Here is a 72,089-nt window from a genome sequence, read left to right as displayed (position 1 = left end):
CATATACAATTTGAAATTTTTTGTTGCCGATGTGTTTGTTAATCAGCACCACACGAATTGCGCATGTACTTATTCGGTCGATAACAACGTATCAGTGTCTCAGACGGTCCCATATTTGTATAAAGAATCCCATTAGGATATTCGGTAAAAATATAGACGATGGAATTGGGTCTCGCACACTGAATTAACATTCCTAGCAACTTAATAGCTGCATCATCTCATCAGCAATGAATCTTAGCAAAGGGGCACCGATTCAAAAGTCAAGAATCGCACAAGAAATAACACTGAAGGTGTGTAAGAAACCATTTCTATTTTTGCCAGTAGTGACATGGGGAAGCATCGAGAACGTAGTGAATGACGAAATTGGCAGCGAAGTATTCGCACATGAAGGAAAAACGTATTACAGTGATTTACCGTCTCGCACGTTCAACTCACGCACGTAGTTGCGGAAGGGCGTCTGCATTTACCATTCTCTGGACGTCTGGCTCGCTGTACAAGGAAATGCTGGAAACACAAGGTGGTCGAGCCTTAAACGGGACCAGTTCTTCAATGACGAACTATCACAGTAGTACGTCACAAAGCGCTGCCCAACGCACTTCAACGTACTTGGTTGGTCTACGAGTATCGCCCCGTTTCTTTTACACTTCGGCGAAGGGAGCAAAAGTTAAATGACTGCACTTTTCGGTAGCAGCTATTTGCAGCGCTTTGAAGACAGTAAAATGACTGCAGTTTTCGGCCGCAGTTGATATGGACCCCTTCGAAAATAAAGACATTGCGGCGATAATAAAGTAAATGATGTAACAGTTAAGTTTATCCTGAAAGCTGTTTGTGCATTCACTCTACATTGGGGAGAAGTTAGTTACAAGTGACGAGAAGACCCGTCTACATCTGAATCTACATATGCAAGGTGACTCAAAGGTCATACAAACAGGGTGGGCCAGAACTCCACCGACAATCTTTCAGAGGTGGTAGTATGGACCAAAACAAGACAAAAATGTCCAGTAAACAAAGGTCTATAAAGTGACAACTTTAAGAGGTACCAGCATTTATTCAGTAGATGAGACGTGTTTCACAGTGACGAAAGTGAACATGTGCTCATAGCACACAGTGACGAAGATGAACATGTGCTCATAGGTCTTCAGGTATATATTTTAGAGCCCACTAGACTTTTTTGTTTTTATTATTGTTTTGTTCCATACTACCACTTCCGAAAGTTTTTCGATGGAGTTCCGATTCACTCCATCTGGGCCGGCCGGTGTGGCCAAGCGGTTAAAGGCGCTACAGTCTGGAACCGCGTGACCGCTACGGTCGCAGGTTCGAATCCTGCCTCGGGCATGGATGTGTGTGATGTCCTTAGGTTAGTTAGGTTTAAGTAGTTCTAAGTTCTAGGGGACTGATGACCTTAGAAGTTAAGTCCCATAGTGCTCAGAGCCATTTGAACCACTCCATCTGTTTATGGGTCACGAATTTTAAATCACCCTGTGTGCTCTGCAATCCACTGTACGATGAGTTGAGCGATTAATTCTGGTACCACTACTATCCCCTCTCCCCACCCCTTCCCCTTTCCTATTGCATTCGCGAATGGTGCGAGTGAAGAATGACTGTTGGTAAGAATCTGTATGATCTTTAATTTCTCTGATTTTCTCTTCAGTGTCATTTCGCTAGACGTCCATGGCCGGTTCTATATGACACGTACTCTCATGGAATTTCAGCACCAAATCTCTCCGTGATGCACAACGCCTCTTCTATAGCATCTGTCACTGTAATTTGATGAGCTCTTATTAAAAGCTCCCGCTCTTCTTAAATGAACTGGTAGCGCAACGAGTCGCTCCTCGCTGCCTCTTATATTAATACTTTGCCGTCCGCACGTCTCGTACAAATTTATTCGCTTGTCGCCGGCAGCGCTAAGTCGAATTACTTGGCTTGTCGACGGCCGTTTGTCACCTTTCCGTTGATGAGAAGCTTCAAATACATAACTTTTGCGCGCTTTAATTTTCCGGAAATCCTCTATTTTGCAGTATCGTACCATAAACTCGAATTTTCTTTTCAAGTAACTTCTCTGGAATTTCTACACTGTTATAATAATTATCCATGCAGAGGTGATGCCACTTTCCACCAGAAGGTGTCAATAGTTCCATCACTGTTTTTGCTAAAGGCTGTCCAGCGCCGGAATACATCTTGAATGAGGAAATCTATCCCGTACTCGAATCACACAGCATCCGAATGAGTTTGCCGTATCTCGTAATTTTCGACGGATTGTAAACTTTAAAATTTAACCGTCCAGGCCACGGTATCATTACTTCATCAATCGAGATGTTTTGACTTAGATTAAACGTTTCTTTAAACTTTTTGGAAAAATGATCAATTACGAATTGCACTTTGACAAGCCGGTCGGCATTATCCAGTTTATCGTTGCTGTCGGGAAAATGTAAAAATGATAATATTTGTCTGAATCGGTTGGGGGACATCGTTTTGCGAAATAGCTGTGTGTCTACCAACGAATTCGTTGATTCTTGCTTTTCTTACGACTCCCATAAGGATAGCAAGCCCAAACCATTTTCTAAGTTCGGGTCCCGTAATGTCCACAAATTTGGCATTTTTTAAATCCAGTTTCCTTCTATTGCAATATTGACTGTAATACTTTTTGGTTTCGTTGCTCACATATTCAAATAGATCGTTCCCAATATACAATTGTACGATATCCTCGACGCTCCGTGTATCTTTGGGAAATATGTTTGGACCCGGGGATCCTACAAATTAGTTATTGGTCGTCGGTAAATCAAAGTCTGACCACTATGCACTGTCTTCTCCGTCTGATTCAGCCGAATCAGTTGGCAACCGTAGTGTTCGCCGAATTCTTCTTGGAATTTCACTGTCTTCCTACGATTCCGCTTCACTTTCATATCTTTGATATCGAATGTCTTCTTCCCAATCGGCCAAGTCGTCCGGAACATCAAAAAATGGTTCAAATGGCTCTGAGCACTATGGGACTCAACTGCTGAGGTCATAAGTCCCCTAGAACTTAGAACTACTTAAACCTAACTAACCTAAGGACAACACACACATCCATGCCCGAGGCAGGATTCGAACCTGCGACCGTAGCGTCGCGCGGTTCCAGACTGTAGCGCCAGAACCGCTCGGCCACCAGCGGCCGGCCCGGAACATCAGACAAGACGTCCGCGCATTCATCGTAAATAATCCTATTGCCTCTTTCGTCCGCCATGATGAAAGGGCACAGGTACTTTTAAAAACAAAACACTTGTTGGCGTGTGTAACTTATTGTTACCTAAACAAAACGCCAACAGAATGCAAAAGATACTAACGTGCTGTCGGCGGCCATTGCGCGATACTATGCTCACGACACCACTGTGGTGTCGCCGGCCATTGACCGCTATTTCGCGCACGATACCACTATGGTGTCGCCGGACGGCATAGTGTTAATCTAACCTGGGAAGCGACAGACTGCAAGCTCTACTCAATAATCGGCCGAAAGCACGTTCCAAAAGCCATTTCTTTCGTGGATGAACCAAATTTCTTTAAGATTCTTCCAATGAACCGCAACCGGGAATCTGCTTTTCCTCCAACTATCTAGGCATTTTAGGGTTGTTACTGTTTCCAGTCATCTATCGCCAGTAGTGTAACGGAACAGCAACGGGTCTCTCTCTCTCTCTCTCTCTCTCTCTCTCTCTCTCTCTCTCTCTCTCTGTACCTCCTTATGCGCAATATGTTGCTTGTATTTACTTTGAGTATGGGCTGCCAGTGCCTTCGCTAGTCGTCCACGTGAACGACGTACTGTATACAAGCCGCTGGCAGTTGCTGGCCTTAGATTAGCACCCAGGATTCAGTGTGTGGCTCGGCAGGCGACTTTAAAAAAAATTGTTAATGGCTTTTGGGAATCACCCATAAAGCCCGCCTTAGAACCATAAAAAACAACTATCTGTCACATCCATTTACACTGACCGTAAATCATTTTATTTGCATTCGTATTTGACGCTGTGTTATAAAACAGTATAAAAGGTTATATACTTCTGTGTCTTCTGCTGCTGAAAGAATTTTAATGTTTGTTGGTAAAGGTGACATTATATTGAGGTGTAAAAGGGTGATGGGATAGCGTTTCGCACATATATGTTGATGGCGGTAGCATCGCGTACACATGGTATAAAAGGGCAGTGCATTGGCGGGGCTGTCATTTGCACTCAGGTGATACATGTGAAAAGGTTTCAGACGTGATTATGGCCGCCTGACGGGAATTAAAAGACTTCGAACACGGAATGGTCGTTGAAGCTAGACGCATGGGACATTCCATTTCGGAAATTGTTACGGAATTCAATATTTCGAGATCGACAGTGTCAAGAGTGTACCAAGAATACCAAATTCAGGCATTGTCTCTCACCAGGGACAAAGCAGTGACCGACGGCCTTCACTTAACGACCGATAGCAGCGGCATTTGCGTAGAGTTGTCAGTGTTAACAGACAAGCAACACAGCGTGAAGTAACCACAGAAATCAATGAGGGACATAAGACAAACGTATCGGATAGGACAGTGCGGCGAAATTTGGGGTCAGTCGGCTACGGCAGCAGACGAGTGATGCGACTGCCTTTGCTAACAGCACGACGTCGCCTGCAGCGCCTCTCCTGAACTCGTGACCATATCGACGACTGGAAAACGGTGGTCTTGTCAAATGAGAACCGATTTCAGTTGGTAAGAGTTGAATATAGGATTCGAGTGTGGCGCAGACCCCACAAAGGCGTGCACGAAAGTTGTCAACAAGTCAGTGTGCAAGCAGGTGGTGGCTCCATAATGGTGTGGGCTGTCTTCCGGTCCAACTGGACCGATCACTGACTGGAAATGGTTACGTTCGGCTACTTGGACACCATTTTCAGCCATTCATCGACTCCATGTTCCGAAACAACGATGGAATTTTTATGAATGACCATGTCACCGGGCCATAATTGTTCGCAATTGGTTTGAAAAACATTCTGGACAATTCGACCGAATGATTTGGCCACCCAGATCGCCTGACATGGATCCCATCGAACATTTGTGAGTCATAATGGAGAAGTCAGTTCGTAAACAAAATCTGCACCGGCAACACTTTCGCAGCTACGGACGGTTATAGAGACAGTGTGGCTCAGTATTTCTACGGGGGACTTCCAGCGACATGTTGAGTCCATGTTAGGTCGAGTTGCTGCAACACGCCGGGCACAAGTAGGTCGGACGCGATACTAGGAGATATCCCAGGGCTTCTGTCACCTCAGCGTAGAGTCCTGATGGTGCACACTCCTAAACACTGTATAGCTTCATCACTATCTTTTATGTATTTTAGGAAGTGTGCTCTGCGTAAAGCTATTAGTTTCAGAAGGGTTGATAACGTATTTCATCTTGCTTACGGCAAATATGAGCTTTAGAACACTTATACACAAATTCTGTAGGCGGTTTCCTTTACTGGAACATGTTTTCAACCTCTCCTGTGGAGTTGCAAAACGATGATGAAAGATCTAAAAAGGGTTATGACCAATATCCTTCGCGAACATTATTCAGCTGTGTATTAAAATGTGTCCGCTCGAAATGCTTTTTCCATTACTGGACTGAAGATTGTCAGCCAACTGCCTGGTCCTTCAGACATGCATGCATCGCTGAATACATAGTAAAAACACAGGCACTGCAATGAATAGTGTCAGTCAACTGCAAAAATTATTTAAACTCTGATAAAACCATTTAATACCACACAGAATGGAAAATAAGTTGCAAATCCATTAACCGTTGTGGTTTCGGACTGAAATGTAACGAACGCCGGAAGTTATTGGCTTATTCGGAAATTTCCGTTATAAATCGAAGTTCATCGCCCTGTGGCAAGAGTAGCACACAGCAACATGCTGACAAGAATAGAACGCAAGAATGTCATCTCAGGCGTTACGGAAGATGGTCGAGCTATTTTATTTACAAGCACTAGTGTCAAATGATAGTGTAAAAACAACAATTATTTCGTTCTAGTGCATTTGTGGCATGAGAAACATCCGTGCCTAGTAAAAAGAGCTCGTTTTGGAAAGATATTGTCAAAACTAGAGTCAACTTCACTAGTCATCGCTGAAAACCTTTACAGAGACTGAACTGCAGCAGAACGAAAGTATCTAATGGAAGCAACATTTGCGTGCGTAAGTAGTGTATTAAACTTTCAGACAATGGTGAAGCCCTTGACGCCCAAAGTTGCTCAGAGAATGCAGACAAATGATCTTAGTAAAGACGGTGTCCGAGGAGTGTGGCAGGTTAGATATCGGGATCATGAGGGTCGGCACACCAATTTAGTGGGAGAAGGATTTGGTTGGATTTCGCCGTACCTGCTTAACGTATCACTCCAGCATTCGTCTCCTGCGACACACAGGAACCAGGAAGAATCCGTCAGGATGGCTGAAAGAAGATTTGCAAAACGGGAGTACTCTGCAAGCCGCTACGCATCTCGCGCTCAAAGAGAAGTAAGGAAGAAGGAAGGAAGATTAGGGTTTACGTTCCGTCGACATACAGGTCATCAGGTTCGAGCACAAGCACAGTATGTACCAAAGGGAAACCACGGAAACCTCAATCTGGATGGCCTAACGCAAATTTGAACCGCTATCCTCCCGAATGAGAGTCGACCTCGCTCGGTACAAGCGAGAAAGAAAGAACAAACGTTGACTTCCAGTTGGAATGGAGAAACAACACAGTAGGACCAATATCGGAGGAGGGTTAACTAGTGGCCTGACTGTAGGAAGCAGCCCGGTAGTGTCCTGTAAGGAAGAACAACTGGAAGTGACCGCAGCGGGAGTCGAACTCGTGGCGGTCGTGAGCGCGCGGCTGCACAAGGCTGGCGCTCGCGGCCGCCGACCTGGTTGGCCTTGGTCCGCTTCTGGAGCCTCGCAGCGCAGCGCAGCCCTGCCGAGCCGTAAGGACAGCACGCTACACGCCAGCGCCTCCGCCGCTCACAGGGCCACCGCGTGCGAGATACCGCCACACAGGCTGCCCTCGTCACCACTGCCACTCGTGACGTCTACTTCGGAGTCCATAAACTAAAACCTAGCCTAACTCTTAATCTAGACGAATGGAGAAAGTACTAGTCTCTCACGATTAACGAAGCACAACTGCAAAACGTTCTATCGTACGGGTGCCAAGGCAAAACAAAATGTGGAGATTTGAAATGGAACGAACACATAGGGTCATTTCTAAATAAACTAACGGGCAAGCTTCAGTTTACTGCTAAAAGAAATATAGATGTGACATGAAGTCAAGCAGGAGGCAGGTGACCATTATAATGATGATCAATAGTTCTGCATTCAGGCCGACTGGGTCGCAACGGTAAAAGTCAAGCATCGGACAAGGAATGCCTTTATTGCTCATGTGATGCGTTTCGAAATGCATCCATCATCAGATATCCAGGAGCGATTGCTGCACGTAGGTGTAGCGTTGGATGTGAAACAAACATTCGCAGATTAGTCTAGCTTGTTTCACATACAACTGGAAGCGTTATATCTATGTGCAGAAATCTCTCCTGGATATCTGATGATGGGTAAATTCCGAAACGCATCATATGAACAATAAAGTGATTCCTTGCCTAACGATTGATTTCTGCCAATGCGACCCTGTCAACCTGAATGCAGAGCTCCTGATAATTATAAAAATATACTTTAAAATTTGTATCCTATAACATCGAAAGCTCTTGTTACATTCATTCTTTAATATGCCACCGCTTCCGATCGAAGACCATTTTACAGCATCTGTAGTACTAACCCAATGAACACGGAGAATGTACCTGAAAAGCGTTGTTCAATATTGTGTCAGAAATACAAGGAATACTTATAGTTTCCGTTAAGGCCAAGAGTCACATTGGAATTACAAATGGAACAAAAAGTCAGAAATTGATCTGGAAGATAGACAGGAAACAAGAACAAGCAGCTAGAAGATTGTATGTACAAATATAAAATGTGGAATAACAAACACCATTTTACATTACAGTACCTATAAGGGAATACACATGCTTATATGGTACAGAATAGGTAAATGATAACATAAATGAACGATTCTCGCATTTTAGAGACTTATGATGATTTGATTTGGTGGAAGAGAGCAAACAGCGAGGTCATCGATCTCTCGGATTAGGGAAGGATGGGGAAGGAAGTCGGCCGTGCCCTTTCAAATGAACCATCCCGACATTTGCCTAAAGCGACTTAGGGAAATCACGGAAAACCTAAATCAGGATGGCCGGATGCGGGATTGAACCGTCTGCCTCCCAAATGCGATTCCAGTGTGCTAACCACAGCGCCACTTCGCTCGGTTTTTAGAGGTTTGTACGTGCAGACTGCCGCTCCATACATCGTACCACACATGGTCGAGCCGATAAACAGATACAACAAGTTCAACCATGCGGCTACTGCTGTCAACCATGCGGCTACTGCTGTCAACCATGCGGCTACTGCTGCATGGTCGACCTTGATGTATCTTTGGGATTTTATGTTGCTTATGAGCTTTGGCAGTCACATTGCTGCACGGCTGTAGTGTGCAGTGCTGTTGGGAAGTTTACGGAGTGTCACATCGTATTCCCGTATGGGCTCGGTCCTGTCTGGCATTATGTGTGCAGTGCCAATTTACATCAATGACGTTTGTACTACAGGTGCTAGAAAATGGTCTTCGACCGAAGAATACTTTTAACACCAGATTACGGTGTTACATGAACTCATTTCTAAAGTTTATCACAGCTGCACACCACAATCAACAGAAAATATTTTAAATTAATCCACAAATGCAGTTTTTCAACAAAAGACGGTAATTACAAAACATCTGTACGTTTCTGCCCAAATACTACTCAACTGTCCGGATTCTACACCAGGTTGCAAAGGGGCGTCTATCGCATACAGTATAGTGCAGCGCGAATAGTTACAGGCTATTGTATTAGTTATTTTGAAGTTACGTCTAACGTACAAGTGAATAACTATGGAATCTATGTTTTGCCATTCCCGTTTCGCCTTAATTTAGTATGAAACTTTTTCAATGACGGTGTCTGTGTTAATGTTGCTGTTTAACAGTTGCCCTGCATTTTATGTAACCAAAGCAGCACGAACTGTTCATACACGCTACAAAGAACACACTGATGCCTTCAGAATCAACTACTACGACAGATATTCAGTAGCTAATCATATGTACTAGAATAGACGTACAGTAAATGTCAAGCACTACAGCCTAACTGGACTCCACATAAAAAGTAACGGTAGAAAACTTGATCTGCTAGAACAAAAATAAATGATTTTACAAAGTGAAAAAGTTTCTGGACCCGTCTGCGTGGCCGCGCGCCTTAAAGCGCCGCTTCCGGGACGAGGACATGCGCCGGCCTCGAATCCAATCCGCCCGGCGGAACAACGACGGGGGTCGGTGTGGCGGCCATCCTGAATTTGCTTTTTAGGCGGTTTCCCTCATCCCACTACGTGAATACCGGGCCATTACCCAAGTTCTCCCTCAATTACACGATTATCAAACATTTAGAAACCTTTCGCTCACTTTCATACGAGTAACACTACACGCAAGTAGTTGGGGGTACACACATATTCCGTTCGAGGAGTAACGGGGTGGCACCAGGAAGGGTATCCAGCCACCCCTTCAAGCCACAGCTTTTTCAGCAACGTGAAACGTTTACTTTTTGCTGAAGAAGCCAGAATTTAATAATTTTAAGCATTTTACAACACTCAGTCGCATCTGGTATCTGCGGAAGAAAAACTTTTTCGCAAATGACATATGTGTATATGTAATAATACAACAGCTTTTATCATCTTAGAAACAGCAACGTCTATATATGTGGAACTGTAACATCTTTACATTTTTATTTTCTTTAACTTGTCTGAATTTTGTTTGCAAAATTTTCTATGAAAGTGAAAGTACTTACATGTAGGCCTATATAAATATATCTGCTTATACTGTGCCTAAAAATTATGTAACTGCTGCTGGTAAGATTTAAGTAATTCTCGTTTAGCACCTGAAGATGAGCCCCTAACGCTCGACAGTCATTATGTATTTAAATATAGATCACAATTTGTGACTGAAGGCCTTTTTTACGAAATTAATACAGTTACGGAAGTAACACGGAAACAATCGACAAAATTACTTTAGATGTCATATATAAAGTTATTTTACACATGTATAAATTTACAAACGTCAGTATTTGATGTGTCAGGTATCTATGTCTGCTTCTTGTGGGCAAAGAGGCATTAGGCCGTATGGGGTGTCGGTTGTGCTGTTCGGCATACGCCTAGGTTCTACAGTCCGACCTCTGGCGACGTACAGAGAAGGGAAGTAACCCATACGATCATGCAAATTAACTGACTGGTTGGATGTGGTCTGCCATAAATTCCTCTCCTGTGCCAACCGCTTCATCTCAGATTAGCACTTCCGACCTACGTCCTCAATTATATGCTGGATGCATTCCAGTCTCTGTCTTCCTCTACAGTTTTTTACCTTCTACAGCTCCCTCTAGTACCATGGAAGTTATTCCGTGATGTTTTAGCGCATGTCCTACAATCCTGCCCCTTCTTCTTGCCAGTGTTTCCCATATATTCCTTTCCTCGCCGATTCTGCAGAGAACCTCTTCATTGCATATCTTTATCGGTACACTTAACTGTCACCATTCTTCTGTAGCACCACATCTCAAATGCTTCAATTATCTTCTGTTCCGGGTTTCCCACAGACCACGTATCACTGCCATAAAATGTTGTATTCTCACAAATACGCTGCACCCAGTGACAATCCGACGAAGGGTTTGGTTTTGGCGAATTCATGGAGAATGATACCTACCATCATGTACAGCGCCCACAGAAAAGGTGGTTTTACGATATGAGGGTCTTTTTCGTGGTTTGGCTGTGGTCCCCTTTTGCATATATTTCTCTTGAGTCATCAGTCTTCTGACTGCTTTGATGCGGCCTGCCACGAATTCCTCTCCTGTGCCAATCTCTTCATATCACTTGCGACCTACGTCCTCAATTCTTTGCTAGATGTATTCCAATCTCTATCTTCCACTACAGTTTTTCTCCTGTACAGCTCCCTCTAGTACCATAGAAGTTATTCCCTGATGTCGTAATAGATGTCCTACCATCTTGACCCTTCTTCTTGTCAGTGTTCGCCACATATTCCTTTCTTCGCCGATTCTGCGGAGTACCTCCTCGTTCCTTACCTTATCAGTGCACCTAATTTTCAACATTCTTGTGACGTCGAGTACGACAAAAAAGATCGCTACCGTTAACAGTGAAATGCTTTATAGACAGTCGACAGTGAAACGCACGGACATTACTTATCAATCTTCGTACACTGCCATAATCAGGTTGCGTCCCTCTGTGAGGAGTGCAGTCTGCATACTTTGGTGATCTAAGTCTATGCTCATACTCTGCAAACGACTGTGAAATGCTTGTCAGACGGCACTTCTAATTGTACCAGTTATTTTTCAGGGCTTCTTGTCATTTCACTCATGTATGGGGAGCGGGAAAAATAATTGCTGAATTGCCTCTACGTGCACTGTGTTTAGTCTAATATTGTCCTCGTGACATCTAAGCGAACGATCGATAGGGGTGTGGTATATTCTTACTTTCACCACTTAAAACTGGTTCTTGAAACTTTGTAAGTAGGTCTTCTGGGCATAGTTTGCGTCATCTTCAAGCGTCTGCCAAATAAGTTTCTTCGGCACCTCCGTGGCGTTTACCCATGGGCCAATGAAAACTAAGACCACTCGCGATGCTCTTCTCCGCAAACGTTCAGTGCCCTGTGTTAGTCTTATCTGATACGGGTGCCAAACACTTGAGCAATACGCAATGTTGCACTTCACACGGAAGGACAGATCATCGTTATGACAGTGTACGAAGATTAATAAACTACATATATGCATTTTCCTGTTGACTGTGTTATGAAGCATTTTATGACTGACGTCTGTGACACCATAGTAAAACTTCGCCACACACATCGTTGTAAATAATTCTATCATACCTCAGGATAATCAGACAACTGAAACTGGTAGTTAGTTTATTTATTAGCAGCTCTTAGTGGTTCTGAAAGATGATTTAAAAAAAAAAAAGTACATAGGTGATGTAGGTCTCCACGTGAACAAAGGTGATGAGAATTAGTGTTTTGCTCCATTTTTGTATACTAAACATATTGTATGTTTGTATGTGGATCAAAATAAAAAAAAAAGTGACCGACAGCGAGTTCTGTACAACACCGATAGCACAGCATTAACCAATCATAGCAAGAGTTTGGACACACCTTCTGTCTTGTGCACAGTTGTTATACATGAAATGGACAAAAATGAAAGACCAAAAACACAACACGATATTATGCCTAGTACGGTATATGGAAACCGCTGGCATTGAAAACTTCAGCCGTCTCGGATTAGATAAATAAAGGTGCTGTAAGGTTATCAAGATCATGTTATACCATTGTTCCTGCAAAATAGTGGCAAGTTCTGGAAACGGAGATGTAGGTGGATAAGTATCATGCACCCTTCTCCCCAAAATATACCACAAAGGTTCAATGATACCGAGATCTGGTGTGTGCAGCGGTTAGGGGAGACGGGAAAATTCATCTTCCTGCTGACAAAACCAGTCCTTGTAGATGCGAGCTATGTGTACACGCACCCTGTCAAATTCGGACACATAACCACTGGAAAACAAAAATCGTACCGAGGGATGGGCCTGATGAACGAAAATGATCACGTAATCCTTGGCAGTTGCGACCTTGCGAAGTAGCGATGGAGCCCATGGAATACCACGATACGGCTGCCCAAATCATCAACGAACCAACGCCATATTTCATCCTTAGGAAGTAAACTGGGCCGCAAGTCGAACAGAGTGTAAAACAAGACTCATACGGCCTAATGACACTTCCGTTGCTTCACTTTCCAGGTTTTACAGCTTCGGCACCACGTTTTCCTGTCACGGGTATTTGCATCCCTGATGAATGGCTCTTGCTGCAATTCACTGGTTGTAGAACTCCATTCGTGTCGTTTTGGAGCAGACAAGGTTCGCGAGTGTGACCTTCAGTCCTGCAGTGTCTTCTGCAGCTGTTGTCCTCTTATTTTTCATGACGATCATCTGCAATGATAGTCAGTCACGGACGCTCAACACACGCCTTCGTCCGCACTGTGATTTAGCGGGTGATGTTTTTCAGTTTTCTCCGTAGGCAGTATAAATCCACGATAGGTGCCTCTTGAAATAGGACACACTTTGGCTACGAGCACCAACAATTTGCCTACGTTCGAATTCACTTAGTACCGACACAATGCCCTCAAAACTACACAGAACACTGTTCTGCCTACGAGTGACACTTGCAACGTGTTGAGGGCATTCCAGAGGTGCCGTTCGCGGTTAAATACAGCAGCGCAACCTGCAGGTTTGGCCAGCATCTGCATCTACGTTCACACATGCGCTTCTCGCGGTACTTCCATATTTGTGTCAGTACCGTGTAAGTTATTGCTCTGCTGCCTCAACTGCCGGTTACGTCACCTGTGGACGAGAACTGTTGCCCCTAAGTTGCTGTAACGCGTCCGGCGAAAATGCGGTGTATTTGTTCTGCACAGCTGGATATTTGACAACCGCGTGCCTCAGTCCCACCTACCTGATTTCCTGCAGCCGTTACTCTTCTCTCCTTGCACTGCCTGCTTCGACGTATCCTGTAATAATTACTATCTAAAAGGGGGAGGACCCAATCACACAAACAATGCCAACTTAATGTTGTAGAATTCAGTATTTTCTGCTAAACACACATACAGTGTTGGACTGCACTGTTCACAATTACCATCATTCCATAGCTGATGTAGTCAGTTACTTGCCTTACAATCGCGTAATCCGTTGTGACGTACAAGGGTTATTGTCGAAGTAATACTATGCACCTCAGATAAATGCAAGACACAACACGCATAAAGTTCACTATTCAAAAAGTGCTGTATAAGTCGACGAACGCCACAGTCCTTCCAGTTGGTACAAACAGTTCCTTCATTCATTACACAAGCGTGAGCGTGACCGAATCGCGACGCATAAGCTTCAAAAGGTCTAAGTGCGACATCCGAAACTAGAAAGTAACTACGCTTCTGACATTCACACAGTCCAACCACACATTTTTCTTTCACTTGGAACTTGTAACCAGTGTCAGTCCAGTCCACGATATCTTCCGGTAACCATCCCGACGCGGTTGATTAATGACCTGCCAACAGGACACACAAGATCGAAAATCGTCACCTCTGAGATAAACATTAACATCGAGCCATGAATAATCATGTGAATAGTACAACTTGCGCGGCAAACATTTTTTAATTACATCACAATAACTTGAGAAATGTGTGCTGCTGCCACGGCATCAACACAGCACGATGCCCGTGTCCACAGTAACTATTACGACACTCTCTCTTGTGCTCCATAGTCGCCAGAGAGGCGACTAACGAGAGGTTAGCGATAAAATTCTACGCTTACAATACTTGTGGTTTGTTCTTACATGTTTTGTTTCCCTCTGCGATAAGTTTCTTTCATGGGAATTGTTAAAGCAGGGTAATTTTGAAAGTGGTTATGAAAGTGGTATGACTATGAACGTCCTAAAAAATGGACTCAATACGCAGAATAATGGGGAACGTATTTGCTGCTGTAGCGCCTACCATTCTCAACTATCAGTCACTTGGATATTCTGATCCAGGTATAATAACTGCACTTATTTATGTGGTATAAACATTACTTTCTTGAAGTAATGAAAATGTCTTCGCTATCTGCAACTCTGGGCAATAATGGGTAACGTAGAAAACCATATCTTCGAAACGTTTGTGCTACATTGAAGAGCCAAAGAAACTGGTACACCTGCCTGATATCATGTAGCGCCCCCGCGAGCACGCATAAGTGCCGTAACACGACGTGTCATGCACTTGACTATTGTCTGAAGTAGTGCTGGAAGGAACTCACACCATGAATCCTGCAGGGTTGTCCCTAAATCCAAAAGAGTAATAGGCGGGAGCACAGTGCAAAGCATCCCAGATATGCTCAATAATATTCTTGTCTGGAGATTTTGCTGGCCAGCGAAAGTGTTTAAAGTCTGAACAGTGTTCCTGGAGCCACTTTAGCAATTCTGGACGTGTGAGGTGTCGCTTTGTCCTGCTAGAATTGCCGAAGTCCGTCAAAATGCACAATGGACATGAATGGATGCAGGTGATCAGACAGACGTACGTATCACCTGTAAGAATAGTATCTAGACCTATCAGGTGTACCTCATCACTCCAACTGCACACTCCCCACCCCACCATAGAGCCTCCATCAGCTTGAACAGCCTCCATCAGCTTGAACAGTCCTCTGGTGACATGTAGGGTCCATGGATTCATGAGGCTGTCTCGATACCAGTACACGTCCATCCGCTCGATACATTTTGAAACGAGATTCGTGCGACCAGACAACATGTTTCCAGTCATCAACAGTCCAACGTCGGTGTTGACGGCCGCAGGCGAGGCGTAAAGCTTTGTGTCGTGCAGTCATCAACGGTAAACGGCTGGGCCTTTGGCTTTGAAAGCCCTTATCGATGATGTTTCGTTGAATGGTTCGCACCCTGAAACTTTATGGCCGAGCACTTAAATCTGCAACAATTGGCGGAACGGTTGCGCTTCTGTCACGTTGAAAGATTCTCTACAGTCGTTTTTGGTCCCGTCCTTGCAGGATCTTTTTCCGGCAGCAGCGATGTCGGAGATCTGATGTTTTACCGCGATTCCTGATATTCACGGTACACTCGTGAAATAGTCGCACGGGCAAATCCCCACTTCATCACTACCTGGGAGATGCTGTGTCCCATCACTCGTGTGCAGAGTACAACACCACGTTCACACATACTTAAGGGGGGAAACCACATTACGAGGTTCAAAAAAATCCGAATATTTAAATCGCATAAATCGTTAGCTTCACTATCCAAGAATACGCTGTCAAAATTTCAAAGCGAAATTCGCATTCGTTTAGATTTTATGAGCATAGAACCGAGTGCACATTGGGTGCAGGCTCGAGCGCAGATAGGGCGGAGAGTTAGAGGCTTGACCGGTTCAACTGCACAGTCGCTTTGTATATTAAGGTAGGTTTGAAATGGAACCTGCATTTGTATCTTTCTTTTCAAATAACGGTATAGACGGTACTAGAAGCAACAAGATCAGGGATTATTTCGGTTATATTACGTTAGAGCGTCGCTGTACCCTACTTTGAGTCAGTTCTGACTCAGCCTAGTACGAGTGTGTTTCTAACAGACTGAGAAATGTCTCCGCATTCGAAAGCCGACAATGAGTCTAAAGGACGGCGCAGTAGGCCGTGCAAAAGAAAGTTCCACGGGAACCAGCATTGCTGCAAACGCAAAAGGAAGCCTATGACGAAGGAGGATTACTATATGGTGCTGGAATCTTAGATTAATCGGTAAGCATTATATGCTATTTGTTAACTTGAATTTCTAGTTTCCGACAATTCATTATTCTAACGCGTTTATCGCGAAATGACTTTTTTTTCACATTTGCGTGCTATCTTACTCAAAAAGTATAGAAGCCTCATAACGAAAATTGATATTATGATTCTTTATAAAATTACAAATTATATGAACCAACTTGTCAGATGATGATACAATTTTAAGGGTATTTTTCTTTGCAAATTAGAGAAAAAAATCGTGAAATCGAAGTACACTACTGGCTATTAAAATTGCTGCATCACGTAGATGACGTGCTACAGACGCGAAACTTAACCGACAGGAACAAGATGCTGTGATATGCAAATTATTAGCTTTCCAGAGCATTCACACAAGGTTGGCCCCGGTGGCGACACCTACAACGTGCTGACATGAGGAAAGTTTCCAATCGATTTCTTATACACAAACAGCAGTTGACCGGCGTTGCCTGGTGAAACGTTGTGATGCCTCGTGTAAGGAGGAGAAATGGGTACCATCACGTTTCCGACTTTGATAATGGTCGGATTGTAGCCTGCGGATTGTAGCCTATCGCGATTGCGGTTTATCGTATCGCGACATTGCTGCTCGCGTTCGTCGAAATCCAATGACTGTTAGCAGAATACGGAATCGGTGGGTTCAGGAGGGTAATATGGAACGCCGTGCTGGATCCCAACGGCGTCGTGTCACTAGCAGTCGAGATGACAGGCATCTTATCCGCATGACTGTAACGGATCGTGCAGCCACGTCTCGGTCCATGAATCAACAGATGGGGACGTTTCCAAGACAACAACCATCTGCACGAACAGGTCGACGACGTTTGCAGCAGCATGGACTATCAGCTTGGAGGCCATGGCTCCGGTTACCCTTGACGCTGCATCACAGAGAGGAGCGCCTGCAATGGTGTACTCAACGACGAACCCGGGTGCACGAATGGCAAAACGTCATTCTTTCGGAAGAATCCAGGTTCTGTTTACAGTATTATCATGGTCGCATCAGTGTTTGGCGTCATCGCGGTGAACGCACATTGGAAGCGTGTATTCGTCATCGCCATACTGGCCTATCACCCGGCGTGATGGTATGGGGTGCCACTGGTTACACGTCTCGGTCACCTCTAGTTCGCACTGACGGCACTTTCAACAGTGGACGTTACATTTCAGATGTGTTACGACCCGAGGCTCTACCCTTCATTCGATCCCTGCGAAACCCTACATTTCAGCAGGACAATGTACGACCGCAAGTTGTAGGTCCTGTACGGGCCTTTCTGGGTACAGAAAATGTTCGACTGCTGCCCTGGCCAGCACATTCTCCGGATCGCTCACCAATTCAAAACGTCTGGTCAATGGTGGCCGAGCAACTGGCTCGTCACAATACGTCAGTCACTACTCTTGATGAACTCATGGTATCGTGCTGAAGCTGCATGGGCAGCTGTACCTGTACACGCCATCCAAGCTCTGTTTGACTCAATGCCCAGGCGTATCAAGGCCATTATTAGGGGCAGAGACGGTTGTTCTGGGTACTGATTTATCAGGATCTATGCACCCAAATTGCGTGAAAATGTAATCACATGTAAGTTCTAGTATACTATATTTGTCCAATGAATATCCGTTTATCATCTGCATTTCTTCTTGTGTAGCAATTTTAATGGGCAGTAGTGTATATTGTTCTAAAGCCAGCAACATTTTTAATTTTCATTATTTTCACCTGCATCGAGGTTCATATTCTTAGAAAATAAGTTATTAATGTAAAATCAAAACCTTTTTGATTTCAGATGAAAATCGGAATGGCTACACTGCACGCAATTGGAGAACTGTACTCAAAAACTTCAGCAGACATCAAAGAGTAACTTTGTTAGTTTTGGTTGAAGTTATTCAAAAAAATTCACAAAAGATGTTCGATATATGAATGAAATGCTGTCAAAATTTGATTAAATTCTAATTAATTCTTCCCACCCAAAATATATCCCAAAAAATCTGTGTCAAACAGCCTGAGAATGTGGTTTCCCCCATTAAATCTTGATAACCTGTCATTGTAGCAGCAGTAACCGATCTAGCAACTGCGCCAGATAATATAGACGTTGCCGACCCTAGCGCCGTATTCTGCCTAATTACATGTCTCTGTATTTGAATATGCTTGCCTATACCAGTTTCTTCGGCGCTTCAGTGTAAATCATCATAAGTACTGAGCACGCTGGTTGCTTTGAAGAGACGCCGCTCTACAGTCTTAAGACCCAGTACTGATAGGGTACGGCTGCGTTTGCTCTCAGAGCCGCACGGTTCGCATTTGCTTCCGACAGGCAGACGGCATACGTGCGCGGGTGTCGCTCTTCGCGGACGTTGCGTGAGCGCGCGCGCGGGCCGGGTCAAGGTGACTCAGCGCCCGCCGTGTGCACACCAATCCGCGGGAAAATCTGCGCTGGCGCGGCGCGGCCTCGCAGACGGGAGGAGCCGGCGAGCGCTGACCCAGTTCGCGGAACACCTCGCAGCGATGCGCGCGCCGCCCGCCGCCGCCGCCACAGCTCCTGTCTCTGGCCGCGGCTGCGCCTCACCAGCCAGTCGCCCGCCAGGACGCGCAGTCTACGCATCGCTCCCCTCCACTGGCGTCGCTGCTGTAGAGATGCGGCCCGCCACCACCACCAGACACCTGCAGTCCGTCAGGATCGTCATGATCGCCGTCGAGCTGGTGAGCTTGTCCTGACAGCGCGTGCGGCCACTGCTCTACCGTCCAGTGTTCCTAACTACTCTTTTTCCGACGTCCAACAAAGACATTGGGACAGTGATGTGTTGTGGACTGTAACTAAATGGTGACAGTGGTCTTTACGTATAGTATTTTTTCCCTTTCCTTTTTAAGAGAGTGATCGACACAGCGAATTGGTTGAGTGTGTGTGTGTGTGTGTGTGTGTGTGTGTGTGTGTGTGTGTGTGTGTGTTATAGCTCTCATCCACCTCAAAGTTCTTTTTAACACCTCACTACCTCACTTGGAATGGCCATAATGGAGTTTACATCCGGACGCCTGCCTCAGGCCCTACCCACCAGTTAGTTATTAGACGACTTACAGTTCACCGTGGACACCGAACGACGGTGCTACTCGTCATTTTTCACAGTAACTTTCATTGCCTGACGTGAAAGAAGAGTGAGATAAAAATCCCAGAACTGACCGGAGATCAAGCTCAAGATCTTTGGATCCGTACTGTGGCCTTTTACCAACGAAACGCGGAAACACTTGTACAGGACGCGTATTCAAGGGTAGCATGGCTTCGTACAGTCATTCTGATCGACCTTTTCCGTCGTGCTCCTAAACCAGGGTTTCCCAGACTGTGTTCCGAAAGAAGTGAATAAGTGCTCCATCAAGAACTGCTAATAAAATAGCGTTTTTTCGACAATCTGACGGTAATACTTTTGGATCAAAATTTTATTATGGTTTCTTTGTTACTAGTTATGATTTACAATTGAGGTAATCACAGAAAAACAATTTTTCTCATCTTTTAAAAATCTGTTAACCTTCAAAATAAACAAATTCTTCCATCAAAGTACTAGGATTCTCAAAGTGTTCCGTTGCAGGACAAGTTTCGGAATTCCTGTCCTAAGCCACTGGAAGCAAATATCGAAATGGTTCGTTAACACTGTAGCACTAAATAGGGGAAAATCTTGTGCTGCTACTAAACCACGGCAAATTCAGTACTCCGAAATTTATTCTGAGGAAGTCATGATTGCCGGCCGGAGTTCTAGGCGCTTCAGTCTGGGACCGCTACGGTCGCAGGTTCGAATCCTGCCTTGGGCATGGATGTGTGTGATGTCCTTAGGTTAGGTTTAAGTAGTTCTAAGTTCTAGGAAACTGATGACTTCAGACGTTAAGTCCCATAGTGTTCAGAGCCATTTGAACCATTTGAAGTCATAATTTATATGTTATGCGTTAGTTCATTACCTTCATTAGTTCCCCAACGGTCAGATACATACCAAATTTAGTACAAACTATCCAGTTTTATATCCTAATGCAATCTCAAATTTTACAATGGTTAACTAATCTCCTTCTCTCGTCCTTGATCGATCGATGTAGAATTTCATCTCTCTCTCTCTCTCTCTCTCTCTCTCTCTCTCTCTCTCTCTCTCCCTCCCTCTCCCCCCCCCCCCCTCCCCGCCCCACTCGGATGCCATTTTTAAACATGATATTCCTACCACGTGAAGCTGTTGTATTACTCCGGAAAATCACGGAATGTTTTTACTGAGTAAGAATGGAAGACCCACAGGGAAACGGTCCTTTTTTCTGCTTAAAATTTAACTTCACCGTTTCAGTCTAGATTTGTAAAAATTAGGATGGTGATTTTTTTACTTTTGGGTCCAGATATGATGAAGATTGTTATGACTTTAAAGAGTCATCAGTCCCTCGTTCCAATGCAAATTCACGTAAACTATGTGGAACGAGAAAAGGAGAATTTTCAGCTTCAGGGTCTGTGACTTTGTTGTGGTTGAAAATCTGCGTGACAGTAGCATACGTCAGATAGTTAAAAGAGATAAAACCCAACCAACTAAAAACTGTAGACCCTGAAGGGTATACCAAGAAGTGTCGTTACAGTCAGCAGTACTAAAACAGGATGAGAAAATGAAAACTATGCGTACCAGAGCGTCAGTTAGCTTAACCTCTTACGTAGACAAAACGTATACACGTAACTTCAAAAACGCGTGACAGCGCAGAGGTGGAAACCAGCTTGAGACCACCCAGGCGTGGCAGTCACACGCCACAGACACAGGTGCTCCCCAAACATTCCGCCTCTGACGCCGAACGTTAAGGTGCATTAAATGTAACGACAAAGTGCTTTACACACTGACTGCCTCATGAAGTAAATGCAACTCAAGGGCATATTTTCATTTAAAGTTCCATGGTAACTCACAAATCATGTTCTTGACCTACGATTTTCAAGATCCGAAGAAAAGTTACTGGCACCCGTAATCGTGAGTTGCATACAATTCACGGACTCAGTCATCTTGGACTTCCTTTTTACAATTTATTATATATTTTTACATAATACTTACACAAAGTTTTTATTTACGTTTTCAAACAGGAATTGTGACCACAATTAAATTGATAATATTTGTGTGGTGGTCCTTTTGTACCTCTAGCACTTATATACACTTTGGTTTACGAAAATACGTTCTGCACAAAAAAAGAGTCACAATTCATACATTTTCGTGCAGTTTGTTTGCATTTCTTGATAGTTGGCTCTTGTTCACACAGCACACTATACACCTACGTATGCCTGCTCCCATGTTCACAAGTGCGAAATTCGAAGGCAATGCCGAGCGGTTCTAGGCGCTTCAGTCTGGAACCGCGTGACCGCTACGGTCGCAGTTCGAATGCCGCCTCGGGCGTGGATGTGTGTGATGTCCTTAGGTTGGTTAGGTTTAAGTAGTTCTACGTTCTAGGGGACTGATGACCTCAGATGTTAAGTCCCGTAGTGGTCAGAGCCATTTGAAGGCAATGCGATGGCTTTAATGAGAGATATCTCAAGCTCATCTGCATCTTCTGTGCGGAGTTTCAAAGTCGTCTTCACTTTGAATCCAGTCACTGAGATGTTCTTATTGTTGATGTATCGGTATTTCGCAAACCGTCTTAGACAATCGGAGTAGACTCTGTCTGGTCAGAGAGATCTATAAACGACTTTGACTGATTATAGTCAATTATCATTGCTGTTTTTTTTTTCTTTATGCATCTTTTGATTTGGATAGCTTGTTCTCCTGCCCATGAATAGCACTTAACATAACACATCCCACTTATCTTTCCATGTCACTGCTACATCTATGCTACTTTGTTTTGCTATGTGTTCGTCCTTCCTCAGATTCGCCTGTACAACAGATTTGCCTGGCACCACTGCACTTTGAAATCTTTCAGTAATTTCTCAATAAGTGGTTGAAGTTGTAACAAACTGTCTTCTCGAGGGCACTTATTGTCATCTGAAAAATGCTACCCACGTAACAGCAATTGAAAATGATTTCGTGACATTGGGTTTTGATGAAGGAAATTTTTTGACCAATAATTTGGAAACTTTGACTTCACATTCAGTGGCATACAGAACTCGTAAATATCGTCCAATTTCAATTTTGGTGACATCAGTCCATTTTCTCAGTCGTGAATTGACACTAACTGAATGATTTCCTAGGACTTGTTTGGCGTGTAAGTTAGATTGCTGGGTCACATACTCTAAAATATCGTTAGTACAAAATATCTGAAGCAATGGTAGGATGTCTGGTCTTGGAGATTTAGTGTAACAAAAGTTTTTACACCAAAATTGGTGTGAATAAAGTATAATGTTTCATGTCTTTTCCCACAACTGAAAGCCCCGCCCCCAGACAATCTCATTAACATTATTTGTAGGGTTTTCATCTTTGGAGATTCCTGGTGTTACAAGTATTTCATTGCAGTATCAAACATCTGTGTCAGTTATTGCACTAACAGGGCTAGAGGTGCATTTTTGGCTGGTTTTTACACCTGTGTAGCCTGCCTCAATAGCTGAATGTCGATATAAAACTTTTCTTCCTGCCTTCACCAACGGTGGAAGATGGTCTTCATTAATTTCTTTCACTTGCAGACTCCGCTGGTAAATTGTCATCTGAGTTAGACCTAAATAATGACGGAGTAACTTCCATGACTTCAACTAAAGCTTTTGCACACGCCTTTGTTCACCTTCATAACTTCTGCGTGAGGAGTACCAACCTAAAAGTAATAGCCACATAGTAAATGGCTCCCCTGGCTGGCATACTTACTCTGGCGCCGCATGAGTCATACGTAACTCACACAAAAAAACCGCTATTTCAGGTACTATACTGACATATTTTCAGCTTATTTATACATACATTAACAGTTTCTTTAGTGTAAAAAAAATGAAAAAAGCTAAATGGCCCTAAGGGTCGGTAACCCAAGTATTCTATGGCAGTCAATGTGTTAAACTTTGTTGGTCGGCTTCTGTCGATGGTCTGCTCAAACTGATGTTGAATGTGTACCCAAAAATGGCAGTCAGTCTTACGTACAATACTAAAGTGTTATAACACTGTCAGTTTGTATCGTAACCAACTGAAAGAAAGTACGCTTTGAAGTTAGCACACGTTGCACGATACATGCTGGCAGACATTGCGTATGATAGTGCACGTTAACAGCACACATTTTGTCCGTCAGTGCACATTATATCGATTACATTCAGTTTAGGTATATTCACAGACGCAGAGATTGTCCAGACAGGTACAAACCACCGACCTTTGTCAAAGTTCGTGCCACGCATGTCCCACGAATCCTTCCCATGATATCTAGACCAACTTCGTTCTAGGCTCTCTTGTAAGACAAGTTCTCGTCAAATTGTAACATAATATTTCCTGTAACTTCATGCAGCTTTTATCGTTATTCTTTAGCCTGTCCGTGAATTAGATGAACAGTGATATCCCACAGGTAAAAAGATGCCACACTAAACATTATTCATGTGAAACTTCCTGCCAGATTAAAACTGTGTGCCGGACCGAGACTCGAGACCTTTGCCTTTCGCGGGCAAGTGATCTACCGACTGAGCTATCCAAGCACGACTCACGCCCCGTCCTCACAGCTTTAATGCCGCCAGTACCTCGTCTCCTACCTTCCAAACTTAACAGAAGCTCTCCAGGAAGATCGACACCAAAGAATTTATCTTTCACGTAGGTTATTTACTGTAACTAAATATTTGGTTGCACATCCTAACTACACGTAACTGGTGCCTGACTCGAAATATTTAAGTAAGAATTACGTGAAAATGAAACAGAGCACAATTTAACTACAGCAAGAAGAAACACAGAAGACGGGGGTGGGAGACAATTTGTGATGTCACAGCCAGACACTACACTTGCTAGGTGGAAGCCTTTAAATCGGCCGCGGTCCGTTAGTATACGTCGGACCCGCGTGTCGCCAGTATCAGTGATTGCAGACCGAACGCCGCCACACGGCAGGTCTAGTCTAGAGACTCCCTAGCACTCGCCCCAGTTGTACAGCCGACTTTCCTAGCGATGTTTCACTGACTACATACGCTATCATTTGCAGAGACGACAGTTTAGCATAGCCTTCAGCTACGTCATTTGCTACGACCTAGCAAGGCGCCATATTCAGTTACAAGAATGTATTCTGAACAGATAATATTGTGAATCATGTACCGTCAAGAGTGACGTTCATCATTAATGGATTAAAGTTAAGTATCGAACTAATTACGTCCGCTTTCTGAATTCTAATTCCTTGTCATGTTCCAGACTTCACGTCCGTATAGTTCTTCCCTCCTCACGCTAGCCGGCGTGAGCTAAAACGCGTGCATTTCGGCCTCCTCTATTAACACGGTGTTGGCTCTTCTGCCAACACAACAAATTATACTATCATCTCCTTTGCATTAATACCACAAAAATATCTCAGGGAGATTTGCATTACCATTCTACGCATGCACTATTCTGGACAGAGGTTTAACCATTACACAAGGCTGTGCGATAATTATTTAACATACTAACTGCGTCTGCTGCTTGCAAACAGCCGAACGAGAGCACTTGATGCATTCTGACTCAAACTGTTGTGCTGCTTTGTAGAAAACGCACGAAAGAACAGATATTCTTGCAGAAATTGTAGCTCGTTAAATAAGCAAACTGTTAAATTAAAGCCTATTGCGGTGCCGTGGTGGACCAGAAGGGTCATTGATTACCAGACACGTGGCACAAAATCGACACACAAAGACAAAAGCAATTTCCACAAAATATAAGATTAAAAAACATTAAAAAAAACTCGCTTCACACGCTTCAGAAGATTAAAAAACATTAAAAAAAACTCGCTTCACACGCTTCAGTTACGCTGAAGTATCTAAGTATTTGACCAATAACTCAGCCTGCTTCCTATCACCTGAAACCCCCCTTAAGAGCTACGACCCGTACTCACCAAGCGTTCACCGAAGAATGCCGCTTCCTCTTTCGAGATTACCTAGCTCCCCGTGCAGCGGAAGCTACCAGAGAGCTAGCCCTCCGTCATCAACCTCACACACAAAAACAGCCTTCGAGACAGCCCTCGACTAAGATGGGTAAACCTCTCTGTTCAGGTATTGGAAACCTAAGTTCTTCATCCTGTGTTCTCCTTCGAACGAGAAGCAACAGCGTTTCCCACAAAACAAAACCGAAACCCCACATTAAAACACACATATAATAATCAATAGACCTTATTTCAGTGCTCAGTCTTTCTGGAAGAGTTCATGAATTGAGCTACAATCAGGTAGTAAAGTGAATTAGTTGTGCTGAATTCGACAAGCGTCTTATGAAACGACTTCACAGAGACGTTTCAAGAGTTACACAAATATTCAAACGAATCTTGACACGATTTCAAAGTGGTGCTTTTAATGTTTAGAGAAGTAAAATTGTGCAGTTCACAAAACGAAAAATGCGTAATATCGCATGACTATCATATCAATTTGGAATCGGTGAACTCATATAAATACCTGGGTGTAATAATTTGTAGGAAATGAAATGGAACTATCACATAGGCTTAGTCATGGGTAAAGCAAATAGCAGACTTCGATTATTGGTACAATACTGGTAAAACTTCAATGGGTCTACGAAGGAGATTGCTTACGCAACACTCGTGCGACCCACCCTGGAAAACTATTCAAATGTCTGGCACAAGTACCAAATAGGACTGACAGGAGATATAGAACATATACAGGGATGGGAAGCATGCATGACTGGTCACAGGTTTGTTTAATCCACTAGAGAATGGCGCGGACATGCTGGAAAGACTGAACTGGCACACACTTGAAGACAGACTCAAACCATCACTAAAGAGCCTACTTGTAAAGTTTCAAGAAGCAGTTTTAAATAAATCTAGACATGTATTACAACCTTCTATGGTCGTCCCCGTTGGGATCAGAAGGACGAGATGAGATTAATTACAGCGCGAACACAGACATTTAAAAAGCAAATCTTCCTAACACAGGCGTTTTAAATGTCATTCTTCCCGCGCGACTAACATTCTACTTACGCGTAGCACGTGCTACATGTATAAATAATGAAGAGATGATCGGTAGCGTGCATCTGCTTGCGTGTCATCTGCTATCTCGTGAATAACATCCATCGCATGTATTCGTTCGGAGTTTTCGTCGGATATGAAAATTGGTACATCTCAAGAAAAGAAAGGATTGACGAAGCTTCAACAATAGTTTTTAGATGTTACGGTCTCGTGTCATAAAGGAGGCGACATGTACAAAGGACTGCTTCCCAGGAACGTAACCATAAATTCCGAGATTTGTCGCCGACAACAATGACGCTTTGCGACCGTAAAGCTCCACAAAAGTACCGAGAATACTGCCTCAAGTGCTGCTGCAACGCCAGTGCACAAGAGCTGCGCGAGGCGGGATTCCACACCCACCTCCCCATACTCAACCTATCTGGTGCACTTTGTTCCCTATTCACAAATCTTCCAGTATAACTTCTTATACAAAGAGGATATTTTCTCAAACGCGGCTTCACAACATGTTGCACGGGAAATATCCAAACATTGAGATAGTCGTGGGATAATTACGGAAAATGTATTACTGATTTATTTTCGTATCGCGGGTATCTCAGATTTATAACAGCTCAAAATTTCAGCACGAACCCAATAACTGTGTTCCGCGAAACATTGACCTTGAACTCAGATTCTTCGTCGGTAGGACACTTATCCCTGTGTCTGTCAACTATACATTGAACTGTCGACTTGGTTTGCTGTGGATACTACTTCTAATTTTTAAAAAGTACAAAGCGCTGTTATGATGTAAAGAATGCAAATGCACCGCAAAGGCACCGAGATCGAAATGGCTTGTTAATCTGAGTAATAGAAGAATCAGTTAACCAGTTGCACTTTCCGCACTCAAGAGTTTTTGCGATAAATTAGCGTAAGTTCTACTCGGAAACGTAACCACTTAAGTCTGCTCGAAAATGTGAAAGGAATTTAGGAGCTTGGAGGACAGAAAAAGCTAAACGACTTCACAATATTTTGTGGGGAAGATCCAGAAAAACAAATACGACGTCGAAGTCTTGGATAGCAAGATCCAGCACTCGGAAATTCATCTCCAATGGAACATACGTCCAGTTCATATCGGGTTACAAAGATATCCCGTACTTAAAAATATGAGCTGTGCTTTTGCTAGGCGGCCGCTGTGGCCGAGCGGTTCTAGGCGCTTCAGTCCGGAACCGCGCCGCTGCTACGGTGGCAGGTTCGAATCCTGCCTCGGGCATGAATGTGTGTGATGTCCTTAGGTTAGTTAGGTTTAAGTCGTTCTAAGTTGTAGGGGACTGATGATCTCAGATGTTGAGTCCCATAGTGTTTAGAACCATTTGAAACTTTGCTAAATTTTATGTAATTTGTTTGCAGTATGACAGTTTCGTTTCGTACATATACACATGAAAATCTATGCTCTGAAGTCTTAGAACTTGTTCTTATTTTTCTTGCTGCGTTTGAGTTATTACTATCGGTCTTCGGGAATCACACACATAGCTTCATAAAATTTTTACAAAGCAAGAGCGAATCTATATTGTCACAGGAGTAAATTATTATAAATCTTAACGTTTACTTAAGCAATAGTGGTGTCCTGTATTATAAAGAAGGAAAAAGCATTATATCTCATAGGATATGAAATGCTAAAACAGAAATAATACAGTAAAAATGGTAGGTTCATTCTGCAAATCTTCGTAATACACTAAGAGGACTGAGGGAGTTACTAGTGCTTAACGTCTCGTCGACGAGAGTATATGACTTACACTGGTACAAAGAAACCACTAAACGTACACCCGTTACACAACACTGCATACAAAAAATGTCTTTTCGTGAAACTGCCTCGCTGAATTAAGCTCATAGCCTTGAATCATACAGACTTCAAATCGCCCCGTAAAAAGGATTACAAATACTGTACCTCATATAGGGGTACAAAATTTCGCTATACCGATAATTTGCATAAGAAGTGAACCGTTTGCGACTGCGCTGCCAGAAACATTAGACTGTGCTTCCATCTAGCATGATGTCCAAAGCACAGGCCGCCAATAACAGTTGTATGGTGCGGAGGAAGAGAAACAGAAGCATTTCCGCACGACAGTACCTCAGACTGCTTCTAGCCATAACATTGCGTCACTGTGATGTGGTCTTGGACACGGAATGCAAATTATAATATAGAATATATTTTTGTTTATGGGGATGACATCTTTCGGGAGGATACCGGTCCTAGCCATCCCACATGATGCGTGAACGGGGTCCGTACATGATAATGGTTCGAATAATGTGACGCAAACTTGATTTTCTCGAGAACCAAACTCACAACATCTAAAACTAATTGAACGCTTGAGACGGTCTATATCCCATAGCTCGATTATGTTCGTAAACTGTTATGATAAATGAAAATCAGTTCGCAACAGTGGTCGGACTTTTGGTCTATATACCATGACGACAGGAAATGAAAATAACAATGTACGCGCCGAAGATGGTCATTTATGAAATCTTCTACCGTCATCTTACTAAAGAGGCGCCACATTGCAAAGGAAAGCGGTGACACATCTGAGTCCATCGTTCCGTCGTTGGTGACCTCGTTACAGATGGAGCACTAGCTCGGATTAGCCAACAACGGAAGCAAATCAGCACTGCTCTTTCAAGAACCCATCCATCCCATCATTCACTTCAAGTAATTAAGAGAAACCACGTAAAACGTAAATCAGTTTTTGACGCAACCTGATTTGAACTCCTCTCCTACCAAATGCAGCTTCACTGCCTTAATGGACACCCAGCTGTACTTAGGTCAAAGCTGGAGTTACGAAAGCTAGAAGGCTGATGGTGAAAAATGCGGTGAATGTACATTGTATTTATGGCACTTTCACGCTTTGAGTGCTTTGTTTATTTAGGTCGAACAAGTTAGCTTTCTACCGAGGTTGAGCCCCAGATTATTAACGAAGGCTGAAGGTCTGACAGTGGAAATGTACGGCCCAAGCGCAGTGGTTTAACGAGCAGACCGTCGCACGCTGTAATAATGTGTGCATTAGTCAAGTCAACAAAAAAAGTGGTTCAAATGGCTCTGAGCACTATGGGACTCAACATCTGAAGTCATCAGTCCCGTAGAACTTAGAACTACTTAAACCTAACTAACCTGAGGACATCACACACATCCATTCCCGAGGCAGGATTCGAACGTGCGACTGTAGTGGTCGCGCGGTTCCAGACTGAAGCGCCTAGAACCGCTCGGCCACACCGGCCGGCTCAAGTCAACACCAATTTGTAAATGACTTTCTGGAAATATTGTTTCAAGAAGTAGACTACAGACAGATGTACAGTGATCAGTCAGAACATTATGACCATCTACGTAACAGCCTTTATGCCCACCTTTGGCACGGATAACAGCGGCAACGCGTCGTGGCGTGGAAGCAATAAGGCCTTGGTAGGTCGCTGGAGGAAGTTGGCACCATATCTGCACACTCAAGTCACCTGATTCCCGTAAATTCTGAGGAGGGGAGCGATGGGCTCTGACGCCATGTTCGACCACATCCCAGATGTGTTCCATCGGATCCAGATCTGGAGAACTGAGGAGCCAGTACATCAATTAGATCTCGCCACTTTGTTCCTTACCAGCTCCACCACACTCATGGCCTTCTGACGTGGCGCATTATCTTTTTGAAAAATGCCACTGCCGTCGGGAAACATGATCGTCATGAAGCAGTGTGTGTGGTCTGCACCCAGTGTACGATACTCCTTGGCCGTCATGGTGCATTGCATGAGTTCTATTGAACTCGTGCATAACCACGTGAATGTTGCCCAGAGCATAATGGAGCCGCCACAGACTTGTCAGTACAGGTGTTAAGCAGCTCTTTCCCTGGAAGACGATGGTTTCGCGCCCTCCCATCGGCGTGATGGAGAAGGTATCGAGATTAATCAGACCAAACAACGCTCTGCCACTGCGCCAACGCCCCGTGCCGATGTTCATGCGCCCATTTCTGTCGTCGTTGCCCATGTCGTGGTGTTAATTTTGCCACATGCATGGGTCGTCGGTTGCGGAGGCCCATCGTTAGGAGTGTTCGGTACACTGTGTGTTCAGACACACCTGTACCCTGCCCATCATTAAAGTCTGGAGTTAGTTCCGCCACAGTTCGCCGCATGTCCTGTTTTACCAGACTGCCCACACCTGTAATGAGGGATGGCCTCACAACCCCTAACATCTGGACGTGGTTTCACTTTGGGTCGCCACGTGTTGAAGAAACTCACCACAGCACTCCTCGAACACACGATAAGACGTGCAGTTTCCGTAACTCTCGTCCCGATCTTCCTGTCCATCGCAATCTGCTCTCCGTCAGACTGAGATACATCGCGCGCCTTTCCCATTCTACACGCGGACAGCACGTTCACAGACAATACATGAACCGTGCGTGTGGCTCACTAGCAGTCATTTTTTGTCACATGACGCTGCTATCGCCGCAAGGGGATTATATCGATAGTAAGTCTAAGGTCACAATGCTCTGGCTGATCAGTGTATAAGAATAACATTAATCTCTGGTGGTAATTCGCCCAGCGCGAGCTGTAAGATGTTCGCTAATACTGTCTCCCTGTAGGTATGTCTGCACGCAATCTTTCTGTCCTGGTCCAAAAAAAAAAAAAAAAAAAAAAAAAAAAGATTGTCCTCGACGGCACATTTCTCACAGATTCACCACTCATTAATTTTGTAGCTTCCAGATGTTAATGGTTTTACTGTAAAACAGACGCAAGAAATTACAGAGTATATTCGTGAGATGACTTTCCAGTATTCTCAGTTACCTTATTTTTCTCGCACACTGTCTTATGTACATTCCGCGTCTCTGCGCTAGTTGTCGTGCTGGGATTTTTGCATGGGGGATGTTTCTCCATCTGCTTTTACAGGGTCTCTCACTCAGGGAATCACCCACTGATGCACTTTTATGAAAACTTCATGCACTTTGAGACAGGTAATGTAAGTAGGTACACTATGACTTGCAAGGTCCGCAGCTCGTGGTCTAGTGGTTAGTGTAGCGATCGCAGGGTCCCCGGGTTGTTTCCTGGCCATTTTTTCCATGTAGCTATACTCAGCCACAGTTGCACGCGATCAGTTTACGTGCATAGAGGTTTCAGGCATGCTTCCACCCTTGACCTCAAAGCCAATGATCATGCCCTTTTGGACGTCAGATAAATCGCTCCGTTTTTCATCATCTGCGCTATCCCCGCACCCACCCCTCCCGACAGGATTTACATACTCTCCACCGCTAGTGCTGCCACCTGCCATCTGTGACCGGGTGTTGCACGATGACATGGAACGTAGGCGTTGGTCAGACTTGCACAAGGCGGTCGGATTACCTCAGACGGGGGTCACCCGGCCAATAATGCCATACGATCATTTCATGTCATTACCTTCAATTGTAATTGCTGGCGGAAGTGGCGTTGCAAGCTTGGCGGTATGCTGACCACTTTTCCTGTGCTTGCGGCTCACGTTCTTCGATTAAATTCTCCTCTTGACTGCATTAAGAGAAGCAGCGCTGCGTCAGCGCTTCCTGGTGGTGCAATTGTCCGGCACCACGTCTTGGGCTAGACAGTGCATTATGTAGACTCTTTAAAAACTGCCCACTGGTCTTCTCCACAAGTCATTCACTATTAGATGTGATGCTACAGTCACTAGACTCCCATCAATTATTAGACATTTCTTACGTTATTTTTTTTAATTTGTGGTAGAGTTTACCTTTGTTTCTTTTGGGCGCTTACTCTAAGGTTGTCTTGAAAGGAGGGTATAAGATGAACATCAACAAAAGCAAAACGAGGATAATGGAATGTAGTCGAATTAAGTCGGGTGATGGTCAGGGAATTAGATTAGGAAATGAGACACTTAAAGTAGTAAAGGAGTTTTGCTATTTGAGGAGCAAAATAACTGATGATGGTCGAAGTAGAGAGGGATAAAATGTAGACTGGCAATGGCAAGAAAAGCGTTTCTGAAGAAGAAAAATTTGTTAACATCGAGTATAGATTTAAATGTCAGGAAGTCGTTTCTGAAAGTATTTGTATGGAGTGTAGCCATGTATGGCAGTGAAACGTGGAAGATAAATAGTTTAGACAAGAAGAGAATAGAAGCTTTCGAAATGTGGTGTTACAAGAAGAATGCTGAAGATTAGATGGGTAGATTACATAACTAATGAGGAGGTATTGAATACAATTGGAGAGAAGAGAAATTTGTGGCACAACTTGACTAGAAGAAGTGATCCGTTGGTAGGACATGTTCTGAGGCATCGAGGGATCGCCAATTTAGTATTGGAGGGCAGCGTGAAGGGTAAAAATCAAAGAGGGAGACCAAGAGATGAATACACTAAGCAGATTCAGAAGGATGTAAGCTGCAGTAGGTACTGGGAGATGAAGAAGCTTGCACAGGATAAAATGGTTCAAATGGCTCTGAGCACTATGGGACTTAACATCTATGGTCATGAGTCCCCTAGAACTTAGAACTACTTAAACCTAACTAACCTAAGGACATCACACAACACCCAGTCATCACGAGGCAGAGAAAATCCCTGACCCCGCCGGGAATCGAACCCGGGAACCCGTGCGCGTGCACAGGATAGAGTAGCATCGAGAGCTGCATCAAACCAACTTACGACTGATGACCACAGCAACAACTACTCCAAGGTAAATCGCCAACTAATAGGGCAACACGGATCAAGGATTGGTTTATTACTAATGTCGTAGTGCATGTGCTCTAGTATTGCCATTCCCATTCTATAGATAATGCAGCCGATGCGCAGCTGAAGCGTATATACGGCTGTGGTTAGCTTTTACCGTGTTGTTTCTCCCGATATTGGACCAAAGATTAACGGACAGTGAAGCCCAGTGCAGCTGGAAAAACGTAGAGAAAACTGCCGAGCCTCACGCACCCAGTCAATGGACTGATCACCACTAGCTTCTTACGCCTTTAGTCGGTCAGACCACTTACCACCAGAGAACACCAGATGATCAGGAACAGAGCACCGCTACGTCGCCTCCATCTGCCAATGAAGTGTTACGGTTAAATTCCTTTATCGCGACAATTCGAATCGCTAATCTCCGTAATCGAGCTCCACCACATCACAGCGTTCGACCTCGGCTCTTGACGTTCATATAAGGCGGACCTAACATTCTCAGTGTCCGCCTTCGTAGCTGAGTGGCCAGTTTAGATGACAACCATGCAGGGCACCCGGCTTCAATTCCCGGTACTGCCAAGGAGTTTTCCTTGGTGGGAGGACTGGTACGGAATGCACTCAGCCTCGTGATGCCAACCCTGGAGCTACTAGAATGAGAACCAGCGGCTCCACGGCTGGAAAGTCCGCAAAACGGTCGGGACAGTGGCGTGTTGACCACAGCCACAGCCCCCCTCCCCTCATACCGCGTCTGCGCGACACCTCAAGGGATAGGATGTCACGGCGGTCGGACGACATCTCTTGGGCCTTCGAGGGGGACAAGGAGTTTGTTAATACTGGCAGTATTCCCAATATGAATCGCCTTGGTATTCCTAAATGACTGATCGCTGTATTTTTTACAGAAAAACGAGACTATCAGTAACCACGCGTGACTGATTACATAGCGAAACCGCAGTAATTCACATAGCTGTACTGAAGCAAAGCTTTCACAGATAATGCAAGGAATAGAACATCAGAAAAAATTAATATCTCCCATTTTCGACTACAAAAGTGAGGAAGTTTGCTTCTACTCATCACGACTGCTCTCATTTATCGTATACTTCTGTAAATCTGAAACATCTAATACCACTCACACACCTGCAGTATCACAAAAAAATATGTTTCATATCTGTTGAATTAAGACCTTTTGTCATACCTTTACGATTCTTAAGATCGTAAGTATCAACTGTTGAACATTGCTGTTTTACTCTGCTTTCAGTTTTTGGTTTCAAAACTTAAACTCTTCCGTAAATCAAGAAAGAGCAACGCAACACAGAAAATGATGCCACATGCATACAGTGAAATGTGGGCAAAGTATACAAAAACCCACTTTCTTGCCACTGGTCGCATACAAAAATGTGACGGCAGCAGTGCAGAAAACCTAAATCGTACTGCTGTCACTAATCGATTCTTTTGTTTTTTGAGTGCCATCTAACGGGATTGTCCGTGAAACCCTGCTTGACATAGGGACGTCTTTACTGTTTACTAAAGTTAGGCAAAAATTAATGCTCTGTAGCACGCAGTCAAGAGATGAAATTTTCTAGGTTTGGATCTTTGGAACCACAATTCCATATAAGAATCAAGACGATGATGCCATATTTGTGGGATATCGGTTCAACCCAGTTGGCCAGCCTTCTAAACCGTCACGAGTGCAGTGTGCGGTACTGCCTTACGGTGGTCCAGCGCTCATTGTCTGTGTGATTTCTTTGATCTTAACACAACGTGCATCATTGCCCGAGTCGAAGAGTATCACCGTTCAAATTTGTGATGGTTTTTGGCATAACTGAATATGGTTGGTTTCACTATGATGAACTCTTTGAAGCACATTTCTCTAATTTACTCAGTTGATCCGATAACAGCTTACTATGAATGGATGTTCCTGAGATATTTTCACTTCTGTGCAGGAATATAACCAGTAATCGTTGGCGTAGAACGGCAAAACGTTGATCGTCCGTGTTGGCTTACCTGAAACAATAGGAAACGAAAGTTATGTACCACTTGTGTAATAGAAGATAAATGTTTCTATTTACTAAGTTTCATTTAGCACGTCTCAACATTATCGAACTACTTGTGCATTAATTTTAGACCGACCTTTGTACATATGTTTGAAAATAGGCAGTTAAGACAGTATTACACAGTGTATGAAGGTGAATGAGCGGTGGCAAATGGTAGGGAGTGGCTAGCGCCAGTGAACATACCGTTTAGTTTGCTGTCAGCGGTGATCTCATTACAACTGTTTACCTGTTAAATGTAATCTGATGAGTGATTCGGAAACATCCTGTGGGCATATTCCGATGTAGTAGACCTCTACTTCTCTGCAAAACCCTCTCCAAACATTATCCGAAATACTATCCTTCCTTCCTAATAACACTCTTTATGACACTGGTTCTGGTTGTGTGTCCGCTTCAATAATTTACATTCACACCTAAATTTAATGTAATTTGTTACTTCCTACCTTCACGCACCGTTCCTTTGGTTATTTAATTTATTTACTTTGCATTTTCTCCGGACCCAGTCCGTCAGCAGGTTTAATATTCTCACTCTTTGCTATTTCCTTTAGCTCTGTACTTTGACTGTCAACAGAATCTGTACCCAATTAGAAAGAGCGCTAATAGTAAGTTAAAGAGTAATGCTCCATTGTTGTCTCGTATATAATCAATAGGTTTCAGAACGAGTGGGAAAAGCATCCCAAAGTCAAACTACAGACTGCTTCAAATCAAAATGTTCGCACAAACAATGCCCTCTTTTCAGTGAAAGTGGGGTTAGAAGTATGGCAGTTACACTGAGGTGATAAGAGTCATAGGATAACGATATGCATTGGTATCGAGTAAACAAGGTATAAAATGGCTGTGCATTGGCCGCGCTATCATTTCTACATATGTGAACCATGTGAAAAGGATTCCGACGTTTATTATGGTCGCGCGAAGGGAATTAATAAATTTTGAACGCGGAATGGTACTTGGAGCTGGAGGCACGGGACATTCAGTTTCGGAAATCGTTTGGGAATTCAGTGTGCCGAGATCGACAGCGAAAAGAGAGTGCCGAGAATACCAGATTTCAATCATTACCTCTCACCACAGGCGGCTTTCACTTAACGACCAAGAGCAACAGTGTTTGCGCAAAGTTGTCAGTGCTAATAGACAAGAAACAATGTGTGAAATAGCCGCCGTGGAGCGAAATTTGGTGACATCGCCTGCAGCGCCTCTCCTGGGCTCGTGACCATATCGATCGGACCCAAGGCGATTGGAAAACCGTGGCCTCGTCAGATGAGTCCCGTTTTCAGTTGGTAAAAGCTGATGACAGGGTTCAAGTGTGGCACAGGCTCCACGAAGCCATGGACCCAAACTATTAACAAGGCACTGTGCAAGTGATACGGACTGTGTTTCATTGGAATGGACTGGGTCATCTGGTCCGATGAATTGATCATTGACTGGAAATGGATGTTCGGCTACTTGGAGACCATTTGCAGCGAAACAACGATGGATTTTTTCATGGATGACAATGCGCCATGTCACCGAGCCACAATTGTTTGCGATCGGTTTGACGAACATTCTGGACAATTAGAGAGAATGATTTGACTAACCAGATCGCCCGACATGAATCCCATCGAACATTTATGGGCCATTATCGAGACGTCATTTCGTGCAAAAAATACTGCATGCGCAGCACTTTCACAATTATGGACGGCTATGGAGGCAGCATGACTCAATAATTTTGCAGAGTACTTCCAACGACTTGTTGAGTCCATGCCACATAGAGTTGCTACACTACGCCGAGCAAAAGGAGGTCCGACATGTTTTCTTTCTTCTTTTTTTGGGGAGGGGGGGGGATCTCGTAACTTTTGTCACCTCATCTCATTGTATATATCGTATGCAATTTTATTAAATTATAAAAAGCAGAGAGATATTTTAATGGCTTTCCACATCAATAATTTACTTACTAATATTCTACAGCACCTTAAATTTTGAACTATACCGGCAGTGTCTGTAACACAATTTTCAATTTTCTTGATAACTTAACGACATAACGAGTAGTTCTGTAGAGGATGCCAGCCTCTACTTAAACGATGGTTCAAATGGCTCTAAGAACTATGGGACATAACATCTGAGGTCATCAGCCCCCTAGAACTTATAACTACTTAAACCTAACTAACCCAAGGACATCACACACATCCATGTCCGAGGCAGGATTCGAACCTGCGACCGTATCGGTCGCGCGGTTCCAGACTAAAGCGCCTAGAACCGCTCGGCCACACCTGCCGGCTACTTAAACGAGGCAGCATTGTTTGTAAAGTGAGTATTTGACTCTATTTACGTTTGATTTTTCTCTACCGACTTGTCATCCAACACGACTGACAAAATTACAGTTGAGTAAGGTCTTTGCCAAAGAACTCTACCGGAGCGATCGATTCGTCGGACGCGATGTTGGGTTGGGTTGTTTTGGGGGAAGAGACCGAATAGCGAGGTCATCGGTCTCATCGGATTAGGGAAGGACGGGGAAGGAAGTCGGCCGTGCATTTGCCTCGATCGATTTTAGAGAAATCACGGAAAACCTAAATCAGGATGGCCGGAAGCGGGATTGAACCGTCGTCCTCCCGAATGCGAGTCCAGTGTGCTAACCACTGCGCCACCTCGCTCGGTAGAGGCGATGTCTTGGCTTTAGCTGAGGCGTAGAATGAGCTGGGGGCCTCCGCGGTTTTGAAGAGAGAAGGAAAATGTTATCTTGTAAACAAAAGGAATCTCTGTCAACAACATTAGGTGCAGTTACCAACTGTTGATGGTTCCACGCCACAGCACACGTTTGAATGAAGTTATGCTGGAAATGTGTCTCCACGGGAATGGAGTTCCGTTACGCGATAAGTTACGGATGTTGTTGATACCAAACAGCGTAGCTGCATCGGTGATTAATATTAATAAATTTTTGGAAAAATTACATACTGCCCCTGAAGATTAAATAATCATGTGTTTTTATTTTATGTACTTTTTACAACAAGATCACATGAGCATTTCACAACGCTGTAACCGATTTCGACTGACCTGTGATAATCTTCAGACAAAAGGCACTCGCTGTAAGCAGTTTCCATTGTATTGTCAACAATACTATTACGTTTGACGGAGGTAAACTTGTTCTTTCTCGTAATTGTATTGTATACTATTGACAAAGCGGCGGAAATAGCTTACAACATGTGCCGTTAGTCTGAAATTGACCACTGGTTGGTCCAAAGCAATTACGGCATCGTGAAATGCTCACGTGACTGCGTCGTAAAAATAAATAAGTAAAGGAGTGTGAATGAAATTATTCCGCGATAAGCTATTCGAATTGTCACGATGCATGCCAGGCTGGTGATGAAAAGGATACAAGCCATGTAGACGAGACATTTGCAAGCTATGTCGTAGATTATGTCCGTGTTGAAATTTTTCATGCGGCTGTCAGACGATAACGTGACGTTCTGCTTGTACTGGGCTCATAATTTTTCAATTGCACATTAAGGAAGGAAGGAATATTGGTGTTCAAAATCCCGTTGACGTCAAGGTCGTTAAAGGCGGGGCACAGGCTGATAGGGACAGACAGAAGGAAATCGACCGTAGCCTTTTCAAAGAAAAATCCCCTAAGCGATTTACGAAAACCGAAATTGTATGCCTGAAGGGGGATTTGAATTCAGTTTCTGCAAATCCGAGTTCAGTAACTTCCTCGTGAAGTTATGGGTACAGGAAAGCGTAGCAGTTTCAGGAATTGTCTTGAAAATGAGTGAACGTTGTGGAATTTTGTACCATGCCGTTAAGGAAACAATCAACGGCATTCTTCACAAGCAGCTAAAGCAATTCCACTGCAAAAGGCTTAAAGAAATATGTCGGCACACTCAGCATCTGTAATGATGAGTTGACTTTTGAAATACTTATATTAAAACAGATGGAATACTTGAAACTTCGCTCTTGTTTTATTTAGACACCAGATTCATACGTTTAAGGCTTCATATGACAACTTCTATGCCTGCTGAAAGTCTGACACATGTCTATATGTACGTCTGCTTCGGTACTGTACCCACAACTATCTTGGAAATACTTACTAATCTTAGTCATCTGAACAGTGAACACATGCGTTCCCTATCTTTTGCCGCTGGTGATGCGCCACAAAGTACGCGTTCCTCTCGAGGAACTGTCAAACATCCAGGGATAAGACCCTCATCTATTATACGCTGCACTTGACTGAAGGCGACTGGGGAGGCGAGGTTTCTTCGTCTCCGATCTAGAGTGATACCCGCGGAACATGTGCCGGAAAAGTAAACTGAAATTTGAGATGGGAAAATGTAAGGAAACATCACGTGTAGAAATAGTTGCTGCATAAGTCCTGCTGCGTAATTACACTGAATATAACCGAATCACAACTGAAAGGGATTTTGAAACAAAAGCGGTACAATAAGGTCCTACATAAAAGTCATCAGAGACGGGAACAATCTTGGTAAGAGAGAACTAGGAGCAGGAATTGTCTGTGGGCTTATATTACGAACCATTCTGGCATTTGCCAGAGATAATTAGAAAAACCACGCAAATCTTAAACCCGATTGCCCTCGCGGGGATTCGATTGCTTTTCCTCCTGAACGGAAGTCCTGAGTCTTTAACCATTGCTCTTATTAGCTCGAACGAAGTTTTGGTTGTGACCAAGAGCTTTCTGCGTGAACTGATCCAACGATTTAGCTATTTTATAGTACCTCTTTTTTGACTTTAATAAAATTGGTAACAGAGTATAAAACCTTGATCTCTGTACTTCTGAACGTTACATCACGTAAAGAAATATTTCGTAAAATTTCAGATGAAAGGGAACAATGTTTTAATCCATTCCGTAGACATCATCGGGAGGTGACACGAGGGCCTCTGGCCAACCAATAAAGAAGGCAGTTAACGGTACGCGAATTAGTTTCGAGTCAACAGTTCGTTTTGTTATCATGTTTACCGCTTGACGCCTTCTTGCGCAGTAAACAGTGGAGATTCACCTTTCGGCAGGAGTAAACAGGGCGCTAGCATTCCTTTGTTTACTAACACAGATTGCGGCATCCCACGACGCATACATTATCCATATTTCCCCTTCCAGTGGTCAACGCTTTTTACCAGGCATCTGCGTCCGAAAGACGCATTAACGATAAAGTTTCGGAACTGAGGGAAGATAATGGAAAACTGTTTTAATTATTTCACTTGTAGCGTTACATCAATTCATGAACTGGTGCACAGAAGTTACAACGTAGTGAGAGGCTTTAACACAAAGACGAGGCTGGCTGTTCTTAATAAACTATTCACTGCTTTTATAGTGATTTAATATACATTTGTAACTAATGTACCAAATCACGTTGTCTGTGCATACTTTACTTCACCGGTTTCTGCTGCCTTCTAGAGAATGAACAGCGTAACTGAAATTGTAATTAGAGAAATATCCACATGGCAACTCTGGAGTAGAAACGCCCCACACCTCTAGCTACCCTTAAATCATCATTAATGATTCCCTCGTACCAGCATTGAAATCCGCGTGCGTACTGCCGCTTACGACGACAACGAGCAACAACAACTAAAACAAGCACCCTGGTACTTCGCAACGTTTATTATGTACGCCAGGTCGAACAGACACGTACCACTACATGCGTCAGTAACAAAGGACGGGCGTTCTTTTACGTTCGTGAGAACTGAGCTGCTGCCATCACAGTGACTTAACCCTAGCAATACTAATGCATTTTTCATAACGCTTAATACCAAGAGGGGGGAGGGGGGGGGTTAATTGTGGTCACAACAAAAAAACCTAAAAAAACTTACGTTAAATGTCTTTAGCTTTTATTGACAAGAGACTTCGCACTGATGTATAAGCAGGGTACAGAACCGGAAAACATCTTGCAAAATCTTAGCAACACAAACGCATTTTTCGTGACGTTTACACCGAGTTGACCGGTACTTTATGACCTCCACAAAATATTTAAACAAAATACATATTTCGTTACCTGTCTTTGATTTTTATTCACAACATACTTTTAAAGTTACTTAGATGTGTAAGACGGGTCCTGAATCTCAAGATACGACATTTGTTGCGAAAAGTTACATTCACAGTTAAGACTTGAATTTTTGGGTTAAGTCTGACTGGAAAAATTAAAACAGGTACGGAATCTGAATTAAGAAATCATTAACCGTTTGCATGGCACGTATCCCTTTGTGGCCCGTGTAGGAAGATACAGGGGTTGTTGTCAACACTGGAGGTCACGAGGGCCCGGAAGGCCAATGCAAAAACGTTTCAGTTAGTTGTTGAGTGGCTGGTGTAGTGGATGTTGCCTCAGCTATTTCAAGGTAAGGTAAAACTTTGTTTTTCGTATAATGCTATGGGCCATTTCGGCCCACGTATCACCTCGGCTAATCTGACCTACGTGTCACCAAATAAATTTACGCATGTTGTTACCTTGGTATTTTGTGCAGATGGGTCAACCCAGTACATCTAAAACCTGTCCAACGAGGATAATACGATACTTTGAGTTAATGAACCAGATTCTGGCAATGCTCAGTACACCCCAGGGTGACAAAAAATGATACATGTATATTTCATAAAAAGAACAACGAAAATCAATGGCCTCCTGCTGCAACGGCATTGTTAGATTCAGACATAGATATGTAGATCAGGATCCCAATTACGAGGCGTGTTTTTTAAGTAAGTACTGTATTGAAATTTAAAAAAAAGACGTGCTAAGATATCTCAATAATTTTATTTTTACATGAAAGCCTGTACCTAAAAATGGTTCAAATGGCTCTGAGCACTATGGGACTTAACATCTGAGGTCGTAAGTCCCCTAGAACTTAGAACTATTTATACCTAACTAACCTAGGGACATGACACATACAAATGCCCGAGGCAGGTTTCGAACCTGCGACCGTAGCGGTCGCGCGGTTTTCAAACTGAAGCGCCTAGAACCACTAGGCCAGATCGGCCGGCGACACAGCTTGTGGAACCACACATGAGAGCAAGGCAAGCAAACCCTGCAGTGAATAACGATGTCAAATCTGGGAAAAGAAAAATACTAAAGATCGAGATTTGTGCCTCAACCATTCCAATGGATGATAAGCTGGAGAAAAGCAAATACTGTTATCTCTGCCTCCAGCGCAGGAAGACAGTTAATAAAAGTGTCGGAGGCGAAAAGCCTGTTTGTGCATAATGTTTGAAGAAAGTCTACACTTCTTGCCTTCAAAAGAAAAAGAAATAATTGGGTGAATGAGGTAGATAATGTACAGTCTGAAATGTATGAAGCATTATTTTCTATTTTCATGGTATTTTGCTATTTTGAATAAACTAGATTTTATACTGCAATGTTGTTACTAACATGCATTTACTTCCGTGATGAAAATTTCTAGTTGACTACAGCTACTAGGAGACTGGCTATGATCAATAATTACCGTTTACGCCGAAATCTCTTCTAATTTCCTAGTTTGACTTTTCTGGTTCTGTAAGACCAAACATAAAAAAAAATATATTTTAGAAGGATACAACTACGTTCACTTTGTAGTCTTTTTTATTTTCATGAATCGAGTACGATATTTTCACAAGGTGGGCACAAAATACCCCCTCCAACCCCCTGATGTTACAAGTGGAAAAATTGCTGAAAACAAAATACGCGAGTTAATTTTCGGTCAAAGTAACTGCTACGACTTTTGGAAGAGTTGCAGAGTAAAACTGACTGTTAGTTTCACTTCTCAAACACTGTAGAATGATAACACTCTCTTATTCCATGAATGGGTGGAGTACAAGAGTTAGCAAAAGTTGCTGGCTAAGTATAGCCCTGCGTTTCGCTCCTCGGCTGCAGGTGATCCCTAAAACAACCAGTAAAGCGGATTAGCAGCTGGCCATAAAGATACCTCGTTATGTAACTCTTTCTATCTACGCAGTAATTCTACGCTTCGTATTTCGCATTATCAGTGTCGGCAAACACAATAGTTGGAGGAAATGTCGGATGATATGCAATAACACACTTAAGATCTTGGAACACTTTGTTCTCCTTCACTTTTTAAATATCAAATTCTCCGTAGGAACGTATTATTCCTCAATTCAAGGGGAAAAAAATGGTTCAAATGGCTCTGAGCACCATGGGACTCAACTGCTGAGGTCATTAGTCCCCTAGAACTTAGAACTAGTTAAACCTAACTAACCTAAGGACGTCACAAACATCCATGCCCGAGGCTGGATTCGAACCTGCGACCGTAGCGGTCTTGCGGTTCCAGACTGCAGCGCCTTTAACGGCACGGCCACTTCGGCCGGCAATTCAAGGGAAAAAAATTTATAAATAGAACCTTACCAAAAGACGATCTATTGCCCACTGAAACGCACATCTTTTTTCAATTTAACTTGTGATGTACAACGAAAGAGTTACTTCTGATACAACGGATGTCTTATGACGTTTCAGCATCCTCCGCATCTGTCGCACGGGGCTCAGTATATACAAGTTTTGACCAAAAGGATATGCAGAACTGCTCCATTTCGTGTGCTGTGCACGAGTGTTGTCAAAATTGTAGTGGCAGGATACCTGGCCCTAGCATACACTGCCGGGAGAAAAAGCAACGCCCTCAAGGACATGGGCCTTTTGTTGACAAGTGACGTGACAGGTAGTAACAAATGAAACACACATGTCACAGTAATAGTTGCCCAAACAGTCACATTGGTGGCAAAGCACGAGTGTATTTTCCCATGCAAACGATCGCAAAGGTGCCCAATGACATTCTGCGACAGTGTCTCCCAACAAACTTGCGCCTTCTGTTGCAATTCGACAACGGTTCTTGCACGCTTTGGAGAACGAGTAAGTTCCCGCTTCATAACGTCACACACGTGTTCGGCTGGTGCAAGATCTGGTGATCTTGCTGGCCATGGCAGTTGTTTTACAACGCGAGGAGCACGTGGCGTCGAAGCAGCCGTATGTAGACGAGCATTGTCTTGCTGAAAAAGCGCATGACCTTCCTGTCGAAGAAACAGCACTAGCGCGGGGTAACAGCCTGTGCAATGTAGTGGGCACTGATTACTTTATCCTGCAGAAACACCAAATGTGGCCGCGAGTTGTAACTGATGGCTCTCCACGCGATGAAGCCTGGGATAGGGATTGGGTGACGTGAGCGACTGCACTCTGGAGTAGGCCGCTCACCAGATCTGCGCCATACAACCTTTAATCGCATACTACAGAATATACTCTCATCACTGAAGACAACAGTGTCATTTCACCTCTCCAGTCAACTCTTTCACACCAGAGTAGCCGTGCTTGGCAGTGCCGTGGTGTGAGGGCGGCCTGGCCAGAGCCACACGTGATCTTAAGCATGCTGCATGCAGACGGTTCCCAATGGTCCAGAGACGATACAGCAGCTGGAACATGTGCCTTGATTTCGCCCCTGCACGATGATCGGTTGGCCACCGCTGTGGCTACGTCGATCATGGCGCGCGTCTGTGCTACGTCCAGAACCTGGTCTGCAGGTGTTGTGTGTGTTACGAAGATCACGGTTGAAAACAGCGACACACCACCGGTACACTGTGCTCAAAATCTGCAGCAGTGCGTCGATACATCCATCCAGCTTCCCGCAGGCCCACAATGTGACCTTGTTCAAACGGCTGAAGCTGTTCAACAGGAGCATGCACCCGTCAGAGGGACGTGGTTGTACACTAAAATGAATTTTGCAACACTGTTCACCTCTAAAATCTGTACAGGTGCTGCCTGGTGAGTCAAAACAGAGGGGGCAGAGACAGGCGCCTTAGCGCCATCGGTTCACCGATGACAGTGAGAAATGAATGACTAGTACTACAACCCTCAGTATGCACGTATTCTGCACTAGTGTCACAGAACACAATCCTTGAAGGGCTTACATTTTTTCCGGTGGTTTATTTTGAAATTGAAGCAGTACTAGATGCTTACTGTATTGTTAATTATGTAGAAGAATACACTTTTTTTTTTAGTGTGCTCCGACTTTCTAGCTTCTGGAACGAAGATTTGAATTAAATTTGGTTTAACAAGGGAATGAACTGCAGCAGTCCGTTGGGAAGGGTGAACGCTGCTTTTGGTATATCCTCTATAGGGTGATTCACGAAGATATGCAAATATTTTAATATGTTATTCTGCAAGTAAAACTAAAGCAAAAACTTCTTATAAACATAGGCCCGCTTATGTTTCGTTACGGAGTTACGGCTAATAAAAGATTTTGCATGAAACTTGGCAACTTCGTTAAAATGAAGTCATCGCAAAACTGTACGAGGTTAAAGTAAAGCACGATTTCCATTTGCTTTGTTGTTATTGGTCTGGTGAATCTAATAAAATATGTCTCAGACGTGTATCTGCATTAGTTTTCACGTGTGCTATGGTATTAATAAAAGCATATTATCTGACGCATTCATACACTTTCAGTTAACGTTATTACCATCATTTTTCCAAAATTAAATTCTCTACAACTTCTGTTGAAAACTTTGTGTAACTGTCTGGAATTTAAAAAAACAAATTGGGCTAAGTAGTTAATAAATTAAAAATTTTACGAAATTACTTCTTTGCTTCTCTGGATGTTGTGGAAAACTACTGCAGATACACGTCGGGGACATGTTTTATTAGATTCACCAGATAAATAACAACAAAATAAATGGAAATCGTGCTTTACGTTGACCTCGTACAATTTTACGATGGCTTCATATTAGCAAAGTTGCTAAATTTCAGGCAAAATCTTTTATTAGCCATAACTCCGTAACTAAACATTTGCGGACCGATGTTTGTATGAACTTTTTTCTTTAGTTTTATCTGTAGAATAACATACTAAAAAATTTGCATATCTTCATGAATCACCCTATATGTACAAAAACAAAGTGACACACACGTCCAAGATGGCCGTGAGGGCGTTGAAGATCAATAATCTTACCAGTAACTTACGACATCATGTAAACAGAATCATTGGTAATCGCCGAACCATTATCATAGTGGTTGCTGATGATGCTGCCATTTAATTTGTCTCATGTTTAAGATGTGGCAGCAAAATTTGTTTCGTGGTCGTTGAGTTTCGACCAAAGCCAGTGCCGATTAAGAATACTCAGGAGATGCTGTGTGAAGTTCACGATCCAGAACTCCTCAAGGCCAAATCGTCCCTTGGAAAAATTTGGATATTTGTGGTAACGTCTTATAGGACCAAATTGCTGAGGTCATCGGTTCCTAAGCTTATGCATTACTCAATCTAACTTAAACTTACTAAGGACAACACACACCCATACCCGAGGGAGCACTCGAACCTCCGACGGGGTGGGGGGGCTTGGAAGTTTCCTGAATAGCGAATGGATTCTTGATGAATTAAGAAGACCGTTTGCTGAATTCCAGAACATAAGACATAGACGCTACTTATTTGACGCTAGGTAGGTGACCTTAGTAAACATTCAGTAGCAGCGTGGATACGTATAGCTAAAAACTCCACTGCTGGGAGCTGTCCAAGCGTGGTTTTTAAGCAGCATTACACGTCAAACACACACACACACACACACACACACACACACACACACACACACACACACACAGAAAGAGAGAGAGAGAGAGAGAGAGAGAGAGAGAGAGAGAGAGAGAGGGGGGGCGGGGGGGGGGGAAGGGAGGGGTACGTGGCTGCCTGTAGCTTTACACAAAGATAAGCGTACCGCTCTACAGACCAGATAGCGTTTTGGAGAGTAGGCTTGACAGCGTACCGAACGTATATACCGTGTACCATATATGTCTCGTTGGCAGATTAACTGTCATGCAGAGAAGCTCCGTGGCGGTTTGAGAGAGCTTAGGGCGTCTGCTGCATGCGTTTGTTATGGCCAATAAGGCAACGTGATTTTGTTTACATTTCCCTGGCAATGCAACATTACTGCAGCAATTGGGGGCGACCATTGCTTTCGATCAGTTGTCAGAATACTTCTCTCGACGGCAGGTTTACCAGCATATAATCCTGTAACTGCCCTATTTTCAAGATATAAACATTATTCGGCCGTAATGTGACAATTTGAGACCAGTGCTTCATACACACTTCGTACTGGTTTGTGGTTTCGATGGAGTTTGAAGCGACGGAACCGAGACTATCACCTTTATTGAAGTGCACCAGGAATACTTAGTCTGGGCGAAGTAACAAGATCCTATTCACGGATTCGTGCGTCCCGCTTTTCTGAGACGTATTTTGTTGTTAATATGCATTCAGCAACTAATGGCCGAATCTAAAAACATCAGCTAACGTTGAAGATTTCTCAAGGTTGTTGTTTCCCTACTCAATAACAAAACTACTTACAGAGATAGTAATATTTTAAGATGTGCTCTATGTCAATTGATGTTGGTGAATTCGGCCATGAGCTAAGTTGGTCGCCTATATTAGCGGCAGAGAGGTGAAGTAGCGCCACCACTGCAGGACTGTAGGAGGGGGATGTTTTACTGTTCTTCTTCCGGTACTGACAACTCATGGACGTGCACGATCTGTACCAATCAGCTGCTATGGTACGATTATAAATTTTGACGCAGATGTAACATGCATGCAAGTAGACGCATTACAGAGACGCTCATCTTCGAATGCGGTACTTATTTATGAAAAGGAACATGAAATTAAATTAAGGCTGTTGTGGTACAGTAAAATTAGTAGAAGAAAAATGGCATTCAAAACATCTAGTAAACATTTGTGATCGTGTCTCACAATGCATAATGCATTTAAGTATAACTACATTTATTGTTATGAATCAATTAATCATCCGCTCACACAGAAACCACAACATCACTTCGTCAGCACTTACAGTGTCACAAGTTCTGGGTCGCTGAGGGTAGCAGGAACCCGAAACAGAGAACAGTAGACACAATGTGTTCCAAATGGTGCCGACTTCTAACGATCAGTACTTGGTGCCTGGCGACCAATTATCGCGCCCTTACTACGGTTAGAGTATCGGAGGTTTATAACACACTAATTTACATAGACTATCAGTTAAATAACAGGACCGGCACATATACTGCCCGAGGTGCCGCCCCAGCAATGTCAGTACTGGTTTCTTTAGCAAAAATGTTTGACCGCCACTGCTCTACAAGGTGTGATAGGGCCCGCCTGTTTCTCTACAAACGATAACATATTGCCTTTCTTCACTTGCACCCATTTAACCTCACTCTACCACAAGACCATCTGCTACACAATCAATAGCGAGGTGATGGCAGCGTATGTCCTTCTTACTTGTTCGCCGCAGGCTTCCACGGCTTACACATCGTTTAGCACACTATCATGGTTTCGGCCATTAAGCACAACAACATTTTCCGTTATCTGCAAATGTTGAAGAGACTTACTGTAGTGTCATACACTTGTGTTCAATGGAAATAAATGCACTGACGGAATTGGAGGAATACGAAGGACTTGAATCACAGATGTTTCTCATGTGATTGAACCTTCAGGACTGCGTGGAAATCAAACCGCAAATCCTATAAACACGACTGAACGGACAAGAAAACTTTCCTGTCTTTTGTAATCAAGGTATATTACCGAAGATTGCTGCTTTCATTTGAAATACAATAAAATGTACATAGGATGCATGTTGAATGAAGTCAGTCACATTAAAATCATTTTAAAACCACCCTTGAGTAAACTGTAAAGCCATGGTGGGAATTTGCTTACGTCTTTAGAAAGATTTTTCACATTTTTTATGCCTAACTCTTGCGTTACCCATTCTCGGATTCCAAATAGCGGCTAATGCTTACTTAGCTATCAGTTTAGTAAGTCTTCGTTGCGAAATACTACCACGAATTCTGTACAGAAGGAAGTAAAACTGGTAGGTGCCGACCTCGGTGAAGATCAGTTTGGATTGCGGAGAAATGTAGGAACACGCGAGGCAATACTAACACTACGACTTACCTTACAAGATAGCATTTGTAGACTTATGGAAAGCTTTTGACAATGTAGACTGGAATAATCTCTTTGAAATATGAGGGAAGCAGGAGTAAAATACAGGGAGCGAAAAGCTATTTACAGCTTGTACAGAAATCAGATGGCAGTTACCAGAGTCGAGGGGCACGAAAGGGAAGCAGTGGTTGAGAAGAGAGTGAGACAGGGTTGTAGCCTATCCCCGATGTTATTCAATACGCACACTGAACAAGCAGTAAAGAAAACCAAAGAAAAATTTGGAGTAGGAATTAAAGTTGAGAGAGAAGAAATAAAAACTTCGAGATTTGACGATGACATTGTAATTCTGTCAGAGACGGCAAAGGATTTGGAACAATATTTGAACGGAGTGGACAGTGGCTTGAAAGAAGGCTGTAAGATGAACACAACAAAAGCATGTAGTCGAATGGAATCAAGTGATGCAAATACCATTAGATCAGGAAATGAGACAGAGTTGTAGGTGAGTTTTGCTATTTGAGCAGGAAAATAACTAATGATGCACGAGATAGAGATGATATAAAATGTAGACTGGCAACGGCAAGAAAAGCTTTTCTGAAGAAGAGAAATTTGTTAACATCGAGTATAGATTTCAGTGGAAGGAAAACTTTTCTGAAAGTATTTGTATGGAGTTTAGCTATGTATGGAAGTGAAACGTGGACGATAAACAGCTTAGATAAGAAGAGAATAGAATGTTATGAAATTTGGTGCTACAGAAGATTGCTGAAGGTCAGGTGGGTAGATTAAGTGACTAATGAGGAGGAACTGAATGGGAACGGGGAAAAAAGAAATTTGTGGCACTACCTGACTAGAAGAAGGGATCGGTTGGGAGGACACATTCTGAAGCACCAAGGGATCACCAATTTGGCACTGGAGGGGGGAGGGGGGGGGGGAGGGGGAGGGGGAGGGAGAGGGAGAGGGAGAGGGAGAGAGAGAGAGAGAGAGAGTGAGTTTGTGTGTGTGTGTGCGTGTGTGTGTGTGTGTGTGTGTGATTGGCGGGGAGGGGGAGGGGGGGTAATAATCGTAGAAGGAGAGCAAGAGATGAATTCAACAATCAAATTCAGAAGGATGCAGATTGCAATGGTTACTTGGAGATGAAGAGGCTTGCACAGGATAAAGTAACATGGAGAGCCGCATCAAACCAGTCTTCAGACTGAACATGAAAAACACCACCACTTAGGCTTGTTGAATATACATTTAATTAACTTTTTCTCCCGCAATTAAATACATAAAGACGGCATATAATGCTTGTCCTCCAGAAAAATGTGCAAGGGCAGATTAATCTCCGAAAACGGCCTTGAATCTGCGCTAAAGTATATCTCTTATGATAACTACGCCTCAGTGAGTTACACTTATTTATTTTATTTATCGTATGGCAACAACAGCAAACATTGACAGCTTATGACAGTTATTTAAACTAATGCTTATCGAAGTTGCACATGACTAAATGGAAATTTATACTACAGACCGACATGACAATACATAAATAACTGTTGGTTTTCTGTCTGAAGAGTGGTTTGGTGCAGCTCTTCTTACTATTGTATCCTGTACTTGCATCTCCTTTCATCTCTGCGCAACTACCGCAGCCTATATCCACTTGAACCTGCTTGGCAAATCTTAGCCTCCCTGTATAGTTTTTACCTGCCCCCCTCCGCAACACACACACACACACACACACACACACTCACTCACTCTTCCCTCCATTAGTACATTAACCATTCATTTATGTCTGAAGATGTGTCCGTACAACCCGTCCCTTCATTTAGTCACGTGCTGCCATAAAGCTCTCTTCTCCCCAGTTCGACGCAATAGCGTGAGCAGTGATTGCTGAAGGACCACCACGGGAGATTTGCCGAAGAAAGGAAGGTTATTTCTCTGCTCCTCATTGACGATGTCATTAGAGACGTGACACAAGTTCGGCTTGACGGAGGATGGGAGAAGGAAGGTTGGTTCGTTGGTTGGTTGAATGTGGGAAAGGATCAAACAACGAGGACATCAGTCTCTCGATCCAAGAATAGTGCATCTGGAAGTAGACTTCCATCGAGAACGTTTTCTGCTGTAGCCGTCAGATTCGTAACAGTGAAAGCGAGAAGGCTAAAATCGAAATGGGTATCTTTCGTACAGTCAATAATAGCAAGAGTCGGTAGGTGGGCATCCCCGGGGCTCTGCATGCGACAGTAAATTGGTTGTGTTAGAGTTGCCAGGCGTCCGACTTTAGCAGGACAGCCGCGCGGGGATAGCCGAGCGGTCTTAGGCGCTGAAGTCATGGACTGTGCGGCTGGTCCCGGCAGAGGTTCGAGTCCTCCCTCAGGCATGGGTGTGTTTGTTTGTCCTTAGGATAATTTAGGTTAAATAGTGTGTAAGATTAGGGACTGATGACCTTAGCAGTTAAGTCCCATAAGATTTCACACACATTTTTTTTTTTCGCAGGACATGTCCGGCTTTATACAGTCGTGTCCGATGAAATATATAAAAGGCAGGCCTCTTCTACTTTTGTTAGGCTTTTTAGCGATGAAGACTAGCTAATGACGTAAGCACGGTGGATGAATATTAGGAGGACTAATAAACGACTGAAAATACGTAACTGACAATTGCTATTCGAAACATATAGTCCTGCTTTTAGGAGAAAACGTCCTGCTAAATACAGCGCCGAGCGCGGCTCCTCTATTTTTGGACCTGGCAACCCTAACTGGAACTTCCGTTCTCCAGTTTCTTAACTTTATGCACGGTGTTGCCTTTTTTTTTTTTAAAGTTGCGTTCCTGTCACATCTGAAACGACTTATTTTAATTAAAATGCTTAAGGTCATCACAAACTGATGATACCTGATGCAGGATAAAAAAAAAGAATACTGCGTTTCTCGTAAGAATAGTCTCGTATTACGGTCCAGCTGATATAATTTATTTCCGGATATTTGTACTAAGCTGCTAATATAGCGCCCGGGATGAGCAGTGACAAGCTTATAAACTTGGTAACAGATTTTAGATGTTCGTATCAACTGCCTTTCGGTGGAATACACCTATTGTTTAGCATGTCACAATCAGCACATAAAATACCGAATGTTAGTGACAGCTCGTGCGCTCTTACTTGGCACTGATGACGCACAGCCCACCGCAGCCGTACCTGGTCATCGCTGAGTCGCTCGTGTCTTGCCCCGTGGCTATGACTGGGCTTCCGGCTAGTCACTCTCTCCACACGGACGGGCGTTACCCGTTTTAGTAGACGCTGTACGCTCACTTGAGGGGATCCCTGTTGATTATTTTGTGTCTGGAATGGAGGGTTATCGTCTCCTGTTGAATCCACGACAGCGAATACATCTCTGTCGCTTCATTATAATCTATTTATTCGTTGAATTTTGCTGAAAAGTGCCTACGTACATCAGATCAGCTACAGTCTAATTCCCTTGTAACATTACATAGCAGCACCTTCTTCATCGACGTCAGAATGCCACTATTTATAGTAGTTGGCTAACAGATGGAGACGTTTCATTATTATTTTGATTTGGTGGTCTTACGAAGTATTATGACAACAGGGATCATCATTATTGCTCTGAATAATGCCTGCCTGACGGGCAGTTTATCTGTGACTCCATTAGCGCATACCAGAATGTCGTCTACCTTATCCTGCGCCTTCGGTGTGGTACTTCTGCACCAATCGACGAAGTCAACAAATTTTATTTTCAGCCGCAGTTATTTGTTATTAAATCCTGTTGAGATAAAACTACGTTTTCTCTGTGTCTGAGGTGGCCGAAACAGAACAAGTGCGAAAACCTTGCACGTAGAGCGAGCCGACAGTATTTCAGTCAGGTGCGGCTATTTTCACCTGTTACGTTTCTATCACTCATATCAGAAGATGCGTATTTTTAGTAACTGTTATTCAGGATGTAACAGAAGGACTTTGGAGTTTATCATGCCGTCTATGTCGAGGTCGTTGGTCATTAGAGACTGCCCACGAGCTCGTATGATGAAGGAAATAACAATGCTCAGGTGGGTATTTCAACCCCGTTCACCCCGGATAAGACTGCAAGGTCTTAACTAATGAGCCACCTCGTCCAGTGGAACCATCCCGGACTTGGTACGAAATGATTCAGGCAAACGATGTAACTAACCATTTGAGTGACTTTTTCCCCAACGTAACACTGAACACATGTAAGTATGTAGCCTCTGTGGAGAAGCAATGAACAGGTGAGGCATGGTAATATAAAGTTTCGCGTTCTGGCCCTAGACGAGCCAGTCGGGCCCGAATGACCATCATGTCGTCTTCTGCACATGCCGTCATTCGGATGCGGTGTGGAGGCACATGTGGTCAGCAAACCGCCCTCTCAGTCGTTGTCGCCTTTCATGACCTTGGAACCGTCACTAATCGGTAGAGCAGCTCCTTGGTTGGTCTCGCGAGGCTGGGTGTATCCCGTACCAGTCCTTCCAAACAATTCCTGGCAGTACTGGGAAACAAACCCGGTTCCTACGCTTTTCAGTCAGCCGCGCTGAGCATCAGCTACTGCGGCACACAATAGCAATGAATAAACCTGCCAAATTCACTACGTATATTTAACTCTGCCTTGAGATACGGAGTTGTAAATATTCATACCAATCAATCATAAGAAAAACAATTATACTTCATAATTCCAGTTTTTTTACCAGCGGTATATCATTATTTACCAATGTTCGTTGGTTGGGTGGGAGAGTACCAAATAGCGTGGTCATCGGTCCCATCGGGTTAGGGAATCATGGAGAAGGAAGTCGGCTGTGCCCTTTCAAAGTAACCATCCCAGCATTTGCCTCAAGCGATTTAGAGAACCTACGGAAAACGTAAATCAGGATGGCCGGATCGGGTTTGAACCGTCGTCCTCCCGAATGCGAGTCTAGTGTGGTAACCACTGCGCCACCTCGCTCTGTTCAGCACTGTTACTTTAAGGCTTAAATCTGGATGGTAAGACGAGTATTTCACACGGAATAATCAGCTTTGCAACAACATGGCACGAAGACAACTCGGCTCATATGTACACTAGATACTTCTATTACTTTTCATCTCATATCCCTAAAGGTAGAGTGGGTTATTCGAGTAATGACCCATTGAAGGGTCAGGGACTTTTCTGCCAAATACCAACCTGACTGGTAGTGGGGCAGAGGGAATGTGAATTGGAAATATAATGGGGGGGGGGGGGGGGGGGAATTTCCAGTTTCGGCGCTTGCCTTACAACGAAGGGAAAACTCCCGGGAATATTCCTCAGAGCCGGAGGATGGAAGCTGTTTATAATTTAATTCTGGGACGAATGCCTCGGAAAAAGATGAAGACCTAGTGCATGTGAAGGTGTAGATGTCTGAGTATACAGAGTAAAGTCAGAGACTTGATCGAAATGTAAAGTACACGATGATGGGCACGACGTACACTGCAAACTCTTCCTTGCTCCTTTAAGTGCTTTCTCGCACAAAGAAACTGCGAGGGAAAACGGAGCAGAGTTTGAAGAACGTTCGCAGCATTTGCCGCCGCTAATTCTGGACAATCTAAATCGGGATGGCTGAACGATGAATATAAGCCGAGCCCAGAGCGTCGGCCTAAGCGACGCGAAAAGACCTCAGGCACTGCGCGCAGCCCTTTCTTTTCCTGCTTATCCACCGTCGTGATTCCCATTCTCCAGGTGTGCAAACGAAGGAAGCAACTCACATTTAGTTTGCCGGGACTCAGGTGCATAGAACTTGGCACTGCGCAACTCACCTGTGGAATTCCGCAAGCCAAAGCGCTACTTAAATGGCTGGCCACCGCCATTTTCGTGTTTACAAATTGTTATGTAGTGTTCAACAGGTGTTCAGAAAAGTATTTCATATTTTGAAAGATAAGTATGGACCAAACAAAACAAGACAATGTTCAGTAATCATAGGCTCTAAAATGAATACCTTAAGACCTTTCAGCAATACTTCATCTTCGCTACTGTGAAACACATCTCTTTAACTGCAAGCTTCTTTGTGTTACGAACGACTTACAGAATGCAGTAAATAAATGATAACACATTCCTCTGTTACTGTCCCTAGATACAGCATGCAGTGAAGACCTGTTACTGCTGTTATTGTCAACGGTATTCACAGTTTTTAAGTAAGTGCAGCGCATACATTAGTCCTAATGGAACCAATATGGGTTTTGATAGTTTTTGGTAAGCGTAAATATAAAACTGCCAGCAAAAGCATTTCACAACTTAGCAAAACACAAAGTGGTTCTATTAGCTCTAATGTATGCCCTGCACTTCCTCAGAATTGTAAACACGGTTTATACACTCCTGGAAATTGAAATAAGAACACCGTGAATTCATTGTCCCAGGAAGGGGAAACTTTATTGACACATTCCTGGGGTCAGATACATCACATGATCACACTGACAGAACCACAGGCACATAGACACAGGCTACAGAGCATGCACAATGTCGGCACTAGTACAGTGTATATCCACCTTTCGCAGCAATGCAGGCTGCTATTCTCCCATGGAGACGATCGTAGAGATGCTGGGTGTAGTCCTGTGGAACGGCTTGCCATGCCATTTCCACCTGGCGCCTCAGTTGGACCAGCGTTCGTGCTGGACGTGCAGACCGCGTGAGACGACGCTTCATCCAGTCCCAAACATGCTCAATGGGGGACAGATCCGGAGATCTTGCTGGCCAGGGTAGTTGACTTACACCTTCTAGAGCACGTTGGGTGGCACGGGATACATGCGGACGTGCATTGTCCTGTTGGAACAGCAAGTTCCCTTGCCGGTCTAGGAATGGTAGAACGATGGGTTCGATGACGGTTTGGATGTACCATGCACTATTCAGTGTCCCCTCGACGATCACCAGTGGTGTACGGCCAGTGTAGGAGATCGCTCCCCACACCATGATACCGGGTGTTGGCCCTGTGTGCCTCGGTCGTATGCAGTCCTGATTGTGGCGCTCACCTGCACGGCGCCAAACACGCATACGACCATCATTGGCACCAAGGCAGAAGCGACTCTCATCGCTGAAGACGACACGTCTCCATTCGTCCCTCCATTCACGCCTGTCGCGGCACCACTGGAGGCAGGCTGCACGATGTTGGGGCGTGAGCGGAAGACGGCCTAACGGTGTGCGGGACCGTAGCCCAGCTTCATGGAGACGGTTGCGAATGGTCCTCGCCGATACCCCAGGAGCAACAGTGTCCCTAATTTGCTGGGAAGTGGCGGTGCGGTCCCCTAAGGCACTGCATAGGATCCTACGGTCTTGGCGTGCATCCGTGAGTCGCTGCGGTCCGGTCCCAGGTCGACGGGCACGTGCACCTTCCGCCGACCACTGGCGACAACATCGATGTACAGTGGAGACCTCACGCCCCACGTGTTGAGCAATTCGGCGGTACGTCCACCCGGCCTGCCGCATGCCCACTATACGCCCTCGCTCAAAGTCCGTCAACTGCACATACGGTTCACATCCACGCTGTCGCGGCATGCTACCAGTGTTAAGGACTGCGATGGAGCTCCGTATGCCACGGCAAACTGGCTGACACTGACGGCGGCGGTGCACAAATGCTGCGCAGCTAGCGCCATTCGACGGCCAACACCGCGGTCCCTGGTGTGTCCGCTGTGCCGTGCGTGTGATCATTGCTTGTACAGCCCTCTCGCAGTGTCCGGAGCAAGTATGGTGGGTCTGACACACCGGTGTCAATGTGTTCTTTTTTCCATTTCCAGGAGTGTAGTACCAAAACTGATAACTGTTTACAGCGTGCTCTATCCATGGGCAATAACAGAAGGACGTGACCTCATTCGTTTACAACATTCTGTAGGTCGTTCCATAACAAGGAGTTTGCAGTACAGCAGATGTATTTCACAGTAGCGAAGATGAAGGAAGTGCACATAGCTCTTAAGGTAGGAATTTTAGAATCCATGCTTACTCAACTTTTTTCTTGTTTTGGTCCATACTATCACGTCTCAAAATATGGAACACTTTTTATAACATCTCGTATATACATCTCTACCGTTTGATACTTGGCTGGTGTATACGTCGAAGGAAATACATCCACAGGCATTAAAAAAATTACCTGAATGTGCGCTTACGCACAAAGTTTTAGCACATTACGAAAGTTGTTTGTAAATGAAATACAGTATATTAGTTACGAAAAACAAATATTAAACGAAGTTTACACCGAAAACCTGAGACCTGTTACGTCCTTTCAGAGCTATGTAAGGTACAGGAAGAGCTTCAAAATTACATTAATCGCTAACGACAGTCCCATGCCATATAAAGGATTCTTTAGGCGCTTGATTTTCAGTTTACAGTTTACTGCAAACACCATAATAAAAAAGTAAAACTGCGCTGCAGTGTCAGTAACTTTGCTAGGGTGACTAAATTAGGTGTATATCTGCAACCTCGGGCATGGATGTGTGTGATGTCCTTAGGTTAGTTAGATTTAAGTAGTTCTAGGGGACTGATGACCTCAGATGTTAAGTCCCTTTGTTCTCAGAGCCATCTGAACCATCTGCAAATGTCGGCCCACTGCCACATAAGTATTACAGCAAAAATCCTCTAAAATTTTGCAAAATCGCATACCGTTATTTGGGGTAGGTGTTTCGTAGCAACCTTGATTTAAATGTTAAAGGTGAAGGCCGACAAAGAGAAGTAGCCCTTAAACAATTCATTCTATTACATGTTACAAAACTGAACCTATTTCAGGGCACATCAATAAATAATATTTTCAGTGTTTTAAAACCTTTTAGTTGAGAAGTAAAGAGTTAAACGTGCTGCCAACGTAGAGATCACTTGTAGTGAAGTATTACTTTCACTGAGCAAAGATAGGGGGTGGTAATAGCCGTGGACGATAGAGATGTAATTCAAGATGGGCAGGCAGACATTGAAGTCCATTCCTCCAAAATACAGGTACACTCCAGTGAAGCGTCAAGCTTCGGTTTCGGGAATGCCGCATGTGACACATTGGACGTTGCCCTAAAGCTGACATTAGTGATTCAGCGTTTGAAAACGAAAGTGTATTATAACTTTTGTCTACACGATTTATGCGTATATTGCCATATACTACCCACGGGGTAATAACACTGGAAATTACAGGCAGTGGATCAAACGAATACTCTAAAGATGAACAAACGCTTACAATTTCAGAAAAACTGGATGATTTATTCAAGGGAAAGAGCTGCCCAGTAAGCAAGCCAGTAGCTAGTTGGTCCACCGCTGGCCATTGGGCAAGCAATTATTTGGCTTGGCATTGACTGATGAGAGTAGCTGGATGTCTGCCTGAGACATATTGTGCCAAATTCTGTCCAGTTGGCGCGTCAGATCGTCAAAACCCCGAGCTGGTTGATTGCAGGGCTCTGGGGAGAGATCCGGCAACAGTGTTGGTTAAGGTAGGGTTTGGCAACCACGAAGACAAGCGGTAGACAGTGACGCCGAGATAGGGTGGGCATTATCTTGCTGAAATGTAAGCGCAGGATAGCTTGGCTTTTTCTCTTGAATAAATCAGCTCGTATTTTTTTCTTTTTTTAAAAAATTCTAATAATTTCTTTGTCTGTACATGTACTTCACATCTATCTGTTTCCGTCGCATTCAGATAATTCCTACATGATGCGCCTTTTTTTTCATTGAGAGTACCTGAACGTCTCTAAGGATTTTGTCGAAGAGCACGAGAAAGTTTGCTAGTAGGTTCGGAGTTTGTCACGCCTATGGAGCATGCTTGGATGGCTTAGGCAGTATTGACTTACCCGCAAAATATAAAGATTCGGGTTCGAATCAAAGCCTAGAGAAGACTTCTAATCTGACATAAATCTCATCAAAAAGGAGAACCTTAAGGAATGTGGAAATAGCCAGTGTGTACATTAACAAAAGACAAGAAACAATCTGTTTACTTTATTAATAACAAACCATTACTATGTTGATTAATACTGTACACACTGGGTTTGTCAGCTAAATGTAACGAAGTATATAAGAAAGGAAGTCGCTGCTTTCAGAGTTAGATCAAAAAATTCCTGTTCTGGCTTAATACGAGGGCGCGATGGAAAGTAATGCGTCCGGATTTCTTATGTGAAAACTCTTAGTTTTTTTAAAAAACAAGACAAACGCTGTTAACATTCCACATCTTTATTTTCCATGCCTATATACAGGTTGATTCACTAACTATTGTCACCAAGAATAATTACGAAAGTATGGTAGGAGATGAAACGTTTGAGACAAATGTTGCATGGGACAACGGGGACCTTAACATGACGGTTTTTTGTTGCTAGGCGGAGTCGCTTCAGAGATATGAAGGCCAACTTAGTTTGTTTTTTCAAATAGGATGCTATATTTTGGTATTTATTTTCTAATAGCGGCTATCGAGACGAACCCACAGATGTGTAACAGTAAGGTCTTTGAAGATCAACGAAGGTCAAAAAGGTGGCATAAACGTCCATTTACTGAAGGTGTTCGAAGTGATAATCATTGGTATCAATGCAGTGCTGCAATCTTATCATGGGTTGGGTGGTATTCCTTATAACATCGGCACTTATCGAAGCACATGCTCTAACAATTTTCTCTCGCATATCTTCAGGTGTAGTTGGAATGTCTTTATAAACAATGTCTTTTACGAATCCCCACAAGAAAAAATCCAAAGGCGTCAAGTCTGGCGAATGAGCCGGTCACGACGTATCTCCTCCGTGTCCAGTCCAACGATTTGGGAATAAATTGTCTCTGCAACTCATGTCTAGCCATCAGCGAAAAATGTGCGGACATGCATTTGTGTTGATACCACATTCTGTCCCTTGTTCCTAAAGGTATTTCTTCCAATAACAGACCTAAAGCTTCTTCCTGGAATGTGGTGTACTTCCTACCACTAAGAAACAGGAACCTATAATTCTGTCCTCCAGAATCACGCAACGTACATTCACCGACCACGGTTTTTGGTGTGCACCTTGCCGCAGCCAACGTGGATTTTCAGTTGCCCAGTAATGCATGTTATACAAATGAACATTTCCATGGTTCGTGAATGTAGCCTCGACAGTAAATAAAATCTAGTTAATAATTGTGTCATCCCTCTGAATCTGAAGTTGAGCCCATCGGCAGAATTCAGTGTGACATACAATCCGTACCGATTAATTCTTAGTGGAGACTGGTATGGTAAGGATGATATTTATGGCGATGCAGAACACGAACAACACTACTCTGGCTCATGCCAGATTCCCTTGCGATTTGACGCAAACTAACACAAGGATCTCGAACCACAGTGGCAAGAGTACCAATTTCCGTTTCCTCGTTAGTAACTTTCCTTGCCGGATATGTTGCCGATGCGTTAAAGATGCAGTCGTCCTCAATTTATCATACACATATTTGAATGTACGACGTGTAGGGTGAGTACGTTGAGAATATCTTTCAGCGTATAAGTCTCTAGCTCTCACTGATTTTCGTTGGCATTCTCTGGAAATGAGAAGCATATCGACTTGTTCTTCGAAGGAATACATCATTCACATTCGCTTGATTCAACGATACTAGTCTTACCGTTCCTATTAGTGTTGCACTGCGAAACCGTCGAATGGTGTTTACATGTCAATGACGCGTTATATGGATACGCCGTATTCGACAAATATTTACTATTTACACGATATGCGAGAGAGAATTGTCAGAGGATGTGCCTTGATAAGTGCGGAAGTGATAAGGAATGCCACTCCATGATAAGAAGAGTGCAGCATTGCATTGATACCAATGGTCATCACTTCGAACACCTTCGTTGACCCTCAAAGACCTTACTGTTACACATCATTGGATTCACCTCGATAGTCGCTATCAGAAAATAAGTACCAAACTATAACATCACATTTAAAAAAACAGTGTTGACCTTCATATCTCTGACGCGACCCCACCTAGCAACAAAAACCAACTTCATATTATGGTCCCCATTGTCCCATGCAACATTTGTCCCATAAAATTTTGAGCTACTATCACACTTTCGGAGTTATTCTAGGGGACAATAGTTAGTGACTCACCCTGTATTTGCAGCCCTCTGCTGCTAGAGGCCTCTGAATCGTAGTGCGCAATATCATGGTGTGTAACGTAACTATGTCGCTGCGTGAGAAACACATACTGTAATCGAGATTCATATTCCAAGAGTTGGTCCACACAAGGAGCACCCTCTCCTTCAGCATGACGATGCCAGGCACAACACGCGAGCGCTGCGTTATCTGAAACAATTCGATGACCTGGGTTCACTGTCATCAATCGTCCTAAATACAATCAAGACTTGGTCTCATCCGATTTTCATCTGTTTCCAAAACTTAAAGGAAATCTTCGAGGACTTCACTTTGAGAGCGATAAAGTGGTGCAACCAGAGGTGAAGTTGCCGCTCCTACAACAAAGTCAAACATTCTACAGTGATCATATCAACAAACTGGTCTCTCGTTGGGTGACATGCGTTCGTCGCCAGGGTGTCTAAGTTGAGGAACAAATATGTAGACTTGAGGAATAAAGGTGTAGAATGTTAATAACGTTTGTTTTATCTGAAAAAGCCTTAATAGTTTTCACACAAAAAATTCGGAGGCATTACTTTTCTACATGCCCTCGTAGATACTACATGTTGTTGTTGTTGTTGTTGTTGTTGTTGTGGTCTTCAGTCGCCGGCCGGTGTGGCCAAGCGGTTAAAGGCGCTACAGTCTGGAACCGCGTGGCCGCTACGGTCGCAGGTTCGAATCCTGTCTCGGGCATGGATGTGTGTGATGTCCTTAGGATTAAGTAGTTCTAAGTTCTAGGGGACTGATGACCTTAGACGTTAAGTCCCATAGTGCTCAGAGCCATTTGAACCATTTGGTCTTCAGTCCTGAGACTGGTTTGATGCAGCTCTCCATGACACTCTATCATGTGCAAGCTTCTTCATCTCCCACTACCTACTGCAGCCTACATCCTTCTGAATCTGCTTAGTGTATTCATCTCTTGGTCTCCCTGTACGATTTTTAACCTCCACGCTGCCCTCCAATGCTAAATTTGTGATCCCTTGATGCCTCAGAACATGTCCTACCAACCGATCCCTTCTTCTAGTCAAGTTGTGCCACAAACTTCTCTTCTCCCCAATTCTATTCAATACCTCCTCATTAGTTATGTGATCTACCCATCTAATCTTCAGCATACTTCTGTAACACCACATTTCGAAAGCTTCTATCTTGTCTAAATTATTTATCGTCCATGTTTCACTTCCATACATGGCTACACTCCATATAAATACTTTCAGAAACGACTTCCTGACACTTAAATCAATACTCGATGTTAACAAATTTTTCTTCTTCAGAAACGCATTCCTTGCCATTGCCAGTCTACATTTTATATCATCTCTACTTCGGCCATCATCAGTTATTTTGCTTCCCAAATAGCAAAACTCCTTTACTACTTTAAGTGTCTCATTTCCTGATCTATCCAGTCAACATTGTCAAAAGCTTTCTCTAAGTCTACAAATGCTAGAAGCGTAGGTTTGCCTTTCCTTAATCTTTCTTCTAAGATAAGTCGTAGGGTGAGTATTGCCTCACGTGTTCCAACATTTGTACAGAATCCAAATTGATCTTCCCCGAGGTCGGCTTCTACCAGTTTTTCCATTCGTCTGTAAAGAATTCGCTTTAGTATTTTGCGCCGGTCGCGGTGGTCTCGCGGTTGAGGCGCTCAGTCCGGAACCGCGCGACTGCTACGGTCGCAGGTTCGAATCCTGCCTCGGGCATGGATGTGTATGATGTCCTTAGGTTAGTTAGGTTTAAGTAGTTCTAAGTTCTAGGGGACTGATGACCACAGAAGTTTAGTCTCATAGTGCTCAGAGCCATTTGAACCATTAGTATTTTGCACCTGTGACTTATTAAAGTGATAGTTCGGTAATTTTCACATCTGTCAACACCTGCTTTCTTTGGGATTGGAATTATTATATTCTTCTTGAAATCTGAGGGAATTTCGCCTGTCTCATACATCTTGCTCACCAGATGGTATAGTTTTGTCAGGACTGGTTCTCCCAAGGCTGTCAGTAGTTCTAATGGAATGTTGTGTACTCCCGGGGCCTTGTTCCGACTTAGGTCTTTCAGTGCTCTGTCAAACTCTTCACGCAGTATCGTACCTCCCATTTCATCTATATCCCCTTCCATTTCCATAATATTGTCTTCAAGAACATCGCCCCTGTATAGACCCTCTATATACTCCTTCCACCTTTCCGCTTTCCCTTCTTTGCTTAGAACTGGGTTTCCATCTGAGCTCTTGATATTCATGCAAATGGTTCTCGTTACTCCAAAGGTCTCTTTAATTTTCCTGTAGGCAGTATCTATCTTACCCCTCGTGAGATAAGCCTCTACATACTTACATTTGTCCTCTAGCCATCCCTGCTTAGCCATTTTGCACTTCATGTCAATCTCATTTTTGATACGTTTGTATTCCTTTTTGCCTGCTTCATTTACTGCACTTTTGTATTTTCTTCTTTCATCAATTAAATTCAGTATGTCTTCTGTTACCCAAGGATTTCTACTAGCCCTCGTCTTATCCCTCAAAGCTACCCATTCTTCTTCTACTGTATTTCTTTCCCCTATTCCTGTCAATTGTTCCCTTATGCTCGCCCTGAAACTCTGTACAACCTCTGGTTCTTTCAGTTTATCCAGGTCCCATCTCCCTCCTTAAATTCCCACCTTTTTGCAGTTTCTTCAGCTTTAATCTACAGTTCATACAGTAAAGCTGCATGCCCTCGATAACAGCAGTATTTTTCGAAGACAATAGCTACCTACATCTGTGAATAACAAGTCCTATTTACGATACGTTACTGCTTCTCACGCACCTTAGCAATGAATTAGCGGAGAACCTTTCTCTCGTTGAAAATATTCTAACTTCTTATCACTTCCTAGCAGACTCAGAAATCGAGATACCAGATTTACACTGGTCATAAAATGCAAAGTCGCGCAATCTTCTTGGTGATACACGTTGATATGTCGCTGAGACAAGCTTACTTGTATTGCAGGTGCTATCGTGTGCGTGTGCAGTGGTGCTGCTGCCGATGCTGGACGAGTGCTGGCGCATGCGCACGAGCGTCGTGCAGATGACGGCGTTCAGCTGGTACTCCTTCACGGCCGTGACGCGCCTTATCTCCTACCTCAACCGCGACTTCATGCCGCCCAAGATTGTGAGTACACAGACTGCCTGCCACGAGTCAGCACAACGCGCGCCTGCACTTTCGCTTCCTTATCGTACTGCCGACTCGAGACAATTCCTACGCACACCTCAAGTCTCAAAATTTCCACGGTGCTGTAGAGCCTCCAGCTCCCACACAGTTCCGCAGTAATGAGCACCACGTTATTTTTAAGCTAGCTTGCCTTCGTCGTTACCTTCCTCCGCAACGGGCACAGTATGACTAACAAGGCAAGCACCACGGCTAGAAAGGCTACAACCGAATAAAATGGTTTGAAAATATGGAGGTGTGTGTGTGTGTGTGTGTGTGTGTGTGTGTGTGTGTGTGTGTGTGTGTGTGTTCTACCACTCATCAAGGTCATTTGCCTGTGGAACTCTGGCGTTCTGCAAATCGACGTTTGAACGTTATCGAATCTAGACTCCACAGGGGAATAAGTTACTGAATTAGCAGTACATGACTACTCTGTAATTCACTCTTCAGCGCTTGGCAAAGGCTTCATAACCACCATCCGACTATTTCCCAACCGTTCCACTCTCGAATGGCATCATTTTTATTGTTTAGGGTTAACTGTCACTTTTGGTGCCCTACAGATGAAAGGTCTAAATCATTTTTTAATTGGTTTTGATTTTCCGAGAATTTTAACGGGTGGTAAGCGACAGCAGCAAACAATCTCAGTAGCTGCTCAGATTGTCTCCTAAATTGTTTATACTGATTAGGAGCAGCAGAGGGTATTATTTGGCAAGAAGCTAAATATTTGCTTGAAACTATGTTAACACAAGCAGTACACACACTCATTTTTCCAAAAACAGAAGAGCTGTGTTTTAAGTTGTCCTTTATTCATAATCTATGTACCAATATATGTAGTGAGTTTCATTGAAGTGATTAAAACATAGCGGAATGTGACAGCTCGTAGCAAATATCTGCGTAATATTCGACTGCCGCAATGGAGATGGACAGAAAATTATGTACCAGATCCACCCGTCGCCCTTATGAAATATAAATACGTTCCATCCCGCTGTGTTTAAATAACTTCAGTGAAACTCCATACTGGAGAACGTACTACTCAGAAGCTTCTGTGTTGGGAACTATTATTCTGTAAGCACTGCACATCTTAACGTATCACGTAAGTCCAAGAAGTATGGAGACTGGATTAACACAAAACAGAGAAACGTAAAGCTGGCGATTTTAATAATTCAGGAGTGCTAAGTATCTCCCCCAATTGAATACAGTGCAAAGAACGTTCATAAAACCATGTGAAACTGTCAGAAAAGCCTTTTTTGGGATGTTGTTCAACTAGCGCGTCAAATTGGCTTAAATAGCGGTTATGTCGCCAATTCGTTGACCCCTCATATGGTTTTCTGCACCTCGTCGATTTGCGGTAGCTTCATATTGATAACTCCGAGTCTCGTCGCTCGTGATGATTTTTTCCAGAACAGAATTGTCTGCGTTTTGCATTTTAATCAATTAGCACGAGTCGTTTTTTGTTCTGGGTCATATTGTAAGGTATATACTTTGCATTCACTTTTCTCTTCTTCAAAACACTCTGGAGAATGTCCTGAATATGTGATGTAAATATATTGCTCCATTATGACTTGTGTCACAACACCGGTGACGCACTATGGCTACACGTCCATTACATAACACTGCCTGCCCACAACTGACTCATCGTATGCACATCTATTGTTTGCAGTAGTTAGTTCAAGTTGCCAACGTAGTTAAGATGTCGTTCATATGCCAGGAATAAAATTACTATCTGAACTTTTTGCAGGGACTGTGTGTGCTTTGTGGCAAAAAAATGTATCGACTTTTCCATGTAATACCTCACGGATGGCTATTGTGGATCTGATGGTCACTGCTGTACACAAGTGGAAAATATTATAAATAAAGGACCTAGAAGGGTGATAGAACACAACGTCACCGTTCTTTGAAATAATTTTTATTCGGTTTTAGTTGTTGGAATTGAGGTCCTTATAGCGTGAAACGCTTACAAGGAGCCACAAATCTTTTGTGCCTTGACTATGTGTCTGTCCAGTAGAGCTGCAGCGTGGCACGTCACATTTTGGAAGAAAGCAAATGCAACTGGCTGTGTACTCGGGACGCATGATGAATGACTAAGCATACTAGGTGTAACAATAAGGCATCTCCAAACGTACATAAAATTTGGCACCTACAAAAGACGAAAATATGTTACATAGGTATGCGTTCGGAAACAATGTTCACGCTGGAAAGCACTCTTCAAAGCACTTTAACCATGGGAAAGCTATTGGAACAGAATGCACCGACAACCCCTCTATAGTTTGAAAATTTCGTCTCTCAAGCCCCGGTACATGCCCACATTGGTAAAACTGCAAAAACAAGCAAAGTACTCAGCGATACATCGGAACATCCCCGTTTGAATACAACCTCTGTCTGTGCTAACAATGGGCTCTTTAAAAATAGTTTCATATCGGTTGCTGGCACTAAACATTATGTCCCTGTGTATTTCCCAAGATTAACGTACTATGATGAGTCGTAGAAAACGAGTCCTGAAATGGAAATAAAACGTTCCCGGGCCCAAGTGTGGCAATAGGTTTTGTTACACACTGTACACCACCTCACAGAGTTAACTTCTGCTTTACGACATCTGCGATGTTTTCAGTTCTTGCACTGTTCAGGGACGGGTGCAATATTCCCAAAGGACTCCTCAACAGTTTGGTAGCCACCAGCATGAATAAAGGAGCAACATGTGTGTGAGTACCCAAGAGGGGAAGTTTGGCCTCAGTCGAACACGAATGTGTTGTGGACTGTGGGCGTCCACTTCGATAGAAATATCGCTGCTGCTGCTGAAAAAGATTAATACAGCTGTTCTTGTAGGACGGATGCGTGGCTTCTAGGGCACACAAACACAATGAAAGTAACAGAGAATAGTGGATGGTAAAATATTACTCATCTTTGCCAACGCTCGTTACAGTAACTGCGGAATGCAGGTTTAGTCTATCTGTCCTGCGTTGACTGCAGTTCCATGAACACAAACTAAATGCCATCCTCTGAACTAAAGTCGAAAGAAAACTAATCTTCTGTCTTCATGTACAATTGGAAGAACAGTTCCAAACTAACAATACTCAGTTAAACACCTAGGCAGGCGGTCTCTGTCCATACACGATCGTTCTACTCACTGTTCTGTTTCTACTTAAGTCTAATCACTGTCTATCTACCGGCGATTGCTTCTGTCTCACTCGAAGAACGTTCTGCAGCCGCTCACTAACAAGACTCAGACTGAATTGCAACTGGCAACTCAAAACTTTTGCTCGTGCACGGTTACTCAAGCGTTAGTCTTTCTTCCTGATGGCGCTGCCGCTCCAGAGGGCAGCGTGATTAGTTTGCGCGCGTAGATGTTCCTCCTGCTGCTGCTGCTGCTGCAAATGGACGTCTATGGTACTTGTGGTACCAACTGTCGCAAACTCTTCTTGTGTGGTATCTCAGTCCACCACAGAACGCACCATTTTTCGTTACAAATACACTACTGGCCATTAAAATTGCTACACCAAGAAGAAATGCAGATGATAAACGAGTATTCATTGGACAAATATGACATGTGATTACATTTTCACGCAGTTTGGGTGCATAGATCCTGAGAAATCAGTACCCAGAACTACTACCTCTGGCCGTAATAACGGCCTTGATATGCCTGGGATTGAGTCAAACAGAGCTTGGATGGCGTGTACAGGTACAGCTGCCCATGCAGCTTCAACACGATACCATAGTTCATAAAGAGTAGTGACTGGAGTATTGTGACGAGCCAGTTGCTCGGCCACCATTGACCAGACGTTTTCACTTGGTGATAGATGTGGAGAATGTGCTGGCCAGGGCAGCAGTCGAACATTTTCTGTATGCAGAAAGGCCCATACAGGACCTGCAACATGCGGTCGTGCATTATCCTGCTGAAATGTAGGGTTTTGCAGGGATCGAATGAAGGGTAGAGCCACGGGTCGTAACACATCTGAAATGTAACGTCCATTGTTCAAAGTGCAGTCAATGGGAACAAGAGGTGACCGAGACGTGTAACCAGTGGCACCCCATACCATCATGCCGGGTGATACGCCAAACACGGATGCGACCATCACGATGCTGTAAACGGAACGTGGATTCATCCGAAAAAATGACGTTTTGCCATTCGTGCACCCAGGTTCGTCGTTAAGTACACCATCGCAGGCGCTCCTGTCTGTGATGCAGCGTCAAGGGTAACCGCAGCCATGGTCTCCGAGCTGATATTCCATGCTGCTGCAAACGTCGTCGAACTGTTCGTGCAGATGGTTGTTGTCTTGCAAACGTCCCCATCTGTTGACTCAGGGATCGAGACGTGGCTGCACGATCCGTTACAGCCATGTGGATAAGATGCCTGTCATCTCGACTGCTAGTGATACGAGGCCGTTGGGATCCAGCACGGCGTTCCGTATTACCCTCCTGAACCCACCGATTCCGTATTCTGCTAACAGTCATTGGATATCGACCAACGCGAGCAGCAATGTCGCGATACGATAAACCGCAATCGCGATATGCTATAATCCGACCTTTATCAAAGTCGGAAACGTGATGGTACGCATTTCTCCTCCTTACACGAGGCACCGCAACAACGTTTCAGCAGGCAACGCCGGTCAATTGCTGTTTGTGTATGAGTAACCGGTTGGAAACTTTCCTCATGTGAGCACGTTGTAGGTGTCGCCACCGGCGGCAACCTAGTGTGGATGCTCTGAAAAGCTTATCATTTGCATATCACAGCATCTTCTTACTGTCGGTTAAATTTCGCGTCTGTAGCACTGATCTTCGTGGTGTAGCAATTTTAATGGCCAGTAGTGTATATGACTCCACTTCTGTTACGTAAGTACTGTGTTTTATGTTTCCCATAATTGCCTGTGGTTATTCCTTAGCAATTGTGAAGCAACATAGAATCTCAGAATTTTAAAGGGTACTAGAGGATGTCTGTCTGATGAAATTTACTCAGTGATCTTCTTACGCCACTTATGCGTGAGCATCTCAGCTACTGTACACGATTTCGGGTCTCATTCAGTGGCGCGTCAAATGTCTGTGTAACCTGTTTTGTTTCTTATAATTGGTCAAATCATTTGGCCGTGTTTCTTTTTTTGAGCTGTTGTGCTGGTAACGCGCAGGAGCGGCTGCACGTGATGGCCGGCGTGGCGCTGTTCTCGGTGTCGGGCGCGCTGGGCGTGGACGGCGCGTGGCGCGGCGGCCGCTGGGAGGACCGCGAGCTGGCGGCGGCCGTGCTGGCGCTGCTGGCGGCGCTGCTGCTGATGGCCGACGTGGCCGCCTCCTACGGCGGCGCGCGCGCCCTCGACCGCGACCCGGCCGCCGCCGGCCCGCCGTACTGCTCGGTGCGCTCCGCTGCCTCCGCCGACGACGCCGAAGCCGCGGACGACGCCCCGCCGCCCCCCTACGCGGTCGCCGTCGCCGTCGCCAGCCGCCCCGGCTGCCCACCCGCGACGCGATGACCGCAGGCCGACGTCACAGCCTCCGCTGCTTCTTCTCCTCCTCCTCAACAAATACGCCGCGCGCAACGCTACAGCTGTTGCTGGATCTCCGGAGCTTACGCTGCGCAGCGTTCTACTGCCAAACGAGAGACTGATGTGTACAGAGTTACGTGACATGTACCTGTCTGTGTTACGAAAGCACTGATTTTGCGTCCACTGATATTTCCTCACAATCTGTGTCGAAAACGCTTAAATTTGAGATGCGTTAGTGCCTCAATTCTCATCGCTGAGTCAGTCACAACAGAGAGAACACTGCTATTGCGGATGTTTACATAGGAACACATGCACAATGACTTCATAGCCCACATCACGTCGGAAGGCGCAGGGAGCGCAGAAGCGTGGAGAGGGTGTCATTAGCTCACGAGCCAAAGGGAGGACAAAAGCCTTCCATGTTGCCAACCAAGCCTAAGGAACTGTTGTTGGGGACACCAGAGATAAAACTGTATCACTAGTACAGTATGGAACGCATTATTGCCGCCGTTATTCATGGCAAGCCATATGGAGGTAAAACATCCTGCCAGATTAAAACTGTGTGCCGGACCGAGACTCGAATTCGGGACCTTTGCCTTTCGCGGGCAAGTGCTCTACCAACTGAGCTACCCAAGCACGACTCACGCCCCGTTTTCTTTCAGGAGTGCTAGTTCTGCAAGGTTCGCAGGAGAGCTTCTGTAAAGTTTGGAAAGTAGGAGACGAGGTACTGGCGGAAGTAAAGCTGTGAGGACGGGGCGTGAGTCGTGCTTGGGTAGCTCAGTTGGTAGAGCACTTGCCCGCGAAAGGCAAAGGTCCCGAGTTCGAGTCTCGGTCCGGCACACAGTTTTAATCTGCCAGGAAGTTTCATATCAGCGCAGACTCCGCTGCAGAGTGAAAATCTCATTCAGGAAGCATATGGAGGTAGGCTAAATATCACTGGCTGTCGGGTGTTAGTAGGGGATTTGGAGGAGGGGGTGGGGGGGGGGGGACGTGGGGACAGGATACCAGGACAAATCAAAACTGGGCCGCCTTCCGATGTGACGCGCATAACACTCGAAATCACGATCAATGGCAAACAAAATGGACTTCCGAAGTGGTAAGACGTGATCGAGAACCAAACTGGCTGGTGGTGAATGTGTTCAAGACTAAGTGGAACATAAGTTACCTATACAGGACGATAAAAAGAAACTGAGCTGTATACGACGCCTCGAAGGCCGTCTTTAACTGGATACACAACGCAATGACACGTGCTTGTGAACTGGAAATCAGAGAAAGGATCAGTATCACAAAGAATACCAGCCCAATAGATGCAGCGTCTGTCTGCATCAGACAGTCATTCTGAAAATGATACAAATTACAGTGCGTAACACAGTATTTAGCTTAACTTAAATTCAGAAAAAAATCCTCTCAAAAGCTGAGCAGGAACATGAAGATACCAAAAGCCGTTTTCGGCAGGCGTAGCATTTTATTGCAGAAGAGTGTGTCGGTGAAGTTGTTCCCGCCTTGCGGAGGATGTGAAGATGACTGCGGTGCAGTGGAGTGATTTCTATGTATTTGATGACGTGTAGACTGTGTAAGCAGCTTTTAGTATTTGCGAAACGCAAATATGCTTGTGTTCGGCAACACTGCACAAGGCATGTGATCGCTCAGGTTAAGGAATTGTCGAAACCGTCCTGTGATGAAATCCCTTTTCTGTGATTTTGATCAGTGAGTACTTAATGTGTTCCTGCACTTTGCTGACTGATTGTTGTAAATAATTAACTTATTTGTACCTGTTATCAATGTCATTTACAAAAATAAAAATGTCATTATTAATGTTTGACGCACTACTTTCAATGAATTTGGTAGGAACATGGATTAACTGAATTCATGAACACTGTAGCAAGGTTGTAGTCCTTTTTATTTGATTAATGAAAACAGGATACATATATTAATCCATTCAAAAAAGATATGTTTTGTTACTTTATGGCAGCCATAGCCTGAAACTTGTTTTCTGCAGCTTTGATTGTGTTCAATTGTTTTCCCCTTTACTCACTTTTTGTTCACTAACACAACCCGTATCTTAAAAGACCATGTACACAGTGCCTCTGATCTGAAGGCCACAGTGGAACTCTGAAATAAAAGTAGACTAGATCATCTCTGAACTCTGGAAGACACTTCAGTTTACATAACCACCACCCAGCCTAGGTTACAGTACTTGATCGCTGAATTACGACCAGCTAACAAAAAATGGCTCTGAGCACTATGGGACTCAACTGCTGTGGTCATAAGTCCCCTAGAACTTAGAACTACTTAAACCTAACTAACCTAAGGACATCTCACACATCCATGCCCGAGGCAGGATTCGAACCTGCGACCGTAGCAGTCGAACGGTTCCGGACTGCGCGCCTAGAACCGCGAGACCACCGCGGCCGGCGACCAGTTAATAAATACAGTGTAAGTCCTCCTTTCGCTTTTCTGTAATCAGCGTTGTAAATAT

The 72,089-nt window shown here is 44.0% G+C and overlaps 1 protein-coding gene across 1 annotated transcript; it reads left to right on the top strand.

The window, feature by feature from the left end:
* The first annotated feature begins 18,896 nt into the window (after positions 1-18,896).
* Positions 18,897-69,601, top strand: LOC126456148 (uncharacterized). Its single transcript, XM_050091902.1, has 3 exons — positions 18,897-19,120; positions 63,948-64,109; positions 69,263-69,601. Exons 1-3 carry the CDS (start codon positions 18,926-18,928, stop codon positions 69,599-69,601), a joined length of 696 nt encoding a protein of 231 aa, XP_049947859.1. The 5' UTR covers positions 18,897-18,925.
* The last annotated feature ends 2,488 nt before the right edge of the window (positions 69,602-72,089 follow it).

The sequence above is a fragment of the Schistocerca serialis genome, chromosome 2, assembly GCF_023864345.2.
Source record: "Schistocerca serialis cubense isolate TAMUIC-IGC-003099 chromosome 2, iqSchSeri2.2, whole genome shotgun sequence".
NCBI lineage: Eukaryota > Metazoa > Arthropoda > Insecta > Orthoptera > Acrididae > Schistocerca > Schistocerca serialis.
This window is presented reverse-complemented; position numbering and strand designations above follow the sequence as displayed.

Bases quoted from the DNA above. Each gene is read 5' to 3' on its own strand.
- LOC126456148 (XM_050091902.1), top strand. From the start codon at position 18,926: ATGCGCGCGCCGCCCGCCGCCGCCGCCACAGCTCCTGTCTCTGGCCGC. The intron at 19,121-63,947 runs GTGAGCTTGTCC...CTTGTATTGCAG, and splicing joins TCATGATCGCCGTCGAGCTG to GTGCTATCGTGTGCGTGTGC. The intron at 64,110-69,262 runs GTGAGTACACAG...GGTAACGCGCAG, and splicing joins ACTTCATGCCGCCCAAGATT to GAGCGGCTGCACGTGATGGC.